General features: G+C 38.5%; 1 protein-coding gene across 2 annotated transcripts; it reads right to left on the reverse strand.

Annotated features, from left to right (window-relative positions):
• Window positions 1-10,688: 10,688 nt before the first annotated feature.
• Window positions 10,689-53,083, reverse strand: plppr5b (phospholipid phosphatase related 5b). Of its 2 annotated transcripts, XM_026291988.1 has the most exons (7): window positions 53,024-53,065; window positions 52,712-52,900; window positions 35,598-35,730; window positions 23,407-23,657; window positions 17,589-17,765; window positions 15,412-15,546; window positions 10,689-11,115 (listed from the first exon to the last, which is right to left on the reverse strand). In XM_026291988.1, exons 2-7 carry the CDS (start codon window positions 52,889-52,891, stop codon window positions 11,086-11,088), a joined length of 906 nt encoding a protein of 301 aa, XP_026147773.1. In that variant the 5' UTR covers window positions 52,892-52,900; window positions 53,024-53,065; the 3' UTR covers window positions 10,689-11,085. The 2 variants fall into 2 exon arrangements, with proteins under 2 accessions (XP_026147773.1, XP_026147772.1); XM_026291987.1 differs by having other exon boundaries at window positions 52,712-53,083.
• Window positions 53,084-69,323: the final 16,240 nt, after the last annotated feature.

Genomic DNA, 69,323 nt, shown 5'->3' on the forward strand with positions numbered 1-69,323 from the left:
AGGTAATAAATGTAAGTATATCTAAAACTGAACTGGTGCTTTGATGTGTATCTACCTGGCAAACAATAAAAAGATTCTGTCTTATAAGTGCACTGCTCTTCTGGGCCATTGCCTGTGGGGGCTGATTTGTCCTTGTACCTGAAGAGAAAAGGGTCTATGACCAGCTGGAGAGGGCTCCACTGTCTGGTCGAACTAAATGCACAATCCTCCTCGTCTTTTCTTGAGCTGGGTGCCTTGAAGCTGAGCATGCCAGACTTGGTTTTACACTGAAGGACGTGTGCTCTTTCTGGATGCAGCTCTCCAATGATGAGCTTCACCACTGCACTTTTTCATCATCGCTGCTGAGGATGTTCTCTTCCCCGCCATGCTTCCCCAGCTGGAGCACCTCCTGCTCTCTAGCTATTGTTGGACCCAGATTCAGATGACTGTGCCTCCAGTGCTAATGTTTGTGTGCTGGGTTAGTGAGCTCTGCAGGCTGACATGGGTCAGATAGTGCAAGAGTTGCCTGACATCATCCCAGGCCCATCAGAAAACCCAGTTTTGACCAGTATAACCTGTGGAAGGTACCACGCCAAGTACGGGTCTGGTCCCGTACCAAAGCTGGATGAGTTCTAGCTTCTCACTGTGTGGAAAGTGGTGCAGCATTTCACCCTGTTTTCAATGGGCTGCCATGTTGTGAGTCAGACATACAACATGACTATAGCGGCGGGTAGTGCACCACATCTGCATCATTTGGCAGCTGTTGGCATTGCCGTGCACACACCTCTTCTCAATCTGAGTGATAAACATTCCTGTGGACTCAACATGGCTGCAGACATTATGTCATATGGGTGTCCTTGTCCAGAGGATTTGATAAGCCAGACCTCAGAGACTCCTGTGGATAAAGTAGGCATTCTCGTTGACAAGGGCAGTGATCCAGAGCTGTCTAGTCATACACCAGCCCCTGTGGGTTTGACCACTGAGAGGGAGCACCTATCACTTTCACAGACTTTACTCCAAATGGATCGATTTACCTTTGTGCTGTCATATAGAATTTGTCTGTCTGTTCAAGACAGCCCGTTATGTTTACATTCACTTTTTATCACCAAAAGACATTGTGTATATCTTCAAAGGTTAATACATTTGATATGGATTTCAATCAAAGTACATTGATTATCAAATATTTGAGAAAAAGCAATACTACTTGTGAGGGAACACAGACATTCTCAATCATGGTTTTGCTTCTTTTATTATTCAGCTCTCACATTTTTATCAAGCTTCTGTCTGTTAAAGTGGACATGAGTTCACAAGAGGCTGCTCACCAGTAATTTTTAACAAGCAAGCTGCAAAAACGACACAGGATGTATTTTGTTCCATGTAACATACAAATCCTATTATCACAGTCCTGGTCCTGACCTTCATTGACAGGGACTTGACAAAGGGTTTATGCATGGTTAAATACATTCAGAAATGTCTTTGTGTGGTGGACACATCTTCTTCTTCTTTTCCTTTGGGCTGCTCCCTTCAGGGGTCGCAACAGTAAATCATCTGCCTCCATTTAACCCTATCCTCTGTGTCCTCCTCATCCACACCAACTATCCTCATGTCCTCCTTCACTACATCCAAGAACCTCCTCTTTGGTCTTCCTCTAGGCCTCCTTCCTGGCAGCTCTAACCTCAGCATCCTTTTACTGTCCCTCCTCTGAACATGTCCAAACCATCTCAATCTGGCTTCCCTGGTTTTTTGCATATTGTTTGTAGATGAACCAGTATTTTAAACAAATTTTCTTTTCAACCACTTGGGGGTCCGCTCAAAACAAACCCACAACATAAACCACCCATTAACATTCTTTGCCCCTACTGGTATCTCCTTTTTCCTAATGGCAATGTGACTTATTTATGCCTGATTGGGACAAACTGGTAGAATAATAAAAGTGGCCTCCAGTCCAAAGTTAGCATTAGCTGCCGATGTGTTCCTCTTAGGCAGTCATGGCTAGCAGGTGAGATTTTTATTTTTTTTTTAAAAGATGAGGAATAGTTTTTTTGTTGTTGTTGTTTTTTTTTAACTGAAGCATATTTTTCAGGATTTATCACTGACTTCCTGTTGTGGACTTTTATTTTGGTTTCCCTCCTAAAGCCTCATCTGGCTGGTTTGTGTCTGCTCTCAGGCCCTGTATTGAAAACCCTGATAGTTTTCTTTTTTAAAAGTGTGACTACACTGTGACTAGTACCCCTGTAATATGATCACATAAAACCCCTTTGTAATCCAGTTTCTTCTGTATTTTTTATTTTTTCACATAAATATTTAACTATGCATGTATTCTATTTTTCTGACTACCGATAACTAAGATTTTTAAGTGAACTTAAGTAGCAGTGTTAACCAAACACATTTTACTGCCCTATAAGTGTCCTACCAGTGCTGATGGTGCAGCATCACCAGAACACCTGAGTCAAAGACTTCACATTGAACCCCCTGGTTTTTGTAATAGGGCAGCAGTTCTTGTTTAATAAATTAAAGCTATGGCTAAAAAATAAGTAATAGGGATAGGATTTTCTATGACCTGGGATTAAAACACTATAGCTTCCCTGAACCTTTGTGAATTAATTAATGGAAGGAACACTATGTTATCTTGTCCTTTTCTGAACCACAAAACGTGCTCATTAAAATGAATTAGCACGTTTTTTTTCTGTAACATCTCATCCAGTAAAAACTGATGGCCTGGTCTGCTCTTTCTATTTCTGAAACCATGAGTGTTGCATCCCACGCAGTGAGCCCCAAGGCCAACTGAGATCCAGACTCACCATCAGTGTGACATAATACGACTTAATGACTGCAGTCCTCTCCTGATGCTATGCAGGCATCGCCACTTCACAATTTTATCTCCTTGCTCTCATGTCAGTGGCCTGCCCTGACCTTGTTTATGATTAATACTGTGAGTGTGTAAGACTGATTTGCCATGTGGATTCTGTCCCTCCAGGATCTGAAATGAACTATCTGTCTTCAGTCAGTACGGTGAGGAGATTCAGTGTCACCTACCTCTGCTGTTTAGATTTGTGTCTTTCTGTGCTCAGCAAGAGTTGAAAGTCTGGAAGGTTTGCTATTTATTAAGGTGAGTGAGTATCTAAAGATTTGCTGTAGATGACTGCAAGAGTTGCTCATTGAGGTCGATATACTGCCAGTGATGCATTAGACACAGGGCTCTAGGGGCCAAAAGGCCTCACTAACAATCTCAGTGTTGGGGCAGAAAAGACAAAAATGTATTAATGTATGGAGCCAGAACAGTCACAGCTGAACTTTGGCACTGAAAAAATAACAATAGGCACTGAAAACAAAATCGTGACTGAAAAATTGCATTGGCACTGAAGGATTAGCGCTGAAAAACTAATATTACTAATATAAATATTCAAGTTTTTTTTTTTTTTCAGTGCCGAGGATTTTGGTCCAGAAAACCCTTTAGAATAAGTTGGCATAAGTTGACAAATGACAGTGTTTGAGCTGCATCAAGTGGTCCTGCTTGCATCTGGCCAGGAATATAAAGTAGGGGTACTCCAGCACTATAGAGTGTACGCTGTTATTTGCTTTGCTTGATTGAACACATTGTTTGTTTTAGTATTTATATTTTAGTTTATGTATTTGTGTTGTTTGGAACATGCAATGCTGTTGTTTTGGTCGAGACTCACTTTTAAGGGGTTTATTATTTCAGTGAACAACAAAAGAAGTATCAAACTTTCTCACACCAATACAAAGGAAAAATATTAGACGTATTGAATATTTAACACCGTAGCAAGAACCTGATGTTTTTGGAGGATTCCTTGTGGAGTTTCACAAACTTCTATGTTTCATGAAGACTTATCTCCTTTTTCCTTTTTTCCTGCTGGTCATTCTAACCTTTGGTGTCAGTCAAGGTGCCAGTCTGCCGTGGTGAAACTGGAAAAGGGTCCTCAATTGTACTGTACCAGTACTATGTGTTTGTACACCCTCTCCTCTCCTCTCCCTTCCTTTGCCCTCTCATTTCCTCTCCTTTTCCTTCCCCTCTCTTCTCCTCTCTTCTCCTTTGCCTTCCCCTCTCGTTTCCTCTCCTTTGCCCTCTCCTCTTTTCTCCTCCTCTCTTCTCCTTTGCCTTCCCTTCTCCTTTCCTCTCCTTTGCCCTTTGCTCTTTTCAGTAGGCTGAAAATAAAACAATACCATGCACAACTCCCTTCATTTGCTCTGTGCATTGGAGAGATGTTTGAGGCCTTAAGTTTTATCCTTTCTGCCTGTGCGTCCTCTTCTGAAGACACCTGGCAGGCCCCTGTTAAATCCCGCTGAGAGCAATTTAACATGTCCACCCCCAAGTGAGACAAAGCACATCTTCAAGCATGCCAATCCATTTCTTTGCTTCAGAAACTTCACTGAGCTCATGCCCAGTGTTTTTCACCAGTGCAAGTGGCTGCACTTACTCACTTGTTATTTAAGACTCTGGTTAGACGTTCTGATAGTCCAGAACATAACACTGTGACATATGGGTCTCTATCCTGGTCTTAATATGGGATTAGATTCTCATTATCCACTCTTTTCATTACTAATTGTCTTCCTGTTCAGCTTGGTGTGATGTCTTTAGTGAAGCAGTGCAAATGAAATGTTAAGTAAAAGTTCAAGGCCCCTGACCCCTTTGGGGAGTTGCTTGCTTTCCACTGGGTTTTCTTTGCTTCTTTCCTTTGGTTTGGCTAATTACAAATTGATACTGTGAGACACACTGCTAAAGGAAGACTGAAAATGGTAAGAGAATATTAAATATTCTCATATAAAGCTAAATTAAAGTAACAGAGCGAGCCTGTAACCACACCGAGGCGTAATAATTTCACCCCTTTCCATCTTAACTCTGTACAACTATTTATCAACCAGTCATTCTTCCCAGTTTGATTATCCCTACCTTCGCTTTGTTACAATTTTCATTACAGTATTTCTTCCATCCTCGCTGCAGCTTTCTTTTATTTAACACACAGTATTTGTGATCATGTTTTGATGTCAGCACCTCTGAATTCATGTGGAGTATGTATTCTTTCTGTTCCCTTTATGTTCTGTTTCATCTTAGTGTCCCTGCTCTTCATTTGACATCGTGAGGTGAGTACTGATCCTGGACTGTGTGATCTTCGTTCCTAAGAACTCAAGTACAAAAAGAGATGGAGAAGATGGACCAGTGTCTAAAAGAGGTTTAGCAGTCTTTAATGTCATGTTGTTAAAATACTTACTTTAGATTTGTTGCTCAAATTACAGAAAAATTGGCTACAGTGTAAGAAGACCTGAGACAAAATGCCAGCAACATGTGTACCCATTCTTCAGATATCACCTGCTAAATGTTTTGGTTTTAGTGCAGTATTCTCTGTGATATTCTACACCCCTTTCATCAGAAACACATGATTTCATATTTTCATGGGACTAGTTACTGATCTGCTAATTTGGTGGCATACTAATAAATAAACTATAAGTGAATTAACATTCCTTATTTGATTATCCAGCTTCTTCTCATGGCTTAATAAATGATGTGGTAGTTTGCACTCAATAGTAGCAACATCCTATAATCATTTATTAAATAATAAATAATAATAATAAAGTTATCAAATACATGTGGAGGAAAAAAAGTAACATTTGGTCCTGAAAAGTCAATGAAGTAGCAGAAAACTCAAATATTCAAGTACAGTAAAGTAGATACAGCAAATTTCTACTTAAATTCTACACAGTACTTGAGTAAATGTACTTGGTTACTTTCCACCACTGGTCCAGGCACAGTTCTCACTACACCTGTGGGGTGCTGTGTAATGCATGCACAATGAGAACAAAGTACTTGTGATTCCCAGACAGACCTGTGGGTTTATTAGGACAGAGTGACTGTCATCTGGAGACAATCTTGTTAGCCACGAGGCCCTGGTTCATTTCACTTCCACTGACTGAATAGAAAAGGTCATTTTCTAATGTGTCTTTATCTTGAGCAGTCATCACTGTCTGCTGGGAACATTTATGAGATTAAGGACCTGCACTCCCACAGTACATTTAAAAAGCTGGCTTCTTATTTTCTGTCTGATTATACAGTACCTCCTCCCAGGAATATGTGGTTAGCTAAGTGACATTTTCTAGCTGTCCATACAATTAGATGCCTTCTCATAATTCTATAATTGTGTACATAATTATTATTCTGTACGATAACTGCTAATGACTGCTTGGAAACGATCAGGGAAAACCATTCCTGCTGGCCACACAAGAGAGAACAATTGCAATTATTCAGGCTAAAATATTAATTTGACTAATTTAATGTTCCAGGTATGGATCCTTTCAGATTAAGTGACGGAGGTGCACATACAAGAAAGTATAAAAGCACAGAAGAGAATCGGGCATAAAATGTAAAGACTTTGGTGGGTGCACAACGTTTAGACACAGGAAGCACTAATTCCTAGCTTGCCACATAGTGGCTGTATGTCTGCTGGGTTGCACATCATGTATATCATCATGTTCATTCTCAGTATCCACTGAAGTTTGGTGTTTGTAAAGGAATGCATATTAAATTTATATATATATAAATTATTAATTATAATTATTATTATATATTATATATATTCTTCTATATATATTATATATATATATTCTTCCCCACCACCAGGGGCCCAGGACGTTCAGCAACCATTAGCTGGCCTGTGAGCACCTTCGCTGGGCATAGGCTGCATCACAGTGCCCCTTGGCTCTCTGGATCTTCAGCACCACCGGGGGACCAGGACGTCCAGCTCGCCGTAGCCGGCCTGTGAGCACCTTCGCCAGGCATGGGCTTTACCACTGTGCCCTTTGGTTCTCTGGTTCTTCCCCACCAGCAGGGAATCGGGGCATTCAGCGGCCATTAGACGGCCTTTGTGCACCTTCACCGGGCATGGGCTGTACCACAGTGCCCCTTGGTCTGTGGTTCACCTTCCAGGGGACCAGCATGGTCATTAGCAGGCCTGTGGGCCCCTTCTCCCGCCATGGGTTGTACCACAGTTCACCCTGGTTCTCTGATTCTTCCCCACCACCAGGGGACAAGGACATCCAATTAATACCAATGCGAAAAAATGAAAACGCAAGTCCAAGAAAGGAAGATATCATCTCAGATGAGGGTGGAAATGAGGAAAGAAATGGTACCTTAAGAAGAAGAAGAAGAAGAAGAAGAAGAAGTGACAACATCTGGTCTCTGGGTATGTCATTTTTGCCTCTTCGTTATTTTGTATTTTGTTATGCTACACAGAGAAAGGAAATCGATTCAATTTTTAAATTTCAGTTATCCCCTTTAGAACCACAAAAAGAGAAATGGCTTCTATTTCAATTTTTATATTTTAAAAGGAAAATCAAATAACCACTCATTTTTCATTTTTAAAGATCTGCTTTGGAACGAAAAATCCATTTACTAATCCATTTATTTAAGATACATATGGACCATCATGGAGATCTCTGTACAGTCTTGTCTGAACAAAAGGCTTTGTAGCTGTGGTCTGGATTTGTTCAATACATTCAAAAACATTATGAAACAATTGTATAATGTCATTTACATCACTACTTACTCCAAAAGTAAAAAATTGCACTTGAAAACAAAACAAGTTGACTTTGAATAGCATGATTTTTAGGTTCAGCTGTTTAAAATCAGATATTTATCAGATATAAATTATAAATGATGTAACTTCAAAACAAAGAATTAGAAATGCCTAGAGACAAATACTGTCATTTTAACAAAGTTTTATTCAAAAGATGCAAAGTTCATTTCTCTACATTGTAGAAGGTCACAAAGAGCAAACTGAAGTCAAGAAATATATGATAAAAAAAAATAAGTGAGTTAGAAGAAGAATAGCAATGACATCTATACAAAATGATCCACTAGAGGCAACAGAATCACATGACAGAGGAGGAGAAAAGATAAACACTACCTTTAGAAAACTTTATCTTATGTGTCAGAAGAAACTCATTTGTGCATATGGCAAGGTAAGGAACATAACAGGAAAATATCAAACACGAATTTCACCATTCACAAACAGTATGAAAATGTAATTACAATAGCATGAACAAGAACACAAAATATAGCTCATGTTTGTAAAATGACATTAAGTAGCAATAACAATTATCTCAGGGTTTAAATATATTGTGAACGCTCACACAGTGCACAGTCTTAAGAAAATAGACAGCAGTAATGTATACAGTTTTACAGTTTATTTTTCCTTTAACTATACCAGGATAGTGTCAAAGCTGTTGAAATGCACATCTGAACGTATTTGTATTTTGTATTGAATATTCTGTGTTGTAACTTTTCAAGCAGCAGCAACATGGGTTGTCATTTTCCGATGGATGTGAGAGGTTTCAGTCCTGCTTTTTGAATGCTCATGCCTGGAGTTCAGTTATTATTACAAAAATAGAGATTTGAAAGGGCAACAGTAATAGACCTTCACTGTGTTTTTCTCTCTTCGGATGGAAAGGAAAGTGGACAATTTATTGCTATGAAGGGGAATATAAGTGTCGGATAACACTTTGCCTTTGATACAAATATTCAGTAAACTGTATTTATATGTTCATGTATCCCCAAATAATCAAAGGGAAGTAAATGAATCAAATGAAGAATCTGGTAAGGCCTTAATAATCCATTTTATGCCATTAGGGGTAGGAAAAAAATATCAAGAGGCAAATGTCTGAGAGAGAGAGAAAAATCTGGCTAAATGTCTCTCTCCAATCTTTCAGTTGGTTAGGTCGCATTACATGTATTACTATTAGCCTACATTAGCCTTTCCTTTCTGAAAAATAAAAAAATATAATAAAACTCCTTTTGCACAAATCTATTGTTGAATCTTTTCAAATTTATATATATCCCACTATATACTGTATATGCTCTGGTCTGTTTGATTTTACAGTTTAGTTTCAGAGTCTCACTCTCTATTATCTCTCTCTCTCTTTCTCTCATGCAGGTCACATCCAGCAACTTCAAATTTCTGTTATGTTTCCTGTATTTAACAGAGAGCAATACATATTATATGACACAGTTTCCTCCTGGCTGTTTTGCTAGACTAGGCTAGTACACACAGATCCTCAGACCTCAAGGGAAGGCAGCAAACAAGATTTTCTAAAATGATTTCATTAATTGTGACTGTTTCATGTCTTAAAAAAGTGTTTTGTGTAACTGAAGCATTGGGTTTAGGTCTTCTAATAAACAACTAGTATAATAGTAGTATAACTTTTCATTTATACAGAAGATGGAATTAGAGAGGCTGCCTTCCACAGTGTCAAGGCAGCCCAGCACGCCTCCATGTCTCTTGCTTGCTAACATGAATAGGCCATGAATAAATACTATCGCTGAGAAAAGAGAAAAAGTCTCATCTGCAGATTTTCTGACATCAGTGTAACCTCTTTCGATAAAGCAGAAAACATCAGATGTGAGACAAGAAAAGACCTAAGTACATCTGAGTAATAAATGTGTACCGATGCATTTTTGGCCTGTGAGTCAGACTGACCTTTGTATTTTTTAACTTTCACATGAAAGAAAGAAAGCAAATTGCATTCTTTTGACAGCAGGCTGCAGAGATGCTGTGCTCTTTGCACCATGTGTATTCCTCATGTAGAGTGTTGGATTATTTTACCCGCTACCACACATCCAAAACCTAAGCACAAGAAACAGATAAAGAGATAAAAAAGATTACAAAGAAGGAGAGAGGGAGGCAATGATTGTCTGGTGCGGCTAAAAAAAAAACCTCTTTTGTTAGAATACAGTATATAGTGTTTTCATTGGCTGACTATATACACACATACTATACACAGTACACTCTTGGGCACATACAATAAAACCTCATTGAGATATAAGAGGAAAAGACATATTTTAACCTCAGCCCATATTTATCAAAGTTCTATAAATTATATTTAAGGGAATACTAAATTAAGCATTGCACTTTGAAAAACCTGGTAGACAATGAAAAATTGTGTTTTCTGCTAAATTAATTTTGATGTGAGCTGAGTGTCAACCACACTGCAGTCTGTCTTCTCTTCAAACCCAATGTAGAACTTGGGAGGAAATTCTGCTGCTGTTAAATGAGGTAAATATCACATAAAAAGGGGAAAAACATACAAACCAAGACAAAAATATGTAAAAAAAAAAAAGTACAGCCTTAGTGCCTGGATAATACATGAAGTGACACAGTAAAATTCATCTGAAATAAGTGGTGCGGAAAAACCTTAACTCTGGTTTATCCTTGTGTCCAATTTCATAATTGGGTGTGATGTCACAGGGAGGACATCATCTCAGGAGACTTAAACTTTAAATATTTTAAAACCACCAGAGAGACAGAATTTAGCAGCTTGACAGCAGCAGAAGAGAAAGCTTTGCCATATAACTCTGCTATAACTCAAATCTCTTTTTTGTTTGTTTTTCATCATTTCAGCTATTTCAATGTAATCCAGGACTTGCGTTAATGTGTTGTTCATTATGGCCAGTAATATACTGAACAATACTCTCCTCCCATGTTGGACCTTACAATGCTACTCTTAAGCAAATTAAACCACCTCAAGGATCAAAACTTTAAGCATTTTAAATCAAAAGAAGTAAAGTTTGTGAGTAAAGTTTTTTTTTTTCATTTATCTAGCTTGAAAAATCTCTTTGATAAATATAGGCTCAGCCTTTTAATGTTAAGTTATTGTGTTAACCACAGTAACAAACTCTAAAAGGTGGAAATTAGTTAGAAACATAACAGAACATGGTTTTCCAATTTTGTTTTTAAGTTTAGACACTTAACCTAGAGACAGTTGAGATGGTGCATCCAGTTCTGTCCCCACAATGTGCAATGTCTGCTCTGGAGTTTGCTTCATAACAAGCTTCATTTGGGAGGAGTATCTGCCAAGGGTTCAGAGTAAGTGCATAGCTTGAGAAAGCAGAAGCTGAGCTACTGACTTTCTTTTTTTTTGTCTCCTTAAATATAAGAAGCTGCAAATGACAACAGGGGCCTGATAAAGACAACACAGAACAACATACTGCAGACCAGGCACACACAAAGAATGGGTTTAGCACTGCACTCCGGTTAACTCGACTGGACGGTGAAGAGCGTGGACGTCCAGTGGGTCTGCCACACAGCTGATTCCACGTCATGTGACCTCAGCGAAGGCGATGTGATTCTGCAGGGGAGGGAAGAACATAAAAGCAAAATCAAAACAATATAAAGAATCATTATTCTGGTCTATCAGAAAAGTTAAAGTAAAAAAAACAATATTATTTACAGAGTCAGTCCTTATTCAAACTTTTAATGTAAATTTCAGCTGTCATCACTTAAAAGAGATCTAAAAAGACAAAAATAGCTCATGATGTCTTAGACTTGTGGAGCTCAGCCTCTAAAACATCTAGAAGGAAACACTCCAGATAAAAGAAATATTTCAGCAGAGAGAAATTATAAGGGATATAGAAAGATATTCTGAATCTGGGGAGATTTAAAGGAAAATCCTGCTATTTCATCCTTAAATGTGTCAATTATTATTATTGTATGAACCAGCCAGCTCTCCTCTAGGCGTTCAATGAAGGAACTTGCATAAACTGACCCAGGTGGACCATAGATGCCTACATGCAGTTAGCCATAATGGTTATTGGTTTCCTATTTTTCTTACTAACCTCTAGTTAAACTCTTTTGAGGTGTTAAACATTATTCATGCTAAATTACACTGTTTTAGAACTTATCATTGCCCCATGTGTGCAAATTTAGCATGACCCATAGAGCCAGAGTGACCACTTTGCCCAGTAGTATGCCTCTAGGACATATAGCAGCTTTTCATTACAAACTGGAAGTAACTGATAAAATTCAATAAGAGATTTCCCCTTCTACACTGAAAGCCATTTTTGATAGTTAAAATAATCCCACCCAATGATACGATCCTTTCATATCAAAAACATATCTATTCCATATCCCAAATTAGGGTGATACCACCCTACAGCTAGTTATGGAAGCTTAAAGATGATCTTGTCTTAATATATTGAGATCTGGTCTTAATAAAAAAAAAAAAAAAATTAAATTATTCAACTATCTTTATGCTTATTATCAGCAAAGACGTCTTTACTGCTTGTTCATGTGGAGCTGCTGATTTCTTCAGCCTTCAGCCTTTTCATTTGACTAAGGGGTTCAAGGATTAGCACTTATATCAGTAGCATGTGATAGTTTTCTCACGCTGTGTTTCTGATTAAACAAGCAATAAATTACCCTCCAAAATGACTAAGTCTGATTGTCCCCTAGGGCGTGTTATGTATGCCAATCTACAATCAGTCAATCAAATTATTAGATTATTCCACATGTCTATATTGCAAGAAAGTCATACTGTACTAAGCCAGTGATAAATTCATGACTATGGTGTGTTTTAGCCAGGTTCAGCATTAGTCATTCTATTGTTCCACTCCACCAAACAAGAAAAGCTTAAATGAAATAGATTTTTTAAAATTTTATTTAATTTATTTATTGCTGTTCAAAGGTTCCTTCCTGCTGTGGCATTTTGTTCATTGTGGCTTGTTTAGCTTCCAGGCATCTTTAGACTGAGCTATTTTTAGGGAAGGCAATTTTCCACCAAGCCTGTTGTAGCCGAGGTGAGAGTGTGACATTTTCCACTCTTTATCAGGCAACCAGCGGCAGGCTGTTTCTGTTGGAAACTGTGAAATGAATCAACAAAAAGGACCTATGTTTTCTCCATTTCATTGCTAAATGTGTATCTTGTTAGTAGATGAGAAAAGAAAAACAGAACAGTAGAAACACACCCCTGTTCTGGCATTATAAAACAAAAGAATGTCACTCAGATGCAAAGAAAAAAGCAGACAGAGAACTTCAACAAAGCAAAGACGTTGGACAGTATGGTCACTACACTTTGGTCACTATGGAACAAGGTCATTTGAACAGATGGGGGGGTCAGAGGCCAAAGTACCAGAGTTTGACCAATAGACGTAGAAATGTCCAAGGACAAGTCCACTTCATGTGATCTTAATTTCTATCAGTCATAAAAACACTGTATTCACTGAGATGTCAGATCACTAAAAATTAATTCAAGGTTCAACATTCAAACAACTTTATTGATCTGAGAGGGAAATGACTTTGATTCAGATGGGAAACTGATTATTAATTTGACAGGGATAAGTAACTTATTCAATCGGTCAAGTTACTTGTTTGACATCTTTTCATTTTTTAAATTTGTTTTTAATTTGTATTTTATTTATATTTCAGTTTGTCTGTCCTAAGCCCTGTTTGGACTGGATGTATGATAAACTATTTTTCATCTGTCAACATGACGAATACACTGTTCTGATTACTAACAGAAAAATAAGACCACTTTATAAGAAAATACTGGCTGATATTGTCTAGTGTTGTCTATTAATATCACATTTCTCTGTCTGTTACTAAAAGTATGCAGTAGAGTGAGTGAATATGACCAACATGACCACATTAGAAAGCAGAACTGCTGAGGATCTTGATTTATTTGATTTCATTAGTAAGGCTTGGCAGGAAATAGCCTTATGTGGGAAGGGTTTGCTAACTATGGCTGCATTATTTAGTTCCCACCTGGGGTGGGGCTGATTCTGAATATTCAGCAAAGCACAATAATGCAATTTATATTTGTATCTCTATTTGTTGAGCCAACTATATTATTTGCATTTGTATTCGATTAAAAGTGGAATTAGCTGCATTAATCCTTCGTTAGTGTGAACAGGAATTGAGTCATCTTGCAGTCTGCAAAAAAACAGTTTAGGCTAACGTGAAGTTAAAAGGATAACAGGCAAATGCTAAGATTAGCCGCTTCGCTGTCTGTGTCTTCTAAATGAAGATAGCCGCACAGCAGTTTTGTTAGAATAGGTAGAAATAGCGCTTCATTTCTTTAGCATGATACATGTTATGTGACTCACTGTTTGTGCTTTGCCAAATACAAAAACTATATTCGGATTTGGCTCCACCCTTAGTTCCCACAAAGCAGCATCTAACTGATCTATAGCACAGTATCAGCCAGTTGTTCCAAGTTGGATCAAAATGTAGGAAAAATCGGAAGGTACAGAATAAATGTGTCTAAAGATTTCGGAGAGTTTAGATTTCAAACCACTAAATAGTTTGTTGCCTTTTGTTTCTGAGATGCCGAAACCAGTTAAGACCCCGCAGCCAGCGCAGGAAGACTAGGAGACGCTCCTTGATGTAGCAGGACTCTTCATCTTCATCATCCGACTCCTACAGCAGCATGTGTGTGTGTGTGTGTGTGTGTGTGTGCGTGTGTGTGCGTGCGTGTGTGTGCGTGTGTGCGTGTGTGTGTGTGTGTGTGTGTGTGTGTGTGGTGCAAAAATAGTGACATCCAACATTAACACCGTGACACTACCAGTATCTTTAATTGTGACTAGTGGGTGGTGTTAACGCAGGGTTGGATACGTTAATCTATTATTTTATTTTTGCTGAATAAAAAAGAAACTAAAATCTCTATACCAATATAAATAAAGATATTTCACTTGAAATCATTAGAAACAGAATTGCAGTCCTCCATTAGCAGAGCTGAGTGAGCGGAGTTTCAGTATTTACTTGAACTTGTCCTTAGGTGATGTTTCGATTACTAATTCGATGACTCAGCTCAATGATTGAGCTTAATGAGAAAATGAAACCTTTTAGTACAAAACGGAAATCCATTTATGATTTTACTTAACAGGTAAATGGCAATACATGCCTTGCTCCACCAGCATTGTGTCATATACTGCGGAGTGATTGCAGGTGACATCTGTCAGGCCACATTTAACTTGACTTATCCTTTCTGCCAAAACAAATGTCAGTATTTGATTTTTCAAAAAGTATATTACTAAGTTACACTAGATATTGAAAAGTAATTGTTTCCTATCATCGATCTAATACAGTGTTTATTCAGTATTTAACCAACACCATCCCTCTTTTCATAGCCTTAAACAACATTTTGGCTTTGATATGGGATTGTTCTGTTACATTATTATTGTTCTGTTTTACATGTGTCAGGCAACAAAACCTGTTTCTTACTGCAGAAAGCCATATAGAATATGACGTAATTACAATTGAAATAATTAATAATAATAGGGTTTATCATCAAATAAAACGTGTCACATATTTGTTCCATCTGTATCAATTTCGAGTTAGCAGAGAAATATAGTACGGCAGCTGTCATTTTTGTTTCAAATGCATTCTTGATCCAACACCAGTTGATGACTCTCCTATTCATAATTTCACCTACAGAGCTTGAATCTGTGAATCTCTGTATATTTTCTTAATGACAACTGTCACATTTAAACATTGAATCTATCATCTGTTTAAACCATGAATAGCTTTATAAGAGTTAATATTGGTCTAACTCTTTTTTATACATACATATAAATATTCCTTCATGAAAAAGGGATCAACTTTAATCAAGGTTTGTTTCTGTAAGTGTGTAGTGTTGTGCTGTACTGACCTGTGAAGCAATGTACTTCTCTAAAGGACTTTCCACTCTGCCCATGTTCAGCATGGCTGTGTTGGGTGCCTGCTCAGCTGCTGACTCCTCACTTAGTAGTAACTTGCCTTTGAAGTTATGTACGACACACACCACCTACAACATACACACAACTATTGTACACACAAGGACTGAAATCATAGAGCGACACTGTGTAACTGAATTTCAAGGAGAGATTCCTGAGGTCAGTGGATTAACAGAGCAACTTAAGTATGTAGGTCACATAAGTGTGTATTGACTTTTTCCTTGGTGTAAAGCTGTGGCTATGATGGATGTGGGCGTTACATGAGCTCCTCTAATAAGGAGAAAAACATGGCTTTGAGGTTTAAAATGAAAAAAGCTATTTCAAGCAGCTGACCAGAGAAGAGATAGTCCTCTGCTGTCTCATTATGAGCCAAGGGCCAAACTGGGAGACTGAACTGGAATGGAGTTTTCTTCCCTTTAATTTCCCTGAGTGCAATATTTGCAAAAACAAACAAATAAATAAATAAAACCGGGTTATGTTCTATCAATCACACATCAACAAGACCAACCAAATTGGATGTTGCCATTTATTGTCGTATCAGTTGTTATCATAATCATACTTATGGCTCAGTAGGATCCTAATCCACTTGAACAGGTGCTTATCACTGTTACATGTTGTAATTAGGGGACCTTTACTGACATAAACAAAGGAGAAGATTAGGTAATATAGCATATAGCAATGGTTCCTAACCTTAGTCCTCAAGGAACACTGTCCTGCTTGTTTTCCACCTGTCTCTGCCACTGCTGATTACCTGGATCAGGTGAGCCCAGCCAATCAGAAGTGGGAATATCGAACAGTACATGTAAGGAGTTGGATGTGGTAGATGGCTATGTCAGAAACACAGGACTTGACTAGAGCAAATGACATTACTGTAACACTGACAATGAAGATCTGTGGCATGGCAAGGCACTACTGAGCTCAATAGTATGGGGAGTAGGCTGCTCCTTAACCATAACTATGGCCTGAATAACAAGTGATAACAAGCTGTTGAATGATGTGATAACATCAGAATCAGATGGAGAGATGTACAGAGGATGCCTAACTGGACCTTCCCAGTGGTGAAAACCACAGTTCCCGTTATCAGGAACTAAAAGTCAGAACATTTATGAACAGAAACACTATAGGAGCTCCCGTATATATTGTGTTGGCTAACCCTCTCTGAAGGTAAAAGTGTTTCTGGCGCTTATGCATGGCCACACACACTGGCAGGGAGAAAAGCCTGCAGTCGCAGATAGGGGCAAAAATGCAAAGAATTGTACAAACAGAGATAACAGCACCCTCTCACCACACAGTCTCTCTTTGAAGAAATTCATAATGACACAAGTAGTTGTGTGAAAAAGTGAAAAAAGAATGAAGAAAGAGAACCTGAGAAAAAAGTGTCCTGCATTTTAAACGTTAAACCTAAAATGTAATCTAAATTCCTCTGCTTGTGAACTCCATATAAGGGTAAGGTGTGTGCACCCTGTCAGGGCGTTGTGATGTGCCCTCACAACCCAACAAATGGGTTCATTGCAATGTGTTTTCCTTTTAGTTTGCTAAAGACAAATGACTGCTTCACAGTTAATGTGTTATTCATTACTTGTTACCTTACTTTCATTTTTCATCTCAGCTATGTCAAACATATCTTTTTACACCTCCACGTGCACACACACACACACACACACACACACACACACACACACGCTGTAGGCACTCAGGCCAGTCTGTGGTGTAGGTGTCTCCATTACAAACTTGGCCAAGCTAAACAAAGCAACTGAATTATCTGCTGTGGTAAAGATCTTTTGTTTCACCACTGACACAGTCCTGCTGAACTTCATCCTTCATGCCTTAGACACTGTGGTCCACTGTGTCTTAATTAGCCGTCTAAAAAATGATGTGGCTCCCCAGAGGTTTATTTTGTGTCCACTTGAGGTAAAGCACACATAGACATAATACTGATTTTATTGCTACACAGTCAGTATGCAACTGTGTATCGTCTAGTATTTCTTATGTCGGGCCTTAATGAGATTAATAAATCAATGTCCAGTGACTCCCAAACCCACATAATTATAATTAGACCTTTTGGCCCAAACACTAGTAGCATTACATTATCATTAGCATTATATTATCTTACCAGGAAAGTTGCAATGGCAGTGCCAATGATAAAGCCAGCGATGACATCTGACCAGTGGTTGCGATATTCAGCCACACGGTTCAGCCCGGTGAGGAAGGCCAGGCACATGAGACCAAGAGACAGCACCGGTTTGGCCAGACGAGTGCCCTTTGCCTGCACCGTGCACGTCACATACATCTGGAGAGAGGAAGGAGAGAGGAGCCAGAATTAGATTTTCTGATTTGTCTCTTGTAAAAGCACCACATTGTTATCCATACCTACTTGACTTGACAATTTAATAGTCAAAATAAAGAATTTAGATAAATAAAGATTTTTTTTTCTTTACATATAGCTTTTCCATTTTTAAGCTGGTGTAAAGTTGCAATTTGTTTTTAATTAGTAATGCTATTAAATGACTATATGCAATGTGTTACTTTAAACCACCTGTGTTTGCATTTACAAGTGACCTGTAATGCTGTAGCTGTGAGAATTATAACTCATCAGTCAGGAGCACAGATGGAAACAGCATAGTGTTGTTTTAGTTACATCCTAACCTTAAACGTTTAAAAAAAAAAAAAAAAAAAAAAAAAAAAAAAGTCATATGAAATCCAGAAATTTGTGTCAACTTATCAGCGTATCTCAGACATGTCTCTAAACACGTTTAACACTCTCAAAATGTTCTGCTGATAGAAGAAACTAAATCTTTAAAGTTTGACATTTAAAAATATTGCAAATTTTCCTTCCTGTGCTCCTGATGTTTTATTAAAAAACTGTAAATTGTAATTTTAAATTGATATTAGACAGCCGAGCCTGCATGTAAATATGACTCTCTCTTCGGGGCATTTTTCAATTTTCTTTCAAGTATTTAGAGTAGTGTTGGCACAATTGCAACTGGAGCTACAGAATAAAAAATGGTGACAAGAAATAAGGAGAAAAGAAAAAGAAAAGAGAGATATAGCATAATAGAAAGAACACATCAAGAGGGGAATGAAGACAGGAGAGATGGAGGATGATGCCTAGAAGGAGGAAAACAAATAAATGCATTGAGGTGAAGAGAGGAGGCAAGAAGGTGACAAGAACAAAGAGCAGGGGAAGGAGGGAGGAGAGGGGGTAGAGTAGGAAAAAAAAAAACAGGAGAGCACAATAGACAAAAACAAGAATAAGGGCAAGAAGAGGATAAGAGAACATGATTGCAGAGGAGAAGAGATGAGACAAACAGAAGAAAGAAGAGGAAGAAAAATCTTACCCAATTATTTTGGTTACCATTAAACATAGTGTAACTAATAGGTAATTGTCATTAATGGTCAGAGCCATAGACTTTGAACCAAATCTTAAAATATGAATGTCCTAATCATATTTATCTGTCGTCAATCCTTCAATATTAAGTTTTGTTTTGTTTCTTCCAAAATAAAGCTGCATAGAACAAAACCTGTTGAAGTGACAGAAAATATTATTGAAATAAATAAAGTGCTATGAATATGTTGAAAAACAAACGCTCTACTTTACACAGTAAGTTTACAGCTAAAAATTATTTTACCACCAAACTGTTTTCAAGTTACTTGGTTGATCCAAACTATAGGGTAGAATGAAACACAGGAAATGTGACCAGATCTGAACAGAAAATAAAGTGATGTTGAGAGAGAGAGAGAGAGACAGACAGACACTACTGTCATGTACTGACACTACTTGAGGTGCCAAAGATACTTCATGTCTTTAGGTTTACATAGCAAAACTACACAGTTAATTAGGTTTAGCAGCAAAAAAATTGTGGTTAGATTTAAGATAAAAAGTACATGGTTTGGTTTTGGTGCTGTTAGAAAGTCGTGTGAAAGTAAATTCAACACAAGTAGACACTGTGTATTATGGAACATTTACCCCGATTCTTGAACAACCATGTGATATATGTTAATATCCAATCTGGCCTCATTTTATTGCTATGATATCAGCCTCAGAGAACATGGAGGAAGCAAAGGCAGAGAGAAACAGATAAATATAGACCAGAGGAAACAAGTCTATGTTTGGCTCTAATCGCTGATCTGCTGTGTTGAGGCAACAGACAGCTTCTAAGGCCCTAATTGTATTTTTCATTAGTGTGCTATCTTCTCCAAGGCCAGATCAAATGTTTCTGCTTTTCCCTCTGCAATTATTTTTTTCTTCATCTCTTTTGATTATTCAACATTTAAAACTACCATGTTTTTGCACTTTTAGAGTAAAATGCTGCACAGTAGAGAACATTAACAGAGGAAGAGGCTCTAACACCTGCAGAGCTTCACATATGAATATACAATCAGCTATACCTAAGTTAACTGTCCAATACAAACTGCAATAAATACAAACATAAATAAATAAATAAAAGTCACTTTAATGAAAGAGATAATGTTTAGTTTTTTTGTTAAAAGAGCTGTTCATTCAACTGTAAGACCATTTTGGCTGCAGTGCTATTGAATAGTGTTATTTGTGTCATTTGGCCTTGCCCCTAGGTGCTACTTTGGTAACTTAGCCATTATCAATACTTTTCTAAACCTTACCTTAGCCCTATTTGGATCCCACAGGGATATTTAAGACAAACAAGCCTCTGTTGTAATTATATCTTTGAGAGGCGCACGTGTAATATTCTTTAATTTTAAGTGTTTCATAGCTGGGTGTACACCTATAGAACCTAGAACCTATATATCCCATTCAATATCAAACAGCAGCTGTTGGGATGCGTACTATATCAGAGGCTTGGCAGTTAAATTGATAGTGTGACATGAAACATTCAACCTAGGGATGTAAGACTGAGCAGCTTGTCCTCCTCTTGGTGCTGTTAGAGACATAAATCTCTCTGTCTTGCCAGGTTCAGATGGTGTCCTGCGGTATTACCAAGTGGGATCCGCTCCGAGACACACACACACACATTATTGAACCGACACAGGCTGTTATATTAATACATCAGGCTGATTTAAAGGGAAATTTCAAAGAGCTATTTTACTCTAAGCTCTAGTTTTATGACACAGCGCTCTTAGCTAGACATTAACCTTTTACTTCAAATGGTATCACGTCCAATCAAAGTAGTCCAAATCTGACATGATATATGCAATCTATTTTTCATGATAACACATTCATTGTAGTTCTATACAGCACTAGCCATCACTAAGAAATATTTAACTAGAACTGACTCTGCACAAATATTGTGATCACAAACACCCTAAGATTAGTCTATATAGTATCAGTATCTTTGGTCTGGACTTTCTTCTGTTCTTGAGGTATATGAGATGGTAAGTTACATTATTATATGTTAAAATTAATGCAGTAATGATTGCACATGTTGAAGTTAACATCTCAATATTAGAATAAGTAATCCTGAGTTTTCACGTTACTGTTACATTAGCATTTAAATGGTGTGATTGTGGTCTCATTCTGATAAATCCTCTGCTTTAGCAGTTGTCGCATGGTGGTGTGGCAATGCACTGGCATCGGCTTCACTGTAATGACTGAGACAATGAGCGTTTGAAAAGGGGCAATCATCATCTCCTCAGAGCTGCAGGGTCGTGTGTTTGTATGTGTGTGTGCCTTTGCCCTTTGTGTGTAATAGTCTATGTGTGTATACTGCATGTATGTGATGGTCTGAGTTGCCTTTCCAGTCACTGTTCAGAGTATCAGGCTGCTTCCTAGCTTGCGGATTGTTTATTGAAGAAATTTTCAGAGGTTAGTTTGTCTTAGTGACTCAGGTGTTAGCTACAGGAATAGCTATTGACAATACTGCCAATAAGCCAGTGAGTGGGAACAGTGGTAATGAGGACATCAACCCTGGCTTGAGTGCAGGAATTGGTAGAGCAGCACAGAGTACACAGAATTAATGCTGCAACAAGAAAACAGCTATAATCACTTCATTGTTTAGCTCAGACAAGATTTGATCAGGCTAAGCCATGTTTATGGACGGGATTACTCAACAGCCAGAGAGAGTGAGTAACCAAGCTTGCTAAAGGTGTAGACACCTGGAGAACATGGTTTCAGTACTGAGTTTTATAAATGTTTGTAGGAAGTATTGACTCCTTTTCTAAAAAAGTTATATAATTATATTGTAATGTCTCAGTGTAAGAATGAGATTTTAGTAATACTTCAAGATAAATCTTTGTGTGGCTCATATATAATACTGTCTCTTTCAAACTCAGCATTTTCACTACCCACAATGAGTGTGAATTTTTAAGGACACAGCAAATTGTAATTAGGGTGAAGTGGCAGATGCTGGCTTTTCTCATCCATATGAAATTCCAGCACATCTAACTGCAACTCAGATACATTAGTTTGGAAATAAGGATTGAAATATCTTTGTAAAAATAAAATTTCCCTAATTGAGAATTTGAAATGATCTTAATCTGCTTGAAACTATTAGAAAAGATGTTACAAGATGTGGAACACTCCTTTTATATTTGTGGTGATTAGCACAGATAATTTCAATGAACGCTGTCCCCACTGTCTTTTACTGTATCATGTATTTCAATGAAATGACCTGAACATTGGTTCAAAGAAATTAAAAAAAATCTTATTACAGTGTTTCTTTGGGGAAATAAAAACAAAGTCTAAAAAATAAAAAGGGCTTTGGGATACTAGAAAATATGTTGTTTTTTTGCTTCTAATGGGAAATATTCCTGCATGGAGCATGTGGCTGGATTGGTGATGAGTGTAAAAAACACATACTGTATGTGTATCCACTTTGTATTATAATACAACAAACATTGCAAAACTAATTATTAGTTTCTCAATTCAAAGGAAATGTGCAATAAATAGTTTGTTATTTCTTTCATGTCCATAATGGGAAAACCAACTGTTCACTGCAGGAGGGAGTACTATTATTAATAAATCATAGAAAAAGAATAACGTTAACAATTTGTGTCAAATTCTCAAATGGGAGAGAATAATAAGTTTAATAGAAAGTTGATTTGGGATAACACCTACCAGCAGAACAGTTGGATATATATCACTAAGCTCAGAGGTGTGCTTGTTTGGTTATAAAGTGGATGGATTCAAATTTGCAGATGCTGGCTTTTCTTTCTGTGAAAATGATCATGTGACTTCCCACACATGATTATGACCACTATACTAAAGGAATGTATGGATTTAATATTGAGCATGTGACTTATAGAGATTTTGGCAGGGGTACACCCTGGACAGGTCACCAGTCCATCACAGGGCCACATAGAGACAAACAACCTCACACACTCACACTCACTCCTATGGGCAATTTAGAGTCACCAACCAACCTGACATACATGTTTTTGGACTGTGGGAGGAAACTAGGGTACCTGGAGAATGCGCTATATCATGTAGGATGCCTTTTCAATAACATACTTTAATGTGATATATTATATAACAGATGTTACTATATCATTATGAGGTTCAGCGTTCAGTGACTAGATTGTAGGTTAGAATGGTTTGATGGTTAGATGTATATCCATAAAAACATGACTATATCTTTACTGCTACATCCTTACTGCTGCACATGGAAACAGCAAGTCTGTAAACTGTGATGGATATTGATAATAAACGGTTTAGAGTCATATGTTTGTTGATTGCTTTTTACCCTGTCTTTTTGATTAGTTCTGTTTGTCTGATTTCTTTCAAGTGACATAACATATTCCCAGACCTCACCCTTTCACATGTTGAGTACAATACTACGAAATACTAGAAATGATGGAAATAACAACAAATAATTAAACAGTAATTATCCTGTAACAAAGATATGTGCATGTACTGCTGACAACTTTCAATCAAATCAAACTTTAAAAATGCAATCTCATAAATTTGTATATATATATATTTATATAACATGAGACATAAACAGAGTGGAGTAACTCACAGCTAGGTAGAGTGCAGCATAGATGCTGAGTGCGGCCTCCTTCGATGGGAATGTTTTGCGGGCCCGCAAGATGTCGTCCTGGTTTCCTGTGCAGGCCTCCTGGTGGCTGATGTAACGCAGTGCCTGCTGACAGCCCAGCGCCGTGTAGTTTGGTTTACAGACCGTCAGAAAATAGGGTGCAAGGTTCCCTGTCACTACCTGGCCTGCATTGACAAATATGTCAACTGTGAAGAGGCCAAAGGTGTAGACTCCTGGGAAGAAAACAGAAGATATTAAGAGGGAGGAAACATCAGGCAGATGACACTGCCATCAGCAGGAAAGTACGTTATTTTAGACTGAAACGCTGGAGGAACCTAAAAATAATGTCCAATCACCAGCAATTTTACTAATATCATAAACTATGATATGTGTCAAACTTTTGTCCACCTCTATGATCCATCAGTAAAAGTGAGGCTTATATTGAAGTCAAGAATAAGTATTGGTTCACAACTTATTCTTTCTGAAATGAGAGTACTGGGAGCACTGGTTTCAACACATTGTTTGTAGTTTAAGGACTCTCTGCGACCATTTCTTACATATTTTCCGACCAATGATCCGACATTGATACCCACGTGGTCAGCTGAGCAAAGTAGCAGAGAATGGAGCCAACATCTTTCATAGCTCTCTTATTTTTGACACAAAAATATCTGTCACTTTTATAAACAACTAGGTGCAATGCTGTCACAGTCACAGTTCCTATGACCTTTGTAGTTTCAATTTTGTCAGTCCTTGTTCTGTCATTCCTTCATTCATCCACTCCATGTTTCTCTTTACCTCCACACTTGTCCAGGATTCCACACACACCAGGGCTGTTTCTGATTCCTCATATACTTGTCTAACAGTCCAGTTGTCCTTGCCAACTTCTTGTCTGTTCAAGAGTCTTTGTTTGAATCAGCTATTGCTGCCAATGCTTTATCCATTCTTACACTTGTTCCTGGTTCAGAGTTGGTTCATGTGTAGGTCTCTCTACTCAATACTGCTTTAGTTTAAGAGCTCATTTCTAGTTAATCCCCCATGGTGGGCACCTCTCCAGCTCCTGAATTCACTCCTGTTTTGGCCTCTCTGGCCTATACCTCTTCTGAGTTGGGCCCTCCAGCTAACATCACTCCACCCCCAGAGTTGGCCTCCAATGTCTCCATCTCTCCTCATTCGGACTCAGCATTTGTCACTGATTCCCTGCTGCTTTAGAATCAGTTTTCTAAGTCAACAACCAGCTGGTTCCAGAGTTGGCCACCTTATCTGACACCCATCCTGGTGACTAGTCAGTCTGCCATGCTCTGTTGCCATCTACCTGAACTGCATTTTGCTCTGAGCCCTGGTGCTGCGCTCGCCTGATGCCAGGCTCCAATTTGGTAGTCTCCATTACAGTGGTCTTCAGATGATCCCCCAGAGTGGCTCAGCCTCCTGCTCAACATCCAGAGGGTACACCAGACTCCTACTTGTACCCCTTTCATTGCTGGCCTCTGCTTTGGGATCCAGCAGGTGTTTGTATCCGTCTTGGCCTGTGGCTCACCTCAACCTATCCTCACTGGTTCTGCCATAAATATCATGAACATTGATTTGCACTCTTCTCCTCCTTGGCTCTGCAGCTGCAAGTCCATTTGCCAGTCCCATATTTTTTGGATCCCGTGCCCCTCAAGTCTCCATATCCTCTGTTCTTGAGCCTTTGGCCTGTCAGCCCAAGATCTTCTGTTCCTCTTAATAGACTGCTAGCCTGCACTTGTCAGCGTATGTGCTTCTTGTGTGTCGGCAGATGGATCCCATTCCTCCATTTGAATTTTTTCTAACCAAAAATTTGTGACACTTTGAATGTATTTCAGTTGGAGTTGGAAATGCAAGATTATTCTCACGTATAAACAATATCAAATCTCCATTTCAGCTGACCTGTCACTCCACCTTCAAGTGTGTGTATTCAGAATAGTTATAAACGCCTTTCATTTCTGATGTGCTCAAACAACTCGTTGGACAATTTAGTTTCAATCAAGTACTTGCCAGCTCTTAATATTGCTAGCAATTGGCTTTGAACATTTTTTTGGTCTGTTAGAGTCTGTCAGCAATAAGCTTTTTTCTTAGGCTGGTTTAAAATACAGGAGGTTCAGACAGTATGTGTAACTTGTTTTGTTGCAATGGAGGAAAGAAATTCCCAATCAACATCAGTTGAAGCATCCTCTGACATCTGTACTGCAGAATCAGACTGAGGACTGAATTACCTGTCACACAGCCAATTATGCTGTCACAGGTGACAAGGAGCTAAAAAGATAAAAGACTGAAAAACTGCAAATTCACAGAAAGAATCAGGAAGATCACTTCCGAGAGCCTGACGAGGATGAAGACTCTTCACTCACACAGATGATACAAAAGTGTGTTGTTTCTTTCTTTTTTTTTTCAAGAACAGGGAAGAATGTGTATTTCAGTGTGCTGAGAATATATGTGCACTATATTATCCTAATGTCTCATCCATCCATCCATTTTCTATACCTGCTTATTCCTAACCAGGGTCCCAGGGATCTGCTGGAGCCTATCCCAGCTCTCTTTGAGTGAAAGGCAGGGGTACACCCTGGACAGGTCAGCAGTCCATCACAGGGCCACAGAGAGACAAACAAAGCCAAACATCTAATGTCTCATTTGATTGAAATAATTAATTAACCAGTTCTCATTCCTTGTGAATACAAATAAACAACTATGACAAATACATTTCTTACATTTGATTGTACACTGTAAAACTTTATAACTGCATAATTGTTAAATAATATCTCAACAAGGAAGAAAGTAGAAAGTAAATAGTGGATTAATAATGACTACAATAGATTAATTAATAAAATAATTACCAGTTCACTGTATGTTCATGTTAAACTCTAACTCCTAATGTAACACCAGTGAAAATGCCCAAAACAAAGAGCTATAGCGCAGACTTCTAAGTGCAGGTAATAAAGTCTGCAGCTGAAACAATGTTTTGAGTGACTGTCAGCATTCAGACAACCTGAGAGAGGAGGAGGAGACGCTGCTTCACCTTCTCCCTGACGTTGGTGCAGTTGTTGAACGTTACTTGACACGGATGAACAAATTGTGTAATGCACGTCTGCTTGTTGTTATGCCTAGTCTACGTTCTTCACAGGCTAATTTAGACTATAATTAGTATAGTTAGAAATGCGACTTACACACTGACATTTACATCAAATTCTGCACATAGATCATTCTGCACATGAAAGGTCAATCATCAGAGAGGATTAATCGAAACTCTTCTTTGACTTCACAGAGGGCAGCTATTTGACATGTTTGTTTAATGCTTACGATGTTTAATTGAATGAACATGATGCAACTGAAGCCTCTAAATATAAAATTCCAACACACCAACAGAGTTACCTAACCCATTACTCTCATTTTGCAAACTTGTATAAGCTAATTAACAATAATGCAGAATGTAAAATGAACGGCATTTAATGTGATTCATTCTGCACAGAGTCCATCTAACGCCACAACAGTGAGACTGGCAAAACGCTTCATGAAACAACACATAGGAGACATAAGTCATTCAACCACAAGCGCTCGAATTTTCATTGTGAACGATTTCCTCTAACACTAGCTGAAGTGTGTTCATCCCCAGCACAGACAGGCCGCTCCTCGCACTGTGACTCTGCAGAGAGCAGGTCTGCTGTCTATAGGGACACTTCAATACTGGGAATACAATCCGTTGCTGTTTACCCATTAAACACAAACACAATCTGTAACAGTCACCCAGGTGCCACTTACTGTTCATTCAGACGACTCATAACTGAACCAGTCAGCTTTTACATCTCAGTCCATGAAAGGATTTAAAAGAAATAATTGCTTCCTTCCTATGAAGGCCTAGTACCCTGTCACACTAAATTACCTAACAGGTGCCTAGACAGGACAACTCTCTCTGACATTAAAACATGTTCACTATGCCACGAACACACACATATGCTTTCAGTATGCAGTATTTGCTGAAGCAACAACAACTCTTTTTCTTGCTACAAACAACAAAGGCTTTGAAGCACATTTAGCAGGAACACATTCATTAAAATAGACAGTGAGGCATCACTGTCTATTGAACAAGACACCTCTTTGCTTCTTTCACACAAGTTGTTGTTTTAAATGTCACTTGATAATCACTTGATATTCCTTTTACTGTCTCCATCCTCATCAGCCACAAAAAAATGAGGAATGTGAGGCTCTAGATGCTGACAGGTCCATTTCTTAACAAGCATCAAAGAGATTTTGTCAAGTGTCGTGTGACTCATTCATTCAGTGCAGCTCATCCTTCCAACACTGTCCTACTTTCACCCACATGAATGTCTAAATGTGGGCACTCTGTGTTTTATGGACAGCTTACACTCATTAGCTAAGCCCCTCTTTCTCATCCTGGGACAACTAAAAATTGCTTATTAGGGCATAAATAGAATTCATATTGCTTACTTCAGACAATTTCATGATCTGCTGCAGACCCACTGTGTCTGTTGCATGTATAGGTGCTCTGGAGTGCTTGTGCAGTGCATATGATCCTCTTATCTTAGTGTGTATCTGTGAGCATGTGCACATTTCTACAGCTGTGTAGACAAATTTTCGCCCAGTGCACAGTGAATTCTCCAGTGTAAAATATGCAGCGACAAAGTTCTGTGACTCTTCCAGAGTTAATACAACAACAGCAAGAGTAAGATGAGTCCCAGTGTAGAGATACTATATGTGCACACTTGGAGGTCTGGTTATCCCTGTCAGGAGATCAAAGATCTGAGTTTATGTTTTAAATTCCATATCTATTTATCTATTAAATTATTGTGTTCTTACAAACTTGTGACTGTTACAATTATATGTCTGCTCAAGGAATTTGAGTTCAGTTTCTATTGGCTCTCAGTATACATTACTTACACAAAAGACAATTGGGAAGAATGTACAAATCGTTGAGTGCGGTTAAACTAGTGCAGCCAAATGCAGATGCTGAGCATTAACATTTTGAGATACGATTCTTTTGAAGTTGCAGAGCAACCTTGGGAGGGAGGTGGAACCCAACCAGTGTAATAGGCAGGGATGTTTCTGTGCTGAGGCAAGAGAAGCGCTGTGCTGTGCATTCAGCAACCACAAACACTTTAACATCAGCAACACTGCAGTCTCTGGAGATGCTGCTCTTACTGACAGAGGATTGTGACAACGATTATAAAATGCTAATGCTAAGAGAGAGAGCGAGGGCAGCTTTTGGTGAAGTTGGCTGTCCAGTGGACAGACTGTATGGATTTACGTCATGGCCCTCCCATGAATCATAAATAAATAAAGGACTGAGACTTTTATGTTCTCATAAGAGCCAAAAGCTTAGAAAAAAACTAATGGATCATTAATTTCAGGTTTATCCATCACACCAAATTCCCACATTCTTATGCTGCATTCATACAGATTTCATTCTGCATGAAAAAAAAAAAAAGTCCTTTTTATTCATTTGAATGGGGGGAGAGTGTGTGCCAGAGTCATGGGGGGCTTCACCAAAATAGCAGAGTTATCAGAGAAATCCGGCTTCTTTTTTAAACTAAAGATCATTAATATAAAACATTTGCCAAAGCGACAATACTTCAGACAAAAATCCTGCCTGTAAGTCTGAATAAATGGGCTTTGATTTGGTATCAAATAGGATTTAAACACATAAATCCTGATAATATTTGACATTCTGTCAAAGCCCAGGACAGCTGGTGGACAGAACATAATGGCCACCACACCTGCTCCAAGTTGATTGGATGGCTGGCCTGAATATTAATCAGTGTCACTGTCTAAGTAATAACAACAATTTGATAATGCTTAAAAGTTCAAACCTCTGACACATTTAGACACACTGTGCCACAGTTATTGCATTGTCCCCCTTTTCATTGTTAAATCAAGGTTAACAACTTCCACACTGAAAAGAATATGCGTACATGCTTATTGTCATTCTCTACGGATAAATCTCACACCAAAAACTGATCTGCTGCTGGTATAATAACCAGTGGTGGAAACCTGAAACATGAAGGAAGGGAAGGGTCAACAGGGAGAAGTGGTACAAAGCCTGGCTTCATTTCATGAAGAAATATGACAGCAGTAACTACTTAATGTAAAATAATCAAAGCACCTGCAACATGTTGAGAAATTCAACAAATGCATAAAAGCCACCACTTCCCAACCAAACATGTCCATTACAGAGGGTAAATGTGAAAGTGAAAGTGACTTATGTGGCCAAGTATGGTGACCCATACTCGGAATTTGTGCTCTGCATTTTAACCCAATACCGAAGTGCACACACACAGCAGTGAACGCACACACACACACACACACCGTGAACACACACCCGGAGCAGTGGGCAGCCAGCACTGCGGCGCCCGGGGAGCAGTTGGGGGTCCGGTGCCTTGCTCAAGGGTCTCACCTCAGTCGTGGTATTGAAGGTGGACAGGGCGCTGGCTATTCACTCTGTGCCCCCGACAATTCCTATCGGACCTGAGACTCGAATTTTCAGGTTACAAGTCCAACTCCCTATCCATTAAGCCACGACTGCCCAGCCAGTGTTAATAACATCAGTGACTCACAGCAGCTTAGCAGCTCTTTATTTGTCTAAACCATCAAATGCTACACAAATATTCTCTCATTTCATCCATTTTAGAAGCTGACAGGCTGTTACTACACACAGCTCTGATGCTGCTGTCTTGTGCAGGATTGCCTCTTAAAATCCACGGTAAAACTAATAAACAATCAAACTATTAAAAAATACACATTTAATAGAATTATAAGTTCAGTCAGATCGATGTAACAAATGATACATTGTGGTTTGACTGTGTTTACTTGATGTATTTTTCTATTTTAGCGGAATTCTGTGGAATACTGTGCAGAATCTGAGATAACAGCTACACTGATGCTAAAAACCTGTATAGATCTAGTGTTTTTTAACACAGAAAACTGATCAAGAATCAATAAGGGAATCAATAAAGAATGGAACTGGTAAGCAGAATCAATAATGGTATCAGTATCAATTAAATTTCATCAATTCTCATCCCTAGTTTCTCCCCAAAGTAAGTGGAGAGTCAAGCTGAGATGTTCTTGAGAAACATAATATTTTACTTAGATCACAGTATTGTCAGCATCACAGGAACTACTGTAAGTCAAACGTAAAATGGTAAAGTTATATAGTGCTTTCACAGGAAAACACACTTTCCAATTACTGGCCTGTCCATTGAGAGCAATTTTAGATTTAGTGACTTCCCCAAGCATATCTGAAGGAAATGGATCAAACCGCCAACCCCATAATAAGGGAACAGTGTGCTCTACTGTCTGAGCCACAGTCACCTGTGATTTGGTCTCTAAAATAATAGATAGTGATATGTAGAGATAAGTATAAGGAAAATTTTAAAAAATACTTTTATTTTTTTTTTAAATTAGTGTAACAGCCATTTTACAGCCATGTAAAAGGATTCATTGAAATTATGAATCTTCATTAGGGGGACAAATGAGGTCCCCCATGAAAGTCCAAATGTTTTGATGTATTATATTTAATATCTTTTATATTCTTATATAATTCTCTATATTACATACTCTATGTTAAATTATATATTGCTAAGACATGCTTTGTCTCCATATGTCAGAACAAGACCAGGACTGAACCAGCCTGAGAGGAGACTGACCTTCATTACAGCACATCCCAGCTACAAGTGATGAATCTGTGTATTTTGTACAGTTTGTTGTAGTTTATGTTGTTCAGTTTCCAGTGATTTGAAGTAGGTCTCTTTAGAATGAAACAACCATTTTCTAGGAGCTATCACTTCTGTTTTTGGATCTTTCATTTTCCCCAAAGTATGCAATAAAACCTCCCTTTTCTGTTTTATAAAAATCATAATAAATGTTGACCATAGATATTTGATCCTAGAACCATCTAGACAACTATAAGATCTTTTGTAGAGCTCTTGTCTAACAGTTATCTTATATTTTCTCTTTTACATAATGATACTGACACAGAGGGTTGTGCATAAACTTTCTAAATTTAAAGTTCAACAAGCAAAGCTGTAAAATGTATGAAGATAGAAACACACTGCTGTCGTCGGGTGTGTGAGAGCTCCACGACCCTCGGCTGTGTTCTAAATATAACCTTTCTCAAGCAACATGGCCCTATGAGTCATTATGCAAAGCAACGCCAGGCCTGAGTGAAAGGGGAGGGCTGCAGAGCTGCAAAGTAGCTGAGTTCACATGATGCTGCACTGCTCTCTAGCAGATGTAAATGCTGGCAACAAGCATGTGCAAGCATGCATACTGATGCACATGATTGCACATACTCAGGCACACACAGACATACATACTGTCCAAGTACTCAGATGGCACAAGTCACGTGTGAACACTATAACACTCTGACATTAGCAAAGAAAGGTAGAGAGGCAAGAATGACATGAAAGAGAGGATCTGGGAGCAGCTATTCTCAAAGAACTCAGCTTTGACCATAAAGGCTATAGGACACAGCTCAGCTTTCATACTATAGATTTCAGGACAATACTGTGCATGTTTTTGACAGCTGAAACATAAAAGTTCGTAAAATACATTGAATTTTGTGAACTAAATCTACAGTTTTTTTGGATTGTGACTCCTCCACACTGACTTTAATTATTTGCTCCTGTTTGTGATTATTATTATCCTGAATTTCCTAGTGGGGATGAATAAAGTTTATCTTATCTTATTAATTTCAAAATCTTGAACTGTTAGGGCCAACAAATTCTTTCCAGGAATTACTTCTCTCTTCAAATTTATGCCAACAACTTTAGACAAGTTGGGACTCCTATTGGTTTGCCGCACTTCCTGTTTTGGTGTTATCGTCCTGGTTTGGTGTATGTGGTTCGGTATGTGCTCAGGCGGTTGTTGAATTTTGTGGCCACGACCAGACAGCATGTTGATGGACATTGGCAGGGAAAGACATCAATTTCATACTGAGAGCCAATAGAAACTGAAGGAGGCCTTCTGCGGTTCAGAAGATGGGTATTTCAGGCAGAAAGGGCAGTGACTGCTGCAGCTGAGAACACAGAAATCTAGATATAGGAGGAATTCAGACAACCTGGACCAAGACGTGTGCGACCAAGAAAGATGTCAGAGTAAGTCAAATTTGTGTTTTCATCATATTATCACACTGGTGTAAAATCAAAATGTGTATAGAAACAACTGTAATTACTTTAATCTGTAGTCAACTGTGTCCTTACAGTTTGCCCTTCTCTCTCCCTGTCAATGTCATGGCTACAATAGACAAAATCACACAGAAAGATAAAGAGTTGGTGGCCAGAGAAGTACAGAAGAAGCTGAACTTGAAGTGCGGAGTGAAAGTTGGATAGACATCTATCCACACAGTTCACAGAAAGCTTTGATGGAAATTCATGAAAACCCAGTTTTGTTCTATTATCAAGAACATAACAAAGAAGCATGACAGAGACGGGCTATGCAGAGAATCAAAGACAGGAAAATGTTTCATATTGTGCTGTTCACAGACTGAGCATTACAAAGAAAGGGCGTTTTGTTGCAAAACCATGGCCCAAACATCCACTGAAACTGCACATGTGGGGAATGATTTCCCACTGGGGCCCAACACATGTTGCTGTCAGAAAACTGCATTTAGGCAGAGGGAATAAACCTGTTGGGTTATTGTTTGTTTCTCTATTCAGATGTGTCGTTTACAGTAATTCAAGTTATTTGCTTGTTGTATTGCTGCAATAAACTAATCAGTGAACATACTATTTCAGTTTTGTTATGACATTTTTCTTTGCTTATGAATATAATGACATGAAAGTGGAACATAAAAAAGCCAGTGCAGAAAGGTAATACAGTAAAGATTCCTCTTCCTTGTTAAATGCCCCTGCATTTAGAAAAAAGGCTAACAAGACAATATATGATGAGATTAAAAAAAAAAAAAAAAAATGTTTTCATTTAAAAAGTGCGATGTAGAGGGCAGCATGATGGTTAGCGTTTCGTCACAAGACGGTTCCTGGTTTGAAACCCATCAGGGGCCTTTCTGTGTGGAGTTTGCATGTTCTCCCTGTGCTTGTGTGGGTTTTCTCCAGGTACTCTGGTTTCCTCCCACAGTCCAAAACATGTATGTCAGGTTGATTGGTGACTCTAAATTGCCCATAGGAGTGAGTGTGAGTGTGTGAGGTTGTTTGTCTCTATGTGGCCCTGTGATGGACTGGTGACCTGTCCAGGGTGTACCCCTGCCTTTCACCCAAAGAGAGCTGGGATAGGCTCCAGAAGATCTCTGTGGCCATAAGATGAAACAAGCATTAAGTAATATAACCCTGATGCTACATTCCCTGGCCAAAGACAGTAAGTAATCCCTGTAGTGTGTTCTGACTTTGCTCAAGGGTCTCCTTCCAAGTTGATGTACCTAGGAAACCTCTTGAGTGAGGCCTCCAGGAAACATAAAACATGCTATAACAAGCCAGATATTCTACATCTACAGGGTCTGAAACCCATATCTTTCCGATGAATTCCCTTCTCCATTGGCACAAATGTCACATTTCTCTTCTCTTTCTGCTCTCTGTGAAAACAGGCCCAGTGTTCTGCTTTAAACCACAGCCATCCTGGACAGCTATAAACACCTTTGCTAGTTTTTTTTTTTCTTGTCTTTCAGACATACCCTGACTTGAAAGATAAGGCTAGACATCCTTCAGAACAAACTCATTTCAGTGATTGATTTCTTAAATCTCCATAGGGGTAGAATGGAAAGTAATTTGGAATAAAAACAATAATACAGTAAGTCACTTTATGGAAACCTAATTATACATAATGATATATGTTACAGTACTCCCAAACACTCAGGGGGCTGATTAAATCTCTGGGATAACTAGAGAACCGACCTTAAAAATGAATAACTCTAGTTTTGATTCATCAAGACAGAATTATCATACATTTAATGAATATTTCCACTTGCAGGGATGATGGGGTTCTTACTGAATTGATGTATGCCTACTGAAGAAACACATACATGCACAGAAAACTCAGTAGGTGAAGCTCTAAACCCTCCTTCCTCTGCTTTGCAGTGCAAAGATAACTAACAAAGAGTCATTGCACAGCACTGACATCAATTAACACTGAAACATAATCCCTATTCAGATACAACACAACACTTGTATAATACTTGATAATCAATTCCAGTGAATCTCTGGGGGTTGAAAAGCATTTCAGCCTGGTATGACAGGCTTGTAGAAATGAACAAGCTGTCTGCTGTAAATGCAAGGGTAAAGCCAGGCCACCAACTGGATTCCCCATCATGGATCAAGGTAATAAACCTCTTCTTCACCTTTATCTCCTGAGGGAGGTGAGGCATCAGTGTGTGTTTCACTCTGTGTGTGTCATTTGTTGTTTTACCTGCACAGACCTATAGTGTTTGTGCCTGTAGAAACTGTATATTATAGACTAATAGGAAGGTGATTGTGCACAGGCAGGAATATGTGTTTGTTTTAGAAAGAGTACTGGCTTTATCATCATCTTCTGACATTTACGGCTTTATCTACGTATACATGTAAGTAGTAGTTTGTGTGAAATGGATGGATCTGTGTGTAGTTGGATGCACAAGTGCTAAGTCAAATACACATACAGGAATAACATAATTCCCCTGAGTAAGATACAAAATAAGAGTAAGAGTGAGAAAAATCTGTCTAACACATATTAACTTTTGTACAATGCTTTATTCAGCAGAGCCTCTTAACTGCACAAACTTATCAACAATTACTTATTTTAACTGGCTGAATACCACCTGTACATGTGTAGGTGTGTATTTTGGCATAGTAGATGTGCTCTGTTAATAAATGTAACCAAGAGAATATGATAGAAAATTGTATATATGAGACAACTAACAACTGAAGGTGATAAAGTACATACTGCTAATAACAATGAAACCAATCTGTTTTTTAAATGCTGTTAATCCACAGACACAAATGTGTCAGTGGCACATGGCGGTGGTGTATACCATACCATAAATAAAGTGTGCGAGTGAATTAACTGTGACAAATGATGGTGCATATGAGAATCCTGGAAAAAAAAAAAAATCGAAAATAAATAATAAATAAGTAATAATTTTATAAAGACAGTAGTCAGTAGAGTAGTAACAATACCGTGTAGCCTTGCAGCAATTACAAACTAGGTATTAGCCTCACACTTACCAAGGAAGCGGAAAGTCCTGCGTACCAGTGGGTTCAGATAACAGCAGTCCCCAGTGGCCACTGTCTTCTCTGACTGGTCGAACTCTTTGGATGTGTACTGGACAAGGAACAGCACAGTCTCCGTTATCGTAATCTGGTGTAAACAAAAAACAGAGACAAAAAGAGGGCAGAGTATTCAGCCGATGTGAGTGAGAGTTTAATTAGTGAGTCAGAGTTGCCATTGTCATTGTTGGCAGTGCCATTTTCTCACACACAGGGTGAGAAAATGGCACTGCCTAGAGGACGTGTGACTGTTTTCTCTGTGGGCTCCATCTGCACAGACACAGCTGTGAAAAACACACCGACATATGGAAGGAGGAAGAGCTCCCTGTACTGTGTGTGTGTGTACATAGACTGGGATCTGGCCCACAGTTTAATATCTCCCTGATTTACTGATGTACAGCATATAGATGGGCCCACTGCCAAAGGGGGCACTGATATGCAATATCTGACTGCAGTGCACTGAGAGACCCTTAAGTTGCTTAACCTTCAACCATTAAAATCTCATTTTCAAATAAAAACTGGAACCCTACAATGAGTGAAAGGTTATCGGGAGTCCTGACCACTGTTGATCGACGCACCACATGCAGGAGGCAGAGCTGAGGGTCTACAACAAAGAGTCATGCTGAGAGGTGCTGATGGTACAGCAGCAACCTAACCTCTGTAGTTTTATTATTATTATTGTTACTGTCTTGTGAAGCCCCACTGGCCACTGTCATCTACAACATTTTTTTAAAATTAATTAATTAAATAAATAAATTATTATTTGAACTTTCCAGATGGTTTGCTTTAATATTTTATCTGCTGTTCTATGTCTGTAGGCCTGATCTGTTGCGTCAGTTTGGATGGGATTCAGACAGCCTCTACAGAACCAGAATCATCTTTACTGGCCAAGTTTGTGCACACAAACAAGGAATTTGACTGTGGTTCATTAAGATAAGAAAAATAAAGAAAAGAAATGTTTTGGCGTACAGTGCTCTGTAGCGCCTATCAGAGGGGAGGAGTCTGAACATTTTGTGTCCAGGGTGAGAGCGGTCTGAAGAAATGTTCCTTCCCAGCTTCCTGACCCCTTTGCAGTCTGTTCCTGTGTAGTTTGCTGGCTGATCCAAGCCAGACAGTGATGAAAGTGCAGAGGACAGACTGTATGATGGCGGTGTAGCAGGTGACCAGCAGCTCCTGTGGCAGGTTCAACTTCCTGAGCTGCCGCAGGAAGTACAGTCCTTCTTCTGGATGTGGTCTATGTGGGAGGTCCATTCCATGTCCCAGGAAATCGTGGATCCCAGAAACCTGAAGGTTTCTCTATCATCTCCACAGTCTTGAGTGGGTCCAGAAATCAATAAAATTCAAATCCAGCTTTCAGCCAAAAGTGGAATTTAAAAAGTGTGGTCATGAGCATCATCTGTAGTTCTCTTGACTTCTTCTTAAGTTTGCTCTTTCCATACTGTCATAATGTTTCTGGGGCATAAAATGAAAACACATGGTGCTGTCAAGTTGTGATTTATTTTGTTTCAATAAAACTAAAAATCTTGCATCATGAGGTAGCAGCTGCAGCTTCTTCTCACAATAAATAAATAAATAAATAAAGTATCCCTGAATTCCATCCAACAATGTTGTTGAAATAAAATATCACCAATATTTTAATTTGTCACAGAGCTGATACAATGTTAACCCTCTAAATTGATGTGAAAGGTAGTATTTTTGTCCAGTCAGGTTCACCCCAAATCCTGTATAAAGCTAATTGAGGGTTTGGGTTGGACGGAAATGGACTGAGTTACTGGCACAGTATGCATTGTTTTTTTTGTTTTTTTTAACATGTGTTTATGGGCGACACAATAAGTGTCAGGATCCTGGCAGCTGTGTCAGATGACGGTGGCAGTTTCAGAAAAGCCACATTAAAGAAGGGTTAACTAATGGACTAAAAGGATTAGTCTCTGTATAAATATTTCTTTAGAAATAGACAAACCTCCAAGCTCAAATTCACACCTACAATCTACAGTCATCAATTAACCTAACCTGCATGTGTTAACCTGCAAGTTAAATTTGATGTTTTACATAAACTGCAATAAATGTTAATGCAAATTGATGTAAATCAAACATTAGCCCTTTGACACTTTATTCCTACAGGATTTGTGTCCATATGAGCTGTTCACTTTCATGTGGTCTGCATTTGTCTGTATCTATGTTATGAAAATCAGTGCAATGTCAATATGTGACAGCTGCTGCATTTTGCTGCCAACAGCTCCACAGTTTGCCAACCACATTACACCAGTCAGACTGCAGCCACTAGTGACCTCAGACATAACAACATCCACCAGTACAACATTTACTGCTACACCATCAGCGCCCAGATCAAAATTATTCTCGATTATTAGAGCCAACATCCTGACAGAGCTCCAATTGTGGTAGAGCAGCTTTTTAGAGCAGCTAAACTGCTACTGGGAGTCCAGACCAACCACCACTACTCATGTTTAATCACCTCGATATTTACATCCAGAGGTCCAGTGAACCGTCTTTAAGCATGCTATATGAATGAGGAATAGGTCCTGGTCATGAAAACAGTGATCCTTTAGAGCGGTAAAATTATATTCTGTAAAAACAGGACATTTTTATTCAAGGCTGTAAAAAATACATTATTTCTAGAGTTGATAATAGACTCTGTTGCCTTTTAGTTTTTATATAGAGTTCAAGCTTTATGGAAATGGACTGTTCAATTACACTGTGAAAAAAACAAAAACAAAAAAATGTACTTAGAAATTCACACATCCCTGGCACAATTTGAGAAATACTAGCCATGCTTTTTGGAAAACATAACTGAACATACAAAACACGTGCCTCCTTTTTAAAATCATAATGACAACTGCAATTACTACAGATGACCAGTCTCCTTAATTGTTAACTGCCTTTTTCTCTCCATTATTAGAGCAATATACTACATGCTGTAGAACAAGACTGTCCAAATATTGTTCAAGAGGGTGTAGTAACACTGTCTGTTCAACATTGCTCATAATGTAACATATTTGTTTTACGTAACACTTTATTGTGCTCATGATAAATTAAAACAAGATTATGTAAGTGTGAAAACACCAAGCCTGAGTAACATTTCTGTGAAAGGAAAAATAATGGCTCAGCCCTAAACATCAGAAACTAGAATGTCTCTTCTGATGCATAATTTTCATAGTGATAAGTTGTCATGAGTCTTGGGCTGTTGAAACGATTAAAAAAATATAATAATATAAAAAAAGTTAAAATATTTTCAGGTTTTTAAGCTGAAGATTGTCTGACATTTTAAGCTGAAGCACTCAAAAGAGATGAAGTGTTAATAAAAACTCAAACATATAAAATATGTGCTTTGTCAGACTTTATACAACATAACTAACATCATGTGATATTTGCTCCTGTCATAACTACTATGGATCCTAGAGCAGAACACTTTAATAATATTGACCTTCTCTCCTACCAGCAGATGCAATTCATCTCTTCTCATGCATAATTTTCATAGTGATAAGTTGTCATGAGTGGAGTGACAATAAAAACATCAACTGAACTACACAAACTACTATGAAAAGTGTGCTGAATTAGCTATTAGCAGATATTTTTAAGTTCATCCACTGAAGTACACACAGCTATCAATGGGTTACTGATGTGCATACACCTGAACACTATAATTTTTGGCTTTACAAACGGCCTTTTGCCATAAATGGCAGAGCTAAAGATATCTTCCAGAAGTGTTAGGCGTCATTAAATGATATCAATGTGTTTCATGCGTGTGCATTAACGTTTGACTAATTTATGGATCAGACAAGGTATACAGTTTTTAAGCCAAATTCACACCCCCACTCCTTCAACACCACCTGTTGAGGGTTTTATCTTTTTCTTTTGACGTTATACCGCTAAAAGCCCAGCTCAATAACAAATATTACCCCGTAATTTTAAAATGCTGCCTGGAAATAGTATTTAAATTACTGAAGAGTACAGTGAATATTTCATTGCCCACCTTCCTCTGAAATATTAATCCCACTGAATGGGACTTATGTTTCAGCTGAAATTAAAGTGCTAAAAGCATTTGAACTGTTGGTTGAGGTTAATGTTAAATATTACAGGTTGAAAAAAAGTTGAACTCTCAAAGAGTAAAAGATGAATGCAGTAAAATGTCCATTGTGTGTGACAACAAATTTGGACTTTTAAATAACAGATAATAGCTATTGAGATGACTGAATTAGCATAACAGGAGTTCATTAAACTGCCATGCATTAGAGGAGAGATGTGTCAATTAGCTTAGACAACTTACTTTACAGGTAATAAAATATTTTTACTCCTATAATGTTAGATGTGACATTCTGTGAAAGAAGACATGCATGTTTTGATGAATGAATTGTATATGAAGTATGGGAATTGTGCAAGTAAAGACATTTTGAAGAAAAAGGTTTTAGGGTGGAGTCTGTCTAAATACCTGCTTCCTTCGAAAGTTTATGCACTTCCTAAAAATCGATGTTAGGTGCAATATGTAATGCCAAAGTTAAAGTCTCCTTACCTTTTGTTATGATGAAATACAAATATTTTGAAATTTTCATGCATTTTCACCTTAGCTTAGAAAGCTTAGCTCATGAATTAATGTATAAAGATGGCTTTGTCAAGCTGATCTCTCCTGGCATGGCCTGTCCTTGCTAAGAGGCATGTTTCCTTTCGGTCTAATGGTTTCTACAGTTTCAGCTTTGACTGCAGGTTAAAAAGACCTTTAAACATCTGAACTATAGTGACCAGCAACATGGAGTCAAGCATGAAGTGATGATAATAAAGTCATTGTATGTCTACGGAGCTGACCTTTCTGTCTTTGGAAGAGGGGGGGGGGGGGGGTAGATGTAAGAGACATGTAACATTGGTATGGTGTGTTTGGATGGACAGAATGCAGATATTCCAACTGGCTTTTTGGACATTACATTGTTGTCTTTGTATATGCAGTATATACAGCATAATTTGGGTCAGATACCATTGCTTAGTACAACCAGTAACCAGTACAAATACTAAACTCGTACTAAGAATGCTTGCTTAAAGTTTTTTTGTCTCTAATTTCTATTAAACTTTTAAACAATTTTTATTTTGGCTTCCTGCATCAGATTCCAACTAAAGGCGTGCTGTCACTCTCACAACAATTGCATCTGGGATTCAGTTCTGTGAGACAGCATGTGCCCCCCTCCCCTGTGGACTTTCCTGTTTCTATAGCGACCACTGTATGCAGACTGAGCACCCTGCAGAGCAGCACCCACACGCCTCCCTAAACATGCTGCATTTGTTGGTGACAGACAGGTAACAATCCTGTGCAGTGATTGTCACTGTTGTGAATTTAATCCACTATTAAAACATCTCAACACAACCTGCAACGGCCCAATCAGATGGATGTATTAGAGTTATCCCAGCTGGAATTTCCTGTTTTTCAACCAATAAGGCAGTAAATGAAAGAAAACTCAGCTGCATGCTTGGTGCAGTTAGAGTGTAGAGGCGTCTACGCAGATTGTTCTGACAATATAACTCAAAGGTGTTCCACAAAAAGCATTTAAAATTAGAAAATCCGATTTGTGTTGATCCTTTATCAAAGTGGCTTTATTGATTTATACTAAACTCAAAAGGCTTGGCATTTTACACAGCTGCTCAGCGGCAGACAGCTACAGTCACAAACAGGGACCTCAACTCAGAGACAGGCTGGGCAGCAAACTGGGCCAAAACTGGGTACCAAAAAAATAAATAAATAATAAGATAAGTACCATAGTTGTCTGCTTAAAGCATGTGTGTGTGTGTGTTCTTGACTGGCTGTAAGGTTGACTTTTTGTTAAACTGCTGTCCCAGCCTGCGACAGATGCAACTTATGGGTGAGGGATTTGGAATTTAAGGTGAAATCACCTAAAGCAGAGCTGACACAAGTACATCAATGAATAATGCAAAGCATGGCTTTTGCTGCTCAGTATTATGCAAAACAGCGTATTCACTATTTGAAATATGTAACGAATGACTGTCCACAGCTTTCATGCAGCATGACCAACAGCTTTTTAATGAGGAACTGAATTACATTTTGTTTTTATTGCTTTTCACTTTCAGATGTCTCTTCAGATCAATTAGGCAAATCCCTGCTCTCCCATTACGATGCACATATGTGTTTATGACAAACACTAATAATGGTTTATACAGTCTATAAGATTATACACGACGGCTTTGCTATAGTTCATGATCACTTTATGAATTTAATAGTTTATCTTTTAAATCTATGCTAAAATGTCAGTGTTTCATGGCAGGTTCACTTTGATTTCTCATCACAGAAAAAAGTACAAGGGTCTGAGTCTCCATCTGATGCAAACAAGTGTAAGTAACCTATGATGCCTCTTGCTATATTTTCTCTCATGTTTGAGCTGGCTATACATGGACATTTTGTTTTATCACAAAAGACAAAAAATACAAAAAAATAATCCCATTATGTTCACATACAATCAGCCAAATAATGACGACTATAAACACAGAATTAGACCTGAACCATTATAAAATCAACATTAAAATGTGGTATCATTTTTTATCCTGTATACTCGTGTTTGTTTCTTTAGAATCCACAACTCATTGCCCGTGATATCATTGAGAATGGCAAGAAGTGGCTCAAGGGTCGCCTGATTTCCAAAAAGCCTAAGCAGCACTGTGACAGCCGCAGGCTATTTGTCCCACTTTTTTATCAGCTATAATACAAGCTGACAGGACCACAGTGACAATGTGCTGCTTGTTTAGTCCCTTAACTACCTCTATGTCCTCTCTTTATCTCTATCTCCTCCAACTGTAGAGCTAGTCCCCATTGGCTAAGTCAGGCTGACAGGACCAGGGTGACCTGTGCTGCTTATTTACTCAACTGTTCCTCTGGTTAGGACTGAACTTGTTCATTCTTCCCATTCCTTTCCCTTACACAGGGTATCTGCAGGTTTCTAAGAGCGAGATTTAAGACTTTTTAAGACCTTTTTAATACCACGCTGAATGAAATTTAAGACCAAATTTGTAGAAATAAAATAAAACATCCCACAATACAACCAATTACCCTAACACACTGTTTATTGATATAAACTGTTTACACACCATTTGATTTATTGTGTAAAACAAAAATAAAATGCCAGGTGTTTTCCGACAGGTTTCCGCAGCCGCTTTGTCTTATTCACACCGCATGTGGGTCTCCAAAACTTTCATACCCATTGTTCCGAGTTTTACATTTTTTTGCACAGCCTGCACCGGACCTCGAACACGTTGCCACTAACTGGACTTAACCACAGCGCAAAATTAGGGTTTTGTAACCAATTGTCATTCAATTTACATTTACCCATGGCAAAAGACTAATGCTGAAACTTTCCCGCAGTTCACGCAGCTGCCGGAAAGCATGTGTTAAATAAACTCGCGTCAAACGCGTATTTTAGTTGGTTCCGCCTATTTCGTTCTGCGTAACAAATACGCAAAAGGCTTTCAAATTGATTTCAAGATGAAAATAAAATCTTCTTCATGGGGTCTGTTAGATTTCATTTTAAGACCTTTGAAACGCGAATTTAAGACATTTTAATGCTAATTAAGGCCTTAGTTTTATAATATGGAATTTAAGACTTTTTAAGACTTTTTAAGGATCCGCGGACACCCTGCTTACAGGGTGTTCACGCATATGGTTTCAAAGTATCTGGCAGTATTTGGTTTCTCATCAATTGGTAGTTATAGGGGTGTCTTGTATAAAGCACATCATTTTCACACTGTTTCCTCACAATTACACCAAAGCCAGATGTGTAGTGTCTGTCCAAATGCCAGTAACTTTGTACAGACACATGATAGAAAGCAGGACACCTCAGAGCACTATTATGTAGTGGCATGTAGGAAACAACTTAGGATTCTCCGCTTATCATGATTGTGTGATTGCTATTGGCTCTAACCTGGTTGTTGTTCACACTGTGTAACAGGATATGTGTATAACATTAAACCATTTTCAACATTCCCCTGTGGCGTTGTAAGGTCTTTTTTGAATCTGTCAAGCTCAGCAGGACACCTCCTACTGCAAAGCCAGGTCTCATTCTAGCAGTTCATAGTTATTCCTTGTGTTTTCTATTTGTATGTGTAAACTGCTCATTAGACTCACAGTCCTTAGCAGGAGGTTAATCTGTTTTCATCAACTGCAAGGTAGAGTGTAGCCAACAGGAAAATACACTGACATTGAACTAATATTTGCACAAGGCATTGCTGGACATAAGCCTGTCATCACAATAAAGCCCAGTGTCTCAATATGTCTGTATTAACAAGTTAATTGAGCTTGCAGGGGCAACAAGTTTTAACAGTGAGTGAGAATGAGTCAGTGCCTGACACGTAAACAATAAGGACTCAAGGCACACTGATACAATTAGACTGCAGGGACAACAGAGTTTTCATTTTCACCTACTGAAGTATGAACAGTCTCCATCCTCTACATTCCACAGTGATATTTAGGGGAAAAAAAGCTACAACCTGCACCTTAAACCAAGCATAAAAGGATGCAACATGGAAATGTCCAATGTAGATGCAGTTCCTCAAATGCCTGCCACATGGAAAATTATTAAAATAAAAAAACTCGATCAAACTAAAGGGATGGACCTGCATTGTCACTGTTGAACTTTTTTTTTTTTTTTTTTTTTTTTTTACAGGATGGCTTCTTTAATAGTGAATAGTTAATAGTTAAGTCTTCCCAGAGTTAAAACCTGTCACACATATGATCCCAGTGCAATAACCTTAACTGATTCCTCTCTGATGTCCAGCATCCACTACTATGTCAGAATCCCATCTATAATTATAATAAAATATCCCATAGTTTTTCAACCTGTTCACCACAAACTGCAACAAAGTACAATAGAAAATGGACAGAAACTGAGATTTTCAAATGATCTCAGACTGGCTGTTGGCTCCACACATGCAGAGGGGCTTGCTCTAGGGGCTCGAGCCCCTTCCCTTTTCCCAAGTTAACCAAAATTGCCCCTCTAAATAATTATATTGTGTTTGACATGAACATGCAGAAAACAGTAGCAAAGACTAAAGGCTCTAGCCCTGGCATCAGACAATGGTATCTTTTTAGACTGTGAATACTTCCAAAACATGGGTGACTTACAATCACTGGTCCCTGTATGAGTCCAGAGCAGACACAGCACACAAGTGCTGCAGCTGCTGCCAGGTGGAGATGGTGTACACATCATGTGGTGTATTTAGATAACTGAGAATTCAGATTGATCCAATAGAATGTTCTGTTGATTTTCAATCAACATTTTCAATATTTGTCCATGAATCTCTTAGTTCAGTACATTGTTATCAGGAGCTATCTGTAGTGGGTGGTGTTGCCCTAATTTTTCTGGAACGTTTTATTGTTGCTTTCTGTCTAAAGTTTTAAATAGATGTTGTAATGAAATGTGACAAAAAAAGTTAATTGATTGTAGAAACCCTATTGGTTGCAATTACAGCTTTGTGTCTTGTGTGGTAAGTCTCTACAAGCTCTGGATATGGGCAGTTTTTCACATTTTTCTTCTCAGGCTCCAAGAACTGACATTTTCAGGTCTTTCCACAGATGTTCTCAGGGGTGTAAGTTTGGACTTTGGCTGGACCAGTCAAAGACAGACAGAGACTTGTCCTGAAGCCACTCTTGACATAATTAAAGATGAATTGTCGTCCCATTCCCATTTCCCTGCCACTGACAAGCAGGGACAATAGGAGGCAACATGCTACCACCACTATGCTCCACAGCAGCCATGGTTTTATCCTGTTGATGAGCAATGCATTGTCTTTAATAGACATAGTGCTTGGAGTTCAGCCCAAAGAGTTTAATTTTTGTCTCAATGGACCAATGAATGTGTTTTTCCTCGAGGACCTATGGCCATTTACCACTGTATGGCACCAACCTGACTCAACTCTACTCATTTTCTATGGTTTTCCATCAGTCAAAATTTGTTGAATGATACTAGGTACCTGTTGGTACTCTGTCAATGTTCAAAGCAAGCTGAGGTGACACCAAAAGGTGACATGACAAAACTGAAATCTGTTTCCACATGCCAACAATCACATATCCTCCACTGTGTATTGCATTGACGATAATGTCATGGCAGTTTCATGTAACATCTCTACGATGACCAGCTGCATTGGAAAATTAAAAACTAAGTGTGAGTAGAGAAGTATAGTTGAGCTGAGCTGATACCATGCAAAGGGAAAAAAACTCAAGCCTTTAAATGCTATTTGGTAAGTGGTAGTGGGCTGCCATATCCCTTTGGCTTCTCTTTAGCCCCTGTGGCATAAAGGGCTGAGATCTACAGAGTTTCTCGAACTTAATGGTTTGGTTTTTTTCCTGACATGCACTGAAAATCCTGGAGCCTCCTCTGCTTGGAGGAAAGGTCCAGCACTTGTTCCTCTTTTGGCAGCATCTTTCCCAGTGCACTGTGCTGATTATGATGCAGCATCAGCACACTAGCCTATTGCTGGAATTGCAGTTACAAATGACAAAAACTTTTGTTAGAAAATAGTGTTTTCCATGAAGACACTCACCATAGTTTTATTGAGAGTTAGAGGTGGCACAAAATTTGATGGGGGCAGCAGCCTCGTAATTTTCTATGCATGACAAACGCAGCAATAAATCGGGGCTCTGAGGGCATAAACAGCATCAGTCATTTTAGCCAGCGTCCTAAAATGATCTGTTAAAATCATTCGACACAGCTCTTTTGCAGGTGTAGTAATTGACAGGGGGCAAAGGAGGAACTCATAAAATAAGAAAATGAACAGATACTCAGCACAATCTTGAAAACTTGCTTGCCTGCCTGGCAGACACAAGCGATGGGTGTTCTGAGGACATGATCTTATTTATTTTACTTTTTTTATCTTTCACAGGCCCGACACTACAGGCACATATGTTATGCACTGAATGATGAGCACCAAGGGCCTAATAGGGGCCCAAAAACTTATAATGGTAATGAATTTTTTTGACCTGCTGAGAGGTAACAGTGCATGCATTATTTTATATAGTGAACAAGGAATGCAACTATTTAAAGTGACAAATACAAATACAATGACAGACAAGACCAACCAAAAACAAATCAAATTGTGTGTACATGCAGGAAAAACACTATTAATATTAGTACATTGTTGTTTAAGGCTGTCACTGATCCATCCATGGTTAGGGCCTAAGTCAGTCCCCACCTAGTCCCCTGACTAACTTTTTGTTTATTTAAGGTTTCTCTCGTTCCCCACTGTGCACAACTGGACCGTTCATACTACTTTTTAAACACTTATGACCTTCTGGACGGCTGTTTCTGCATGCAATGCACAGCCTGACATTTGCTCACAATGTGCATGCAAGCTCAGTCAAATATAGGTGTGTTCACTGCTACCTTGGGTGGTTTGCACAAAGTTAAACTTAAAGCCTCAATTCAATTCAACAGAAACTTTAACCGCAATACTTTATCTGTTTCAAATGTTCTGTTCCTAATATCCTTAATAATTAAAGAGTGCACACATTATTACTTTACTTTCAACTCTTTCAACACAGTATTGGTAAAATGGATATTTATCTAGGCCCAATAATAATTATTGCAGCATTGCTGATTGTCACAACCCTGTCAGTTGTCAAACCTACGCAACCTCCTCTGCACCCATGTAAAAAAAACAAAAATGCTGAAGCTTTAAAGACCAGCTGTACTGAAATCATAACTATACAAACCCAAAATCCACCTCGTAGGATCTAATGAATCATAAAATACAAGTTGGAAAGAAACACTACTTATATCTACAGCGTTTTCCCTCCAGTTCATTGGTGGGGCAGCCTGGAATTAATGTAATGTACCCTCATTTAATTTCCGCACGAGCTGCAGTGACTCTGCTGTGCTGTCTGTACCAAAGGCATGGCCTTTTTAATTACACACACGCACGCACACACACATACACACAAAGGCAAACAGGAGAGACAGGTTGAATGAGAGAAACTGGAGGTGACAAGGTCATTAAGAACAAACGTCAACACTTCAAACGTGCCTGTCCCCAACATAAAATACTGGGTTGGTCTTTTCCTCTCCCTGTTTCCATTTCGTACGTTCTTGCTGTTGCTCGTGCTGGTAGTTACTGCTGCATGCTTGACAACATGCAGAGGATGGTCTAGATGTATTCTCTATTTTATATTTCCCAATTACACTAAATCAAGAAAAGCCATCCATTTTATCATCTTGCATATCAGGTCATTTCTGGCTGGTTTTGATTATTACAACCCCGTGCTCTTCAAGAAAATTCAGATCACAAATAATCAAGTGAGTGACATTATAATGAGGCTTTACATTGTGGTTTTGGTTACCGCCTTCACAGTGCTCATTTGGAGGTTAGAATTAAATAGATTCTTAAAGTTAAATGAAGGAATGATTCATATCCAAACGGAGTAAACTATTCCTCATTTTTTATAGGGCAATTTTTAAAGCCATAAGTTCTTATGATATATGATTATAGTGTTTTCATAGCAAAGAGTAAAACTGTACTGAACAGAGAATCAATGGACACTAATATAACTCACACTCATTGATAGGAATAGGAAAGCAGAGGACAACTAAAACTTTGTAGCACTATTCTTACTAAGTTTAACAAGTAAATGTGAACTTAAGCCTTCCACTCAGTTTATTTCAGAATGGATGTAGTGTTCTGCGCTAACCAGAACGGTTCCTTTGAGGTTGTTTCAGTCAATATGATCTTGTATTTACAGATATATCAATAAAAACCCATCGCACTTGCAAGCAGCAGCAATTGCCGCCTTCAACATCCACACACATTTCCTTCAGGATATATACTACCTTTACTTTGAAATTTTTGTATATCCACAAGCTTGTGCCTTTGATTTGTCTCAATATCCACAACTCTGGCACTATGTATGAATATATTCCTAAGTGCAGCTGGTTAACCTAGTAAAATTTCTTTAAAATGTCCTATTTGCATCTCCCAGTGTTTTGCAGTTCCAACACAAGGAGGAAATTTCACACCAAAAAGACTAAAAAGGTGTGAAAAAATGCTTAGACTAAAGCCTTAATGTACACTGTAGTTAAACAATTTAGAGGCTTCTGAAACTCCTGCTTAAAATTATTTAATAGGTTATATAATTTAGTATTTATTGGTAAAAGGATAGAAACAGAGGCAGCGAATGAAATGCAACAAAGGCTCCTCGGTGGAGCATTGCAGCTCTCACTTTCTACTTTCTGATAGAAATTCATTCAGACATCTGCACTATTATTATCAGTTGCCACTGATACTCTGCTTCCTGCAAAGTGGCTTCATATTAAACAGCCTTTATTAACTCCATAGGCATTATCCTTCCTGTGCCTGGTACGCTTTTCATTTAAACCAGCTGCATGAAATGCTGTGCATTACCAATATTAATTTTAACCAAAAAACACAGCAGGGAGGAAAAAGTGAAAATCAACAATTAATGAAAACCACTTCTTTTAAAAGAGAAACTGAGAGCGGTAGAATGACGTAATTGTTCTTGACTGAATTACTGTCACAACTCGAATAGAATAATCAGGCATACACCCAAATGCAGGGAGACTAGAGAGATGCAGTGGCTATTTTACAGGGATTTACTGCTGGGACAAGGAGCGCAGACAGCCAAGGAAAACACACACACAGGGGCGTGAAACAGAACACCAACCACGTACATGAGTTAGAGTGGGCGGGAAGGTTAGAAGGCAGAATCCAGAGAGGACCCTTATAATGCTGACAGGAAAACACTAAGAAGCCAACCCTAGTGAACCCAAAGCAGGGGAGGTCCTGGGGCTTGGCACTGAAGTGAAGCAGGGGACCAGTGTCTGCTCCTGAGGTGAGCAGGAAACTATGGCCGTTCAGGATGGCAGCCTTAAAGGTGAACAGGAAGCAGTGGTTGTCAGAGCTGTAAAGCCTGACCGTTCCTGCAGGCAGGAGGAGCAGACAGGAGGAGTTGTTCTAGTGTGTGGCCTCGACTGCTGACAGGCAGCCTTGACCTGGGAGGACGACCTTGGTGGTGCTTAGGAACAGGAGGCTTGGCCTAAACTGGGAAAGGACTTGAGCCAGTGTCAGCGGCTCCAGCCATCAACCCAGACACAAACAGGGGCAGAAGTGGTAGTGGCAACTCCAGCTGTTGAAACACCAAGGATAGACTCTTTGGCGAGGATGATTGCATCAGCACACCTGGTGATAGGGTCCAGGACGGACTCCTCAACGGGAATGTGTGTGTCAGTGCAGCAAAGAAACTGAATAGGAGTTCCAATGGTCTTTATTGACCCAGCTGAACCACTGACGGGAACAGGCATGTGATCTTAGTGAGGTACTGGAACAGGCACGGTCTCGACAGGGCCAGCTGATCCAGATGTGTACTATTGAAATTTCTAATACCACCGGTCTACAATGAGAAAGCCTTGGAAATAAAAGGAGACTTGAGTCACTAATAAAGGAAAAGTGTTAATTGGTTCCAGTTTCCAAGATACAGCTTCAGGTCAAAATTGCATCAAGATAATTCTGAATTAGGAGGGGGTTATGCTCCATAACTTTTCTGCAAAATATGATATAGCAATGAGAATGGTGCCACACCAATCATTTTAAATTTATTTATCTTTATTGATACCAATAACGTAACTTTACATTCATTTATTGATGTTTCATGTAACATTTTCGTCCATTTCTTCAAGAAGAACTGACCCAATTGTTGATGGGTTGGTCCCACTGCCGTGTAGCCTCTACCGTACTTTGTCAAGAAGTTACGAGGCATCATGATCATTAGACACCCCCCTCCCTAGTAGGCAAATGTACTCGCCTGTGTATAGATAATTATACATTTTCATCGTGAAATAGCTGGAAACCTTTAGCCAACCCTGTTTTCTAATTCATCTTATCAAAATATGTAAGAATTTAATCTCGGAGATTGATACTTTCCAAAAATTAGTAAACCAGTGTACTTTTGTACGAGTCGTTTCAGCTTTTTGACTGTGTGATATAACGCAGACTGTGTGGACTCAAAAATATTTATTCACACAGACTGTGTGGACTTGTATCATGGATAGATGACAACTTGGATTAAGGTTAGGCAAGTAGTGCTTATGGTTAACCTCAGATTAGGTCTCCAGGATTTCAATATAAATCAATGTGAAGTCCCCACAAGGAATGAGAAAATGTATATTGGAGTCTGTGCGTGTGCTTGCAGACAAGCTGCCGGCCAGCCCACAAACACACTGTCTGAAACACACAAAAAGGTGTACAGACAGTCCTACATGATGCCAGAAAAGGATCACATAGATGCTTAACCAGCTCTATCAGCTTCCGACCAGCTACTGCAGCAGTAATCACTGCACTTAACATTCAAGCTGCACTGCACCCCTGTTGGCTGCAGTTTATAAGTTCATTGCACAATCAGGTTGTAATTGGCAGAGCTAATGAATGAACAGTGAAACATAATTCAAACATTATTCATTTAGTTCATGCAGTTATTATGGTAAGGAAGTCTCTACAGTCCACTTTAAATGTCATCCTGTTATTTTATTACAATGAAAGGCGAAGATAATGCAGGAATATATGCAGAAACGTCTTTAAAATACAATCCCATTAGCATTCGGGATGTTTATAACTTCTGATGGGTCAACTTGGTGACTAATGACTTTTCAGACTAATCAAACAAACATCATCCACTCAGGAAATCAAACCAAATTTAACATTTTCTCTGAGTCTGGAAATGAGTCAAAATTTCATGTGATTTTCAAATTATATCAAGAAGCAAAGAAGAGAAATGTGTCTGGATGTGGATATATGCGTGTGCACTATTCTATATTGTAATATTATGATAAATGTCACTTACATGAATGAGCCACTTGTAGGTCATTGTTTGGTCCTTTTGACTCACAAATCTACTTTCTCAGCTCAGTGGGCAAACTCAGACGCCAACTGATGAACATAGTGGAGCATTCAGTAGCTACAGAGACATATTTTTTCTCGATTCATCAGAGATTAAATAAGAAACTGTGCTAAATGAGACTTGCATTCATCAGATGGACCCAAATATAATAACACATAAATAATTATACTGATCAACAGATGGTGTTCCTATGCCCAGTTATAAGCTCACTCATGTGCAAACACACACACGCACACACACAAAAACACTGTTCAAGGATTTGCAATTCATACAACTAAACTGTATGAATTGCAAATCTCGTACTGTAGCTAATATTTCTTCAGCATATCTACTCATCTTTCTTGGCTCCTTTTTGAGGATAAATAGGTATGTTTCACATTTAATCTTGTTCACTGAAAAAGGCAAGTCAACTCAGTTTTACCTGCCATTTTAAACTCGATCTTACGACTTTTGACATTATATCACGGATCAATGAACAGACCGGAATGTGCGGCAGTCTCCGTGGAAGCTGACTCATGTCAGAATTACTCAGGACAATATTTCTTCAGGTGGCAGCTAATTATGACTCAAATAGATCATTAGACATCCTCTTGGTTAATTTTGAGGTGATTATATCAACACCATTAAACAGGTAGGAGTCACATTGGATCTGGTGCACAGAGTATTGAGAAGGCAGCCTGTGTTTGACTTTGTAATTATCAGTTATTCTGTCCAATGTGCATTAATTGACACTTTTCATATTTTTGTATTAATCATATTTAGCATTTTATTAATTTGTTAACTCTCCTGCACGACTTAAAAAAGTCTAATAAAAGTGTATAATTGTAAGTTATCTTCATTTCTTCATTTGTCAAACATTGATTTCACAGTAACACAGGAATAAAACCAAACTGAAGGGGCTACACCCAGAGAGATTCCCAGAATAATATTTTCTTCAAATTGTCATTTACAGGTTGAATAAACTAATGTTTGGGAGTCATATTAATTATTATATAAACCAAGTAGGCCAGGTCTACAGATGAAGCAAAACGCAAAAATCAATTCGGCTTCTATGTGAAAGCAAAAGCTGCAAATAAAGGATGTTTTTAATTGTTCAGTGATGTCTGTTGTGATCAATAATTGCCGACAGGTACATTGCATGAAGTTTGCTGATGAAGTGTAGACTCACCAGCAGCGTGGGCAGCCCGGTCACCACGGCGTACAGCAAAACGGGCGGGACGGCGCTGCTGTCCTCCGGTCCCAGGTAGGGCTTGGTGTAGGTGGTGTCATAGCAGAAGAAGCCCTGTACGTGCACGCTGAAGGTGTCGGTGTACTCGAAGTAGTAGGCCAACATGACCGTCCCGGCCATGATCACCAGCTGGAAGTACAGCATGATGCAGACGAAGAGCGAGAGACATTGAATTAGAATAAAGCCTTTCTCCCCCTCTTTCTCTCCTACCCAGCCTCCTCCTCTTCCACCGTGGTACCGACTCCCACTGACCGGTTCATGACGGCTCGTCTTGTGCGCGAACAGCTGCTCTGATTGCGGTGGATGCTCGACCAGGTTTTCTCTGTTTCCTGCTGTTGCGACTCCTCACTGTGCGTGTGCGTGTGCGTGTGTGTGTGTGTGTGTGTGTGAGAGAGAGAGAGAGAGAGAGAGATAGAGAAATAGTGGGTGTGTAAGTGCGTAAAAGATGAGGAGGCTTGGCTGTGTGTGAGTGACAGATTAGAGAGACATAGGAAGCTTGGCAGCACCCCCCCATACACATGCACACGCACACGCACACGCATGTGCATGTAGATGAGGGGAGATATTTGGTTAATGTTAGGCATTTAGTTGTGGTGGTGAATGTTAGAGCGAGGGGCTAGGGCATGCATTATGTCAATGAGCGTCCTCACAAATATTGAAGGCTGTGTGTGTTACTCTGGGTATAACAACACATGCATTGCCATGTTTGACCAATTCAGGATGGAAGAAAAGCAAAATGAGCCCATTGAAGCAGAAAAGCGAGACTGACAACAGAGAGCGAGAGGGAGAGCGCACTAGATTTTATACATGTCTCGACCACCAATAAGGATCTCTGCTCTGAATTCAGCCCATATTTCATCAGAGAACTGAGCTGCTACATAAAACTGAATGAGCACAGGCTGCATGATGTCATTCCCACGGGCTGAATTAAAAGGCTGAAGGTGAAGCGATATTATCTAACACATGCAGGCAGTGATGATAATACGTGTAGCAAATACCACAATGTAAAAACGTCATTTATACTATAACCTCATTACTATATATGCAACATGGACTTTTTTCAAAGCTGTCACACTTTTTCAACTGAACAATAAACTGTACAGCAGTTTTACTTCACTGATCATTTTGTAATGCTGATCAGAGCTGCGTTAATGATCAGGTTGATAATGGTCCATGTAGTTCTTAAAACAATAGCCCATTCAGTGTTCATGACTCAAGTGCACAAGGCATTGAACGGTTCTCTGTAATTATCTCTCCAGTTCTTATTAACCTTAAAGCGGCACTTGCACATTAAAAAGTGCACTGTGCATTAAAAGGTGGTAATGAGGCTGAGCAGTTATTCTTTAGTGACTTGGGCTTTTTTTGTTAGTTTTGCTTTGAGTTAACCACTTTTCATTGTGGTCATGTACAGACCGTATCCATGGATTCCAGTTTCTTTACCAGGAAGAGGAACAGAACTAGTTTTTTTTTTTTTTTTTTTTTTGAGAGATTGGAGAGATTAAACTTCACTGCAGCATGTGTATCAAGAAATGCAGTTGTGTACAGTAATCATTTTTGGGCAGGACTATTATGGTACCAGTCATATAGTGGAGTGCAAAATGGGATGCTGAAGTCAGGACCATGTGAGACTGACAGTTCTTTCAGTAAAAAACAATGCTTCAGCTGTTACACCACCAGCTTCTCATTTCCACCAATCCAGCCTTTAAAAATGTGACCTGTGTAGATTAAGTCTTGTTTTCTATACTTACTAACTTCCAAATTTGTGAGCACCATCATCTAAATCACAAAGACATGAGTATTCATCGTAAGGCAGCATAGCTCTCCTGCGCAATTAACCAACTGATCAGGTACCTAATGGCTAATGTTACCCGGCATTAACATCCTATGTATATTACTTTTTCCTGTCCAAGGCCATGAGGAGGCTGTTGATAGCTAAGACGTCTCACCAGGCACCATATATGTGAATATATCCACATGCATATATCCACGTGTGTAGTTTGAATTTAGCCATGAGCATTTATTGCAGGTCTCTCTGTCTCTCTGCTTCTTGCCTGACTCTCTGTGACCTACTTGAAAAAAAAAAAAGACAAAAATGTCCAAAAAGATATATATAAAAAGAGACCTTTTCTCCTCTGGGTCCTTTTCATTTTTTGCTGCTATTTCTCCTAATCTCTGTCAGTTTCCAGGTCTTAGTTACAGTCGCAAGAAAAAGTAGTGCCATTCCTGGTTTTCTGCAGAAATTGGTCATAAAATGTGATCTGAACTTCACTAAAGTCCCAAACACAATATTTTTAAGCTGATGAAAGACAATACAGTCATGATCTTTCATGTCTTTATTCAACACACCCATTACAACTTACAGAGTGATGATGGAAAAAGTAATTGCAAGTGTTCTAATAACTAGTTGAACCACCATTGAAATAAATTACCTCAATCAAAGCACTTCTTCTAGCTGTGGATGAGACCTGTACAACATGCAGAAGGAATATTCCTTACAGAAATGTTTCAGCTCAGACATTCCTAGGGCGTTGGGGTGAACAGCTCTCCTGAGGTCTTTCCACAGCACCTCCTCTGGGTTAAGGTCTGGGCTCTGACTGGGCCACTCCAAAAGTTGGACTTTATGTCTCTGACGCCATTCTGTGATGGATTTACTTCCATAGGTCATTTAGGATCTTTTTCTAATGTTTGTGTAGAAAATGTTGTGACTGAATAATGAGGTAACTTGGAGGTGCTGAGATCATATATGGAGCTAGATGTCCTTATGACAAATATAGTAAATGTGTTTCTTTTTGGCCTTTATCTTCCTATACAATTAGTAAACCTGCCCTACTTGAGACAATATTTTGGTAGTTGTAGGTATTACGTAAGTAGGATGACAATGCCCCCATCTTTAAGGCACGAGAGGGTATCAAGTTGTTTGCATGAGTATAAAATGATGTGAATCATATGCCGTGGCCTTCAGTTACCAGATCTCAATCTCGATTCCCCCCTTTTTGAAGAAAGGTGTTCATCCCTCCGGTGGAGTTCAGATCTGTAAAATGGTCTTATACTTATATAACCACTTTTCTACACTTAAGCTCACGCAAAGCACTTTACACTATTTGCCCATTCACCCATTTGCACACACAATCACACACACACCAGTGGCCAAGGCACACTTACAGTGAGCTGTTCTGGTGACACGTGATGGCCCAAGACTTTACAAAGCCACTTCATGTTGATTTTTCATTTGTCACGCATCTGTGCTGTCCACTGATAATTGAGCTAAGGGGCAAAACATGTTATAAATGTTATGTAGTATATCTTCTTTTATATGTTTTAGAATTACTACATACATTTGAAAATGGATAAATGTTTTTGTCTATGAACAGGAACAGTTTTTATTCAAACACCTTTTTTCTGAGTTAGACATTTATTCACACCATAACTTAATATGTGTCTGCAACTCCACCAAACTCACTAAAAATCATGCTAATAAATTTGATTGATCCAACAAATGTACATTTTCCAACTACCACATAATAATGTGCAGTAAAGGAATTATTATGCATCTTCTTGTTTTGTTTTCACAAAATCACAAATCCTAAATTGCTTAAATTATTACACCCAGTTTCAATGTTGAGCATATATAGCCAAAGTTAACAGCCAAATAGGACATTAGTGAACTACATTCAGTTCAATAAATTGAGCTGAGAATGATATCATTCTTTCAAAATCACCAAAAATCTTAATCTGATCTGTTGACCATTACTTCTGGGTGAACCTTTGATGTTGGACAATGAGGGTGCACAAATTTTGCTTCCACATCTTGGTGCTTAGTGTCCACATCAATGGGGGTTGCAAGCCACTAGTGGTCATCAAACAGCCCTGCAACCCAGTCTCCTTCCTCAGTGCTGTCAAGAGTCATTCCTGTTAAAGTTCCTTCAGGACCGTTGAGGGGCTCCTGTCAAATCTCCTCTCAGCCATTTCCTTCTCGATTTCCTCCATTAGCATGGCTAACGGAGAGATTTTTGTGATCTGTCAGTTTTGTCTGTGGTCATGCATAAAAAGCTCCTGAACAGACAGGCTTTTGTCACATTAACTGACTTGTATGTCAAGTCTCCACAGTTTGTTTCCAGCCATTTCCAGATCAAAGCAATATAATACAATGCATAAAGTCTTAATGTAAGCAATATATGTCTAAACAATCAGTAAACTCTAGCCAAGTTCTCATGTGTTACATACATTTGAGTCACAGTGATTAATCTCCTCGTAATCCTGCAAATTTGTACATGGCAACCATTTCTGACTCCTTACAGTCCTTTGATAAAACTCACCCAAATTCTGTTTCTGTATTTCACTAAACCTTCCAGACTCTTTCAACTGTCCACAGTAAAAAATAATCCGGTCCAAGAAAAATATGATTTTGGTCCATTTCTCACATGAGATTTCTTCTCCACAAAAATTAAAATGGTGACAGGAAATTATGCATGAAAACTGTTAGGTAGGAAAAGAATAACATTTGCTGTCCTAGGAAATGGACCATATGCAACACCTGCGACACCGCTCTTTTCTCTCTGACACACATATTCTAATATCAAAGAGGAGAATATACACCTTTAACTCTTCAATGCTACATTCATGTATAACCTTAGTCAGTTTGGTCACATCTTCTGCACAGATGCGGTCTTATAAAACACTAACCTTTCAAGGCAATCGCCAATTTCAGCCTAATCTAGTTTATTAGTGCGTCTATAGCCTCTATCAGTTGACCTTCAAGCTTCAGTTTCACGCTTCTCTCTCTATATGTGGTACTCTCTGTTTTATTCTGTCTATCTCTGTTTTTCTCTTTGTTTCATTCTCCCTAACTTTGTTTCTTACAATACATTCTATTGTCCTGTCTTGAACAAACTAAGTCTCACATGCATAACTACCATTATCTGAGAAATTGGCTTTTCAAATGCTTATCGGCAGGGCCATGTATGGTGCTTACTCCTTTTGCTAAAAAATAAATCTCCCATTTGCTAATGCTAACATACTTGGTGTAGTAGCTACTATCTTGGGGAAGCAGTGAGCAAAGTAGACCCTGGATAATATATTTATGTAGATGCCACATGGGCACTGCTGTTTATAATAGCAAGGCTTCAACACAGCCCCCATGTTGGGCCAACAATTTTGTACCTCCTGATGCAAATACTTATGGAGGCAGGAGGTCTCAAAACAATCAAAATCATCATAACACACTGAATTTACAACTGATTTTCCAGCGGTTTGTTTGTTACTAATATGTACCTTTAAAATAGTAAACTACTGAATTAAAAATGCTGATTGGCATGCATACTAAAGTTTAGCACCTTTTCTTTTGGCATTAAACAGTGAAAATGTGTGTGTTCCTATTTACTAAGTAGTCCCAATGGGGGTTGTGGCAGAAAAGGAGAAGAAAAGCAGCATTGTTATAAGTTACGCTTTTGATCTCATGCATTAAGGTGTTCACATTCAGGGACGCAAAATATGGGAGGAGAGAATGGAAATTTATACTAATCCCCTCGGCAGCTGATTTACCACAGCTGAGTAAATTGTGGCTGGTATCTGCTGCCAGGAGAAAGCAGGTTTAAATTTTGTGGCTCTCCTGTCAGCTGTTATTCATTTGAGGCGTTGTCAGCATATAAGAATGAATTTGAGGAAGAAGAGTGTGTTTCTCTAGGGTATCTCTCTTTTTGGGATGCCACAGTATAAAGTGAGACACTTTTACAGAATTTCAGGTTAAACTATTCTTCAGTTACTTCATGAAATGAGCAATGAACCTACAACAAAACTGAGCCATGCAATCCCTAAAATAAAGTTTCCTTCCACCGGTAGAGCAGTAAAATGTACATGAACTTACCAGTTCAGCAAATGAAAGCAGAAAATTTGAGTAAGTAGCCTAAATTGTGAAGTCTGGGTAGCCTATATATTGACCAAATGTTATAACACAGAGTTCACGTTCAATAAAACAAACATTAAATATGTTTCTTAAAATGAAATAGAAATCTTTTGTTAAAGGACACCTTATCTTTAATGTGTTCTCTGATGTTTTTTCTAGCATTTTCAGAAAGTCAACACTATACAACTTAATCTAAATGGAATATAGAAAATATTCCAGCTTGCAGAGTTTTGGCAACAACATGAGTGTCGTTGCAATATCTCAGGCAAGACATCGCACAACAGGGCTGACATGGGGGTTTCTGTGGAATTGCTACTGTGAATTTGTTACTACAAACAGCAGTGGTCTCACAGTCTGGCCAAATCATCTAGTGAGTGTTTGGAGGATTATAACGTTAAAAATAAACAGTCAGTATATCACTAAATATATTCTAGCTACAGTTCAGTTTATTGTTCAAATATTAATCACTATGTATTTACAATGAAAACTGTGATGGCTTGGCTCCAGCCTCTTCTGCATCCCTTTACAGAATAAACAGTAAAGCTAACGGATGGATGTATAACATTACCTTTTAGAAAGTTTCAGAGCCCATAAAACACAATCTATTATTAATGCACTCTTCATGGACCCTAGAATAGTAAGGGAATCTCACCATATGTATTATCCTTCCCTCATTTAATATCATGTACATCCAAATGTTTTTGGTTTTTCTCCCTACTTTCCTGCTGTTTTCACAAATAATTCTGTCGTGCTATTCCACTTCCTGACATGTTCAATACACTGAACACTGTTTCTGTAGCTACTTATGTTTTTGTTTATTTATTTTCCCGACCTGGTTTCCCCAAATGGACCATTGAAACATCATCTTATTTCATACACCACACTCTCTCTGTCTTTCTGCAACTCCAGAAATGCATTCACCTGTTTCACTGACACTGAAACTCATAAGTGAAGGCTGTCAGAAGAGACAGAGAGACAGATGGAGAAGGCAAACATACAGAGATGGAGATGAAGATGTAGAGGTTGTGTAGAATCAGGTGCATACACACTGACACCTCTGAGTAATGGCTGCCATTTGTGTCATCAATCCCCATTTTAAACCTAACTATATCAAATCTATGTCGGCTTTATACTCCAAACCATATACTCCATAGTCGTCTAATGAGGATTATAGCCAACATAATATCTTCAAACAATGGTTAATTAAAGTAGCATTTGCATACAATGGCAAATTTAAGTAGGGCAAATACAAATACAAATTAACTCACTGTTAAAAAATTACACAGTTAGATCCAAGGAGAAGGCACATTTTATTTTAAGGTATTGGGTCAAAAATACCAGAAAAATGAAACAGAGGAACAGTGGCTTTAAATGCTGTTGCGATGTCATACCTCCTGCAAAAAGGCAGCAGAGAGGATGCTCTCCTCCAAAGTTACTAAGATGCCACTAGAGGGAAATCAATTGACCAGCATATTACAAAATGCTAAGCCTGTTTATATCAGATTATGAGGTTTAATGTTAATGGCAGGTATTGTACTTGTGGGTAAAAATAGAGGGATGGACCTAAATGCAGAGATAGTGCAAGGGAAGATAGGATTTGCAGATTTATTAAACACTCAAAATCAACAGCGCCGAGGCACTTACATGAAAGACGATACTAGTATTGACACACCATGACAGGAATTCCAAAAACATGAACATGAAGGAACAAATGCCAGCCATCCATAAAGGTAACCTTGGTGAGCACTAGAGAGAAAGAGTCCTGAAAACAGTGAATGTCAGCTGACAAAACACACAAGCCATGAGTGAACATGCAACCTGAACCCACAAGGAACAACAATAATCTGGCAACGAAAGCCACCGCACAAAATATCTGGCCAGACAATTAACCATAGGTGAGCATGATTAAGGTAACTCAACATAAGTAACGTAGCTCACCATGGCCAGGGACAAACAGGAAATAAACATCATGATGATCGTCAAATATTTTCAACTTAGGAAAAGAGAGGTGAGTCCAGCAATCTTGGAAAAGGCTCTAACAAAAATAAATGTCAGACTTTAAACTTCAAAAGTGAGTGAGACCTTCAACTTAAAGAAATTGAACATTTTGCAATAAATTCAATCAGGGTACATGTTAAAACATGTTCATCTGACAATATTCTTGCTGACTGATTATTTGCATTAGGCTGTTTTTGTATTTCTTTTAAGGGTTTTTCTTCCTCCATGCTCTTTTTCCCACCTTGATTTTGTTTCCTTCGATTGTGTCTGTACCTCTGCTACACAAGAAAGTAAGTATTCCCTCCTATTCTAGTCTTCAGATTAGAAGCCTATATAATAATATGGTATAATTTATTTGTTCATATAAAAATAAAAATTGTAATTATCTGAATCTGAAAGGTAACTAGTAAATACAGCTGATATTGTAATTAAGCACCATCCTTGAATCAATGTACTTTACTTTCCACCACTGCTGATTAAGAGATTTAATCTAAAGTAACAGCTGAGACAGTAACATGACCAGGATTTGCAAGATAGGTGCTGATGATTACAAATATGGGTCAAAATGTATGGTTTCCTGATTACAACAGGCGAGTCAACTGCACGGAAGATTTGATTTCATCATCGTGTCTAAATAAACAGCTCTCATTAAAAGGCAAAGAGGAGAGGAAAGGGAAAGGACAAAACTTCAAAGTAGCATGCTTCATACAGCCCAGGCTTATCTGGCATGTCACACTTCATAAGAAATTCATGCAGTGTCTATCTCACAACTCACTGATGTGAAGGCGGTTACTGCAGGCCCCTGTTTTTGAATGAAAATAATTGTGGCAGGCTTGGGAGGAAGTGGAGAGTGAAGGCTGGGGCAGCTCCACAGAGAGGCAGCCAGCGCAGCACTGTCTTCTCTAAAAATGTGTAACCTTGGTTCCAAACCTCTGAAATGTTGAAGATTCAAATAGGTCCGGTGTTATGCTTATGTGAGGTTAGTCTTAGTTGTAGAAACAGCTGCACTCGTCAGAACCCTGGAGGCGCGATTAGGAATAAGGATGTCTCCTCCATATGCCACAGCCAGAAAAACAGCAACAGAAAAACCACCATAAAAATGGAAACCAGTGTGACTGAGATGCTGTAAACACACTGCAGCTTAAAATGACACTCACTCAAATTACAATAAAAGAAATTACTTGTTTGAACATAATGTCAAATTCAGAAATGAAGAAATCTAAGTTTTGATTTGGAAAATACTGTATATGAGCACTAATGCTGCTAATTGCCACTGGATGCAACTCTCGCCTGCTGACCTATACATATGTCTACTGATGTAGACAGATAACCCTTATTCAATAGTGTGACAACAGTCCAATTAGCTATTTATTCACTTTCACTTTGAGGGACTAGCTACATCTTTTCTTTGTCATGACCACTGCCTTTAATTTAACTGCATGTCTTTCCTACAAAAAAAAAAAATCTACTGGTTTTTGTGACTATACCTAACCAAACCATGACTGTACCAATCTTAATCATTATTGTTACCATGACAACAGTTTCTTTTTCTCCCAAAAAAAAAAAAAAAAAATTATTAAAAAAAAAAAAAAGCAAGTGCAGGAACAGCACCTAAATGCAGACACAGTAGGCAGGCAGGTAGGTAAGCTTAAAGAGATTATTCATGTAACACAGGGAAGCCCTTAATTCCACTTGACACGGTAAATTGCCAGAGTAGCTGCCACTGCAGTCAGTGTCTGTGCTTCCTCCAGGTGCATGCAGCCTGTTTCAGAAGTGTCCCTGAATCAACTCTGCTTTTCTAAAGATAGGTGTCTCATCTGTTTTTTGATGGACGCTGCTTCTGGGATGCTTTCAACCCAACAATGAGGTATATCCTCACACCACCCTGTGACATCGCTACATAGACTGGTCATAAATACAGGCAACAAATAGCTGGTCCATGTCATTTATAACTGGACTTTACTATAAGCTTTGTCTTTAAGCCACAGCACAACGAAGTATGAAATATTAACAATATATACATTTAAAGCAGACAACAAAGAAACCAATTGACTATGTGGCATTTTACTTATGATAGAAGCTCACAAAACAAGGGGATAAAAAAACAATGAAAAATTAGGACCCAGCTGCTCTGTTTCTGAAAAATGCACCACATGGATCCACACTTTGTGAAATTTATGACGGTTACTTCCAACGGGAAATTAATACATTTTATTGAATGTGTCAAAACATGGCATAGGCACATTGTAAGCACAATAGTGTGCATATGCACCATTGATGTAGTCTCTGGATCATCTCAGCATACACAAAGCTAGCACATCTCAAACGTCAATGTCAGTGTAATCTCAGTAAGATCACTGATTCACCACAGAGTGTACATGTGGTTTTACTATGGCTGCCTTCTGGAAGAAAAGTAAAGAGAAAACCTTTTTTTCCAAATTTTATTTTATTTTATTGATTGATTGATTTATTTATTAGTGAATGTGTTTAACACAAGTACTGTATCTATGGTTACCTGTAGCCTGATATTGATCTAAAAATGTAAATACTGTGATATGTTTCAGGTCATATGTACACTCTTCCAACCTTATGTTACCTTATCATGTAACTCAGCATATAATATAGTATATAATAATGGAAAAGGATTTTTAACTACCATTAATGTTTTACATCTGAAGTGGAGAGGTTTACATATCAATTAGGATTGATATGTAATAGGATTACAGTACAATATACCACTGTATATTGTACTGCACAATGAATACCACTAATGTTTAGAATAGCAATACTATGTGTATAGTACATCATATGGCAAAGTCGTGGACTTTACTAGATCTGTCCCAGTCTAGTATAGTATTAGATCACAGTACTGCAGGTCCATACAACAGAACACAATTCAACTACAGTCTATAGGTGTATAATCCTCATTCAGTGACCTGTAATGAGTGGTCAGGCTGTGCCCTCTAGTGATGGATCACTGAAGCTTCAAATCAGGTTACAATTGATATGAGCTCAATGATGATCACCACCATCTCACTCTTCTATCCTAATGACAATGTTTTTTTTTCTAATTGTTGATTAAACCATATATATTTGTTAGGATATAAAAGGAAAGAAGAAATAAGGTGCAGACCAAATTGTGGATTTTCCAATACAAACATGTATTGTACTGCATTGTGTTAGGATAAAGTGCTGTGCCTTTTTTAAGGTTGCTGTATTTTGACAGGATTTTAGGATACTAACAGCAAAGAGCAAAATATCACAAATATATGCTTTGCTCACAAGACACAGTTTCATAATCCAGCCCACTGGCCATGACAAAAATGGAACAGCCACACAAATGAACTTATCTATTGTAACTAAGAAAAAGATATTATCAGAGTGTGTCTTTCCACTGGTATTACAAAAATTCAGAACATTAGGTGGATTAGTCAGTGACATCAGTAACGTGTGTAGTGTTGTGAGGTGTTGAAACATGCAAACAAGAGCCAAACAAAAATGATGAAAGTGTCACAGGCACAAGCAGGAGAGATTAAAGCTTGTGTATCCTAACTAATATTGGGCTCAGGTGTGTTGGGTCATGCACCCATGCATGTATCCACATCCCCTAATTTGCATCACAGGGTCCTGTTGTAAATCCAAGACTCCTAAACACTTGAACTGAGCAGATATTTACAGTAGCACCTTTGAATTAACTGGTTTTTCTTCATGAATTTGACATAAAATGTGAACTGATCTTCATCTAAGTCACAACAGTAGACAAACACAATATGCTTAAGCTCATAAGACGCATGCAATTCTAATTTATTGTGACAAAACTCCTTCAGAGCCAGACATTACAGGTTACATATGTCTTTAAAGCCTGGTGAGAACTAAAGATGATTAAAAAAATATCTTGATGTGTAAAACTGTCCATCAGCACAGCTGAAACACTGTCTTGTAAGCTAAATCAACACCATTAGGCTTCAAGTAACTGCAGTCTATCTGCAGGCTCTAAGTGGATAGTCAGTCAAAAGTAATTGAAGAGAAAGTTGTTTTTGAGGCAAATTAATATCTTGAATTGAAATAACATTTATACATATTCAAGTTGTTATAGCATTTTGAACACTAAGGGGAAGTGTCCCTAGATGTCAGTGTGGGATAATGGATATTTTTTATTCTTCCCAGTTCAGGCTGTGCATGCATAATAATAATAATAGGAAGAAGAATATAAGTTATGAAGCTATAGCCTTCCAGGAGATATCAGTAGATGCCAAAACACTAAATCTAATATATTTAACTATTACAAATGTGTATTGTCAACCTCAGGCAATTTTATTTCTTGTTTACTAGGATTGAGGCTGCATTTCTCTACATCCTGTTACCAAAACCCATGTCTGATTTAAAAAGCATGTTTAGCAGTGTGCTAGATAATACCATTTTTCCTCTCTTCCTCTTTCCTCTTGTGCTTCCCTCACTTACTACAGGGCTCAATTTTAGCCCTGGTTCTCTTCTCTCAATACATCTATGCTGCCTCTGGGATCTATTATAAAAAAGCACAGTTATGTTTTGGTATTTGGATGACATGTAGATGTACTCACCCCTAAAACTTGAAGAAAGGAGATCAATGCAGCTCTTATTGCACTGGGTTTGAGGCATAAAACACTGGCTAATTTTCTCTTTTTGATCAGGGAAAAACACAGTTTATATTTTTTGGCATAGAAACATACTTAAAACAAGTTTTAACCAAGTTTGCTTTGAGTTTGTGACTGAATCAGCAGTTTAAAAAATGGGTGTAATATCTGATAAGAATCTTAAATTTTATAAGAGTAACTCTGTTAAGTCTTACACAGCATTGGATGCTGACTAAAGTGAAGTCGTTCCTTAACCGAAAGGACTTAAAGAAAGTGATTGTCTCAGCAAACAGTGAAACGTTGCATATAAAACTAACGCAGACCTACAGTGATGTAAATGAGGATGAACCGGACAACGTGAAGTCAGAAAAGGCCAGGACACGACATGCAAGATAATAAAATGAAAAGAGTCAGGCTGGGTGAATCATGTGGACTCATTTGGTGTACTGTCAAGACTGACAGATGGGATGTGCTGCAAAGAAGACATATATTGCTCAACGCCAGAGGCGGAGTACACCCTGGACAGATCGCCAGTCAAAGGCAAAGCTGCACAACTTAAATAAACGCATAATTTTTACTATTTTTTCAATATCTGAAGTTCTAAAGTTTGCAGATTTGTAAGTGCTTGGACAGGTACTTCTTTTAAATGACAAATTTCAGGCTGTAAAACTCTCCCCCTGAGATCACACAGGCAATTCTGCTATTGCATTTACTGCAGCAATTGTCTGAAATACTGTGAGTCTACATTATCCAATGCGTCCTACTTTTGTAGTAGCCAGCACTAACCTTCATCTTAAAGACCCAAAGACTGTAAACAGACATGACTGACATCAGGAGGCTTTTAGGAAACATCATCTATTTATATAACAAATCTCTCATTTTTCTACCAACAAACATCAGGTTGTTCCAAACTCACTGAGACAAATTAACATTCGTTAGATAAGTCCACGGCCCGTCCCTGGGCCGGAAACTGTAATTCTGATAGTATTTCCAAAGATCCTCGGCCTATTTTGATTAAAGTCGGACAAACTATACATCATTTGAAAGCAGATTCAAATGGTATAAACCAATTTAAGATTGAATTAACACAGCAACAACAGTTCGCTAATGTTTAACAACAGTACAAACACATCAACACAGTGATTCTTACCTTTGCTGATGTGAACAGATCCACACACAGACTGAAACGTCAAGTGTTGTAACTTATATCAGTGTTTTCGTAAGTCCAGGGGACAAAATGCCTCCAAGTTTTTAGTCCAAAAGACGAATTATCCTTGAGAAAAAGCTATATAAAACCATCCTTCACTTTCCGTCTTCATTAAAAGTTTTAATCCCGTTTGATCTCCGGTTGTTTTCACTGTTGATTTACCACAAACAGACGGTATATTAACATTCTGCCGACTCCTGTGAACAAACTAAAACCACAACCAAACTGGCCGTCAGGTTCTAAACAGTCAATCAGGACGAAAACCAATGGCAGTCAGACTTACAAGCAAAGCCCGCCCAGAGGGTAGAACAATAATGATTGACATATGTTGTAGCCAATGAAATAACGTTTCCAACGGTGTGACGCACTGTATGCTAAGGGACAGAGATTTAAAATCCCCTGCCTTCAGACCATTAACGGTGTATAGAGGGTTTGCAATTTTCTTTTACAATAAATACATATTTTATGAGTAGTACATCTAGTTTTGTTGATTTGTATAAATAATATGGTGTTTTACAGTCTAAACATCCATAAAGTCATTTAGTTACATTGTGCCATTTTGAAGTTTCCAAATGGCACAATAAGCTCCACCTAGACACAGTCTTACAAAAACAATGCAGAAAGTTCAATTTTTAGTTCCTTTGTGACAAAATTTGGACCTGTATTGGTCCACAAGTGGGACTCTCAATCCATTTTATCACTAGCTTTCTACTCAAAAACGCACAAATAAAATTAGGCAAAGATAAGTCTACAATTTTGTGTAAGTTTAGTACAGTATGACTTAGCCAGATTCTGACTTTTTCACAGTATTATATTTCACAATGTTTCCTTTCCAATGATAATCATCAACAAGCCAGTGTGGTTTCAGTGTCTGAAACCAAACCTAAGAAAATGAGAGGGTTCTGCCAAGAAGGGCATCTGGTGTAAAACTTGTGCCAAATCAATCATGTGGATCAATTGATCTGCTGTGGCGACCCCTAATGTAAACAGCCAAAAGGGGGAAAAAATAATTAATTAATTTGAGTCTATATTGCAGAGGTTTGTGATTCTGTTTTGTTGCCACTAGATGGTGACAGAACCCTGTTTTACAGAAAACAAGCTTACCAGTAAGGGGAATAGTGCTGAGGTATGGTACAATAAATCCACAAGACTGTCGTGTTAAATTGGGTGGTGAAGGTACCTGAGCAGGAAAAAAGGATGAAGAGAAAGATAGAGGTCTATTTCTGTCTTTATGATATATATTTTACCTCCCCAGCCGTTGACTTGTACAGTTTCCTTCGCTCTTTTCGGCTGAGTCGTTTTGAAGGCATGATGAATTGGTCTCCTTATAAGAATCCGCTGTAGAAAGAAAAAAAAAAAACAGACAAGTTAGAATAAACAGAAGAATTCATAAGGAATTCATAACAGTTAGAATTCATAAGGAAGCTTTGAACAGAAATGATTTAGATGGAAAAACAAAGAGAGAATTCAAGTTCTCCATAAAAAGCCTCCAGTAAATTCAGAATGCTGCAGCCAGAGTCCTGACAGGAACTAACAAGAGAGATCATATTTCTCCTATACTAGCTTCTAGTAATTTCTCCTATATTGGCTTCCTGGAAAATTTAAAATCCTTCTCCTCACATCCAAATCCCTTCATGACCAAGCTCCTATATACCGTAAATACCTCATAGTACCATATCATTCCAACAGAGCACTTCTATCTCAGTGTACAGGTCTACTTGTTGTTCCTGGTCCTCAGTTTCAATATTAGATTTTAATGGACATTCAGCTAGTGCAAATGCAGTAGCCATCATCAGAAAAATAACTAAGTGTATAATTTTACATAACACTTTAACGTCTGATGAAGGAACTAGCTAAATTTGGGTCGTGAAATGTAAGTATGTTTTGTTTAGTTGCTTATTTTTATGATGACACACTGCTGCTCTTATTGACAGTAATGACCTGCGGCAACACAGCTCAAAGACACCAGGGGGACAAGTCCTACCTTGGACAGCACCTGGAGTCTCTGCAGCCTCCCTGGAGTCTCAGGCGGGTAAATAGCAATAGCAGAAGGTACCAGTTTAACTCCGTAATAACAACACTGTTCGTTGTCTGCAGCTGTCTCATCATTCAGTCACAGCTACTCCAGTAGGTCTAGTTATCTCTCCAAACTTTAAACCTTCTTCCTTGTTTAAATTATGAGGTCCTTCCAGGGGATTACATTACGAAGGCGCATGCGCAGCTCAGATCTGTCTTCAATGCTGCCTTCAAATAATGCCAGGTTAACCAAAAAATCCATTGTTAAGTTAAACTGATTATCTTGTGTAGGGTTGTGAGGAGGTTGGACCTAATCCCAGCTGACGACAATATGATGAAGCACACATAAGATTGAATACAATGAACGATGGCTACTTGTACTAATGAAGAGGTGCACTATAGTGGGGATCGGGATCACTGGGATAGTTTCTTCATATAAAGCTGCTCAGTCCATGTTGTTCTACTCACAGATCAAATTTTATAACCATATAACCATTCACCAGAATATCAATGTTTCATAGAGAGACCCAGATTACAACTGCCCATATTTCTGATTTAAAGGTGTTGTGTCTCTTTCTAGCTATTGACTTTTTCAGATATAATTTTCCCATTTCCCTCACCAACAGTAAATATCAGTTAAGGTGAGTTTTGTAGTTATATTTCACCTAAAACCTAAAATCCTGGGCCAACGATTTACTTTTCTTTTTAACCTAATGAATGTGTTTGGAAGTCTGTCACAGTGAAACTTACATTTGAAATTATTTGTTTAATACAGACTGCATTAGATACAGACTGGAATTTGAATCAAAACACTAA

This window comes from Mastacembelus armatus, chromosome 20 (genome assembly GCF_900324485.2).
Source record: "Mastacembelus armatus chromosome 20, fMasArm1.2, whole genome shotgun sequence".
Classification (NCBI taxonomy): domain Eukaryota; kingdom Metazoa; phylum Chordata; class Actinopteri; order Synbranchiformes; family Mastacembelidae; genus Mastacembelus; species Mastacembelus armatus.

Excerpts from the sequence above, each read along its gene's own strand:
- plppr5b (XM_026291987.1), bottom strand. The coding sequence starts at position 52,915 with ATGCTGTACTTCCAGCTGGTGATCATGGCCGGGACGGTCATGTTGGCC. Across the intron at positions 17,766-23,406 it reads ATGCTGCACTCTACCTAGCT|ATGTATGTGACGTGCACGGT; the intron begins GTGAGTTACTCC and ends TCCTCTCTCCAG. Across the intron at positions 15,547-17,588 it reads CTGCCATTGCAACTTTCCTG|GTGGTGTGTGTCGTACATAA; the intron begins GTAAGATAATAT and ends TGTATGTTGTAG.